The following is a 68,060-nucleotide window of genomic DNA, read 5'->3' as shown; positions in this document are numbered from 1 at the left end:
GGGAGGCCGTCAAGCTGAAGAAGGAGGCCTTTCGGGCTTGGCTGGCCCGGGGGTCCCCTGAAGCAGCAGACAGGTACCGGGTGGCCAGAAGGGCTGCAGCTTCGGCAGTCGCTGAAGCAAAAACCCGGGTATGGGAGGAGTTCGGGGAGGCTATGGAGAAGGACTTTCGGTTGGCCTCGAGGAAGTTCTGGCAAACCATCCGACGACTCAGAAAGGGAAAGCAGGGCTTGTCTCAGGCTGTTTTCAGCAGGGGAGGAGAACTGCTGACCCGGACTGGGGATATTGTCGGGCGGTGGAAAGAGCACTTCGAGGAGCTCCTGAACCCAAACAACACGTCCTCTGTGGAAGAGGCAGAGCCTGAAGACTCGGGGGAATCTGCACCTATATCCCTGGCGGAAGTTGCTGAGGTAGTCAAAAAGCTCCTCAGTGGCAAGTCGCCGGGTGTAGATGAGATTCGCCCTGAGATGCTGAAGGCTCTGGACATTGTTGGGCTGTCTTGGCTGACACGCCTCTTCAGTGTCGCGTGGAGGTCGGGGACAGTACCTGTAGAGTGGCAGACCGGGGTGATGGTCCCCATTTTCAAGAAGGGGGACCAGAGGGTGTGCTCCAATTACCGGGGTATCACACTCCTCAGCCTCCCTAGGAAAGCTTACTCTAGGGTACTGGAAAGGAGGCTCCGACCGACGGTCGAACCTCGGATTCAGGAGGAGCAATGTGGCTTCCGTCCTGGCCGTGGAACAGTGGACCAGCTCTTTACCTTGGCAGGGTTGCTGGCGGGGTCATGGGAGTTTGCCCATCCAGTCCACATGTGCTTTGTGGACTTGGAGAAGGCTTTCGACCGTGTCCCCCGGGGAACCCTGTGGGGTGTACTGCGGGAGTATGGGGTACCGGGGCCGTTGTTACGAGCCATCAGGTCCCTGTATAACCAAAGTGAGAGCTGTGTCCGCATTCTCGGCACAAAGTCAAGCACGTTTCCGGTGGGTGTTGGACTCCGCCAAGGTTGCCCCCTTGTCACCGGTCCTGTTTGTGGTATTCATGGACAGGATCTCAAGGCGCAGCCGAGGTGAGGAGAGTGTCCGGTTTGGTGACCTCAGAATCGCATCTCTGCTTTTTGCGGATGATGTGGTTCTGCTGGCTTCATCGGACCGTGACCTTCAGCACGCACTGGAGCGGTTTGCAGCCGAGTGTGAAGCGGCCGGGATGAGAGTCAGCACCTCCAAGTCCGAGGCCATGGTTCTCTGCCGGAAAACGGTGGATTGCTCCCTCCGGGTTGGGAACGAGTCTTTGCCCCAAGTGAAGGAGTTCAAGTATCTCGGGGTCTTGTTCACGAGTGAGGGTAGAAGGGAGCGTGAGATCGACAGGCGGATCGGTGCAGCGTCAGCAGTAATGCGGGCGTTGCACCGGACCGTTGTGGTGAAGAAGGAGCTGAGCCGGAAGGCGAAGCTCTCGATTTACTGGTCGATCTACGTCCCAACCCTCACCTATGGTCACGAGCTTTGGGTAGTGACCGAAAGAACGAGATCGCGTATACAAGCGGCCGAAATGAGCTTCCTCCGTAGGGTGGCCGGGCTCAGCCTTAGAGATAGGGTGAGGAGCTCGGACATCCGGAGGGAGCTCGGAGTAGAGCCGCTGCTCCTTCGCATCGAAAGGAGCCAATTGAGGTGGTTCGGGCATCTCATCAGGATGCCTCCCGGGCGCCTCCCTTTGGAGGTTTTCCGGGCTCGTCCAACTGGGCGGAGACCCCGAGGGAGACCCAGAGCCCGCTGGAGAGATTATATATCTCTCCTGGCCAGGGAACGCCTCGGGATCCCCCAGGAGGAGCTAGAATGCGTTGCTGGGGAGAGGGACGCCTGGAATACCCGGCTTTGCCTACTGCCCCCGAGACCCGACTCCGGATAAGCGGGTGACGATGGATGGATGGATGGATGTTTTGTTTTTACATGTGCAAATTGTAGTTCACATTTTAAAAGTTCAATGATGTGAAAATACAAATGACACAATGTTACATTCTCTTTTCACATATTTTAATTTAAATGTGAAAATGTTCAATTGTGATTTTCACATGTGAAAAGGCAAATTTCTGACATACAACCAATGACCACTTTATTATACTGTACTCTAGCTTGTTAATGCAAATGTTTATTCAGCCAATCACATGGCAGCAACTCAAGACATAAACGCATGCAGACATGGTCAAGAGGTATAGCTCTTTTTCAGACTAAATGTCAGAATGGGGAAGAAATGTGTGTGGGTGCCAGACAGGGTGGTTTGAGTATCTGAAAAACTGCTGATCTCCTAGGATTGTCATATGCAACAGTCTCTATAGTTTGCAAAGAATGGTACAAAAAAACAAAAAAAAACATCAATTGACTAGCAGTTCTATAGGTAAAAAAACATTGTTAATGAGAGAGGTCAGAGAAGGGCCAGAGTGGACAAAGACTGGCAGGAAGGTGACATTAATCAAATAACTACACATTACAACAGTGGTATGCAGAAGAGCATCTCTGAACAAACAACAAACCTCTAAGTGGATAGGCTACAGCAGTAGAAGACCAATAACTTAAAAAGGAAGAGTTCACTGAGTGTACATTTAAGCAATAACTCATGACAGGCAGTGGTATAGGGCCCATCACAGAATTTTGGATACATTTCAAGTATACATTACATTAACGGCATTTGGCAGACGCTCTTATTTCAGCAAAGTGCATACCCATAACCAGGGATAAGTGCGCTGAAAGACCCTAGAGGGAAGTACAATTTCAACTGCTACCTGCACAACAAAGATAAGGACCAGAGCCTATTTGTTTTTTTTTACAAACCGCAACACACAAATGTATGAAAAAGTATAGAAAGAAACATCTCTACATCCATTAATTTAACTTCAAGTCTAATACGATAGAGACTTCTTGTTTTGGAGTAAGAATATCAACACATTTAACTGAAAAGTTGCATGTAGTAAGAATGTTATTTGGAATGGTATACCACAAATGTATCCTTTACAGTAAAATGACCCAGAATCCAGAATAAATGTCAAATAATGCAAAATTCAATTGGGAACATTTGATTCTTTTATTTACTCATCGTCAACTCTGTTAATAGTTTACAGAAACAGTTAAGAACAGTTTAACAATGACAGAGTTGGCGGTAACAGAATTGACGTTTTCCACAATGTTTTGCCTTGAGACCATGTGTAGATATCACATGGCATGTCCATATACAGAATTTTATGGATTTTCATCATATTATTGTTTTTTAAAAATTGAATAAGAGATTCACTGCAATATCACAATAACAGATTTGACAAATAATTAGTCTACTGTTGGTGTATCCTCAACATTTTGTACAAAATAATGAGAGAAGCATGACATACCTCACTGCCTTCAAGATGTTTCCCGCCAGAGGAAGTGACATCACTGGGTGCAGGTCACATGCTTCTTATATGAATGCTTTGCAGAATTTTATGCAGTTTTATAACAGAGGTAATAGAGTTGACCAGAACATAGGGACATTCCTGAAATTATATATAATACAGAGCACTGAAATTTAGACAGTTTGTGTTAATGTTAATGTTAATTCAAGTTGAATTTATGAATCAGGAGCTGACAACAATCAATAATGGGTGGGAATCATTTATTTCATATTTTATGTATAAATTGTGCCTAAAATATGTGATGCAACGCGATAAATGGTGTATCATGTCACAGATCTCTCTTTTTTTTTATTTTTTAAGTGAAACTAGTTTCACTTGTCAGGATTGACCAATCCGTTTTGGAGATATCACTTGTTAAAGTATATTTGCCTGACAGGAGTGGTTTTGTGAAATCAGCCTTCAATGTTTTTTGAGCAGTTGTTACAGTTTCTCACCAAGAAGTGACCTAGGAGTAAAAACTCTCCCACCAGCCAGTGCTTTGGAGGGTTTGAAGAGATTGAGGGCAGCACATAGATCTGGGGGTGTCATCGAGCTGCATACACAGTATTTTGTAGAATAACAAAATACAAAAATAAAAATAAAGAACACCCGCCATATTTAAAAATGCATGACATCTAATTCTAATCAGTCTCACCCTTTTTTTTCCTCCATTGGAACAACATGGTACTGCATGTGGTGAAACGTACACTCAGTGAGCATTTTGTTAGGTATTCATGAGACTTCTAATGCTGTAGCCTATCCACTTAGAGTTATGATGCATTGTGTGATCAGAGATACTCTTCTGCATACCACTGTTGTAATGTGTGGTTATTTGCGTTACTGTCACCGCGGTGAAAAACCCCCCCCTTCCTCTTCGTCACCCACACTGGTTCAATGTTGCTGGGGCCAGTCAGCTTCTCAGGGACAAATTTGATAGGTCGGTGAGCCTGCCTCACGGCTGAGAGCTGCCATCATTAGATAGCTACCGGGAGCGATGAAAAATGGAAATCCCCAAAAATCTGTTCTGGGACAGTCACAGATATCTAATTTTTTTTTCCCGAGCAGTTTGTTTATTGCTAGCTGTCAGAATGTTTTTCCTACCCCAGCTTTAAATAATAGGGAATGGAAAGTACAGTACCCATACAAACAGGACTATTGCAAATGCTTCATGATGTCAAATAATAATTTATTTTGAACAACCACCAAACAAACTACATGCTTCTGCCTTTAGGAACCAATGAGAAAATAAAGAAATGGTGGAATACTTGTTGCTAGGTAAAAGGATTCCCAGCAGAGCTGTGACAGTTTTGCTTTATAACCTCTTACAAAGACAGAGCCTATATATGAGATGAGGGCCAAGATCTAGCTTTTGTCATTAAGTATGTCATTAAGATTTATTGTTTAATTTATTTTGTCAAAGTTCACCTCAAGGAAAATGTTGATTGAATCCAGCCTAAAGTTTTAAGTATTAAGTATAGTTGTAAGTGTAACAGGTGAATTCTGTGGATGCCAAGTACATTAAAAAGTGCTGCATTTGTATTATCTACTGCAATAAAAAATTACAAATGAACAAATTATTATAATTTGGTAGTTTGCAATTCACATTGTTTTTGATAAAATGTGATATCCACTATGATGACATAATTTGTATTCTGAGCACCTTTTTAGTTATATATTTTTAACCCTAATAAGATTTCACACACCCATAAACATTAAAACCTAAAATTGTTATACATACTTTTGTATATACATTTAGTGACCATTTTATTAGGAAGACCTGTGCATCAGCTCGTTATTGCAATAATTATAATCAGCTAATCATGTGGCAGCAACTCAATGAATGAAATAATGCAAACACGGTCAAGGGGTTCAGTTGTTGTTTCGACAAAACATCAGAATGGGGAAGAATGTAATCTAAGTGACTTTTATTGTGGAATGATTGTTTGTGCTAGGCTAATCTCTGGTGATTTTCACATAGCAGTCTCCAGATGTTACAGAGAAAGGTACAAAAAACATTGAGTGAGCAGCAGTCATACATACCCATACATACATACTTGTAAATGCTATTTCTTTTTCTGAGCTGAATTTTAACATACTGTAAATACATGTTGTAACTACAAATATCACAGCATGATAAACTACATCTAAAGCTCTCTCCTGTAGGTACACTCAGTGAGCATTTTATTTGGTATTTATTGCACTTATCTATGATAATTATTAAGTCTTCTGCTGCTGTAACCTATCCACTTATTTGCGTGACTGTCACCTTTCTGTCAGCTTTGACCAATCCATTTTATCTAAAACTAAAAAGCAGTGCAAAATTAAATAAACAAACAATATTAGGTAGGTACACATCTTCATCTTAAAATTATAGAGCATATTTTTTATTGTATTTTTGGTTGAAGATTTTCTTTAATGTCATTCAGTAGTATCCATTTCAATCTGATTGGGTCCTTGAAGTAAGTGAGGTACATTACATTACATTATTGGCATTTGGCAGACGCTCTTATCCAGAGCGACGTACAGTTGATTTGACTAAGCAGGAGACAATCCTCCCCTGGAGCAATGCGGGGTTAAGGGCGTTGCTCAAGGGCCCAACGGCTGTGCGGATCTTATTGTGGCTACACCAGGATTAGAACCACCAACCTTGCGGGTCCCAGCCATTTCCCTTAACCACTACGCTACAGGCCGCCCTGTAGGTAAGGCCTTCAACTGTTTCCCTGTGTATTTACCTCACTGAGAGAACCTGGCAGAGCAGCATGTTTCTGTAAGTCACACCTCCTCCTGTGCCATATCCTCATGATCAGAAAAAAAGAAACCCCCTGGCACTCATCCAGTCACTGTGTTAGACAGGAGAGACGCAGATACAGTATAATGAGTGATGAGGAAGAGAGTGTGAAAGAGTGAGAGCTTTGTTTGTGTGTATTTCTGTGTAATAACTGGTTGTGCAGCTTCAGAAGAGGGCTTGCCTGATGCTTGGATGAGTGTATTTGCACTCTGATGCAGATTGATTTAGGTGCCCTTAAACAGACACCTGGGTAAAACAGATACCATGTTAGACAGTTTGTGAAACACTTTTAAGTGAACAAAGTGTACATACAGTGGGCACCAGAATGATCGGCACCCCTGAAGAAAGGCTGTATTTAGTAAACAACACCTAATAATTTGTTATGTTCAAACATAAAGGAAATATATATGCTCACCGAGCACTTTATTAGTAAAATTTTTACTTTATTACACCTACTTATTCATGCATTTAATCAGCCAATTGTGTGGCAGCAGTGCAATGCATACAATCATGTAGATACGGGTCAGGAGCTTCAGTTAATGTTCACGTCAACCATCAGAATGGGGAGAAAATGTGAACGAAGTGACTTTGCATCTGTGAAGACACAACACATAAGTGCAGCAGAAGTCTAAAAAACAAGTTGAATAAATACCTAATATAGTGCTTTGTGATTGCATATTTTTATTTCAATACATGTATTCTCATGTTTCAATGGTTTTTATAAAGCAATCAATGGGTTTTTTTCTGAAAACCATATGTACCAAAAATATTGGCACCCCTGTTTCAATACTTTGTGCAAACACCCCTGGCAAAGATGACAGCCATGAGTTTTTTCCTATAATTGATAAAGAACACATTTGGAGGGATGTTTGACCATTCCTCCATGAAGAACTTATCAGAATAATTGATATCTTTGGGTTTTGAGCTTATCAATCCCCCTTTTCAGTTCAGACCACAGGTTTTTGATGGTATTTAAGTCTGGAAACTGAGATGGCCATTGCAGAACTTGGAATTTTCACTTAACAATGTCTGTGTGGATTTTGATGTACATTTGGAATCATTGTCCTGCTGGCCAATCTACCTATGACCAGGCTTCCAAACAGAGACAACTAGATTTTCCCACTACTTCGTTGAATGAATTGTACCATTGATTTTAAACTGTGCCCCTGGACCACTGGCAGCAAAACATAAAAAACCCACCACCATATTTGACAGTAGGTATGAGGTGCTTCTCCTTGTATGCATTCCATTCCATTTCCAAAATGTAGAAATATTAGTTCAAAATGTCAGAGCAGAAAAAGGTGTAAGAAAGGTGCTATACAAATTAATATTATTATTACATCAGAAACACAATTCTCAACAGTACAGTCTCTATATTGTAATTATTTAAAAATAAAATTACTATGTCTCCATACTATGACTCCAGCCCATTGAAGGAGAAGGCATTATCAGTAGGCCCATGAGCCATAAGCATAAACATACCTTTATACAAATTCTATGGCTCGCACATACACTGAGTGAGCACTTAAGTAATTATTTTAGACTTATTTTTTAGACTTATTGGTCTTCTGATGCTGTAGCCTATCCTCTAGGTTTGAGGCATTGTGTGTTCAGAGGTACTCTTCTGCATACCACTGTTGTAATGTGTGGTTATTTGCATTACTCTCACCTACCTTTCAGTTTTGACCAGTCTGGCCCTTCTCCTCTGACCTCTCTCAATAACAAGGTGTTTTTGCCCGCAGAATTGCTGTGGCCACAGTGTACATCTCAACTGATAGAATTTGCGGTTTGTATGTTTGTTGCCGTGTATCCCTAAACATTGATTCGGCAGAAAAGGAATTTCTGGATGTTTGGACGCTGAGTATGTTTACACTGATGATGCATTTCAGTCAGGTGTAGTAAAGACAGCAGGCTTGGTAACATAATATATCACAAGACAAGGTAATATCAGGAGTGAGCAACTTATGATAGCCAAAAGTGGTCATTCAGTCAGTGTACTCATTTTCTAGTTTGCTGTAAGCCAATGACTTCAGTCAGAGAGTTATACCTTGTGACAAAATGTGCATTATGCAGCAAAACAGTTGAACCTGCTAAGGTGAAAAGACTACCTCACTCATTCTTAGGCAGTTATTTGCTGTCCACACAATGAGATTCCACTATTAAAAGCATTTGCTGGGAATTATTTTTACATTTTCATTTTTGTAGACAATAACAACTGAGAAGTAAAACAAATAATGGAATGCAAAGCCACAAAGCGATAACCTTCCAACCAATGATTGTAGAAACATAATTTGAACAACAGGAGGTTGTTGTGGACAATAAAATAGCAACCACAGGGAGAAGCAACCCTTAGGGAATTTCTTCTTATGACTTTAAATAACAAACACTTATTTATTGCTGACCAACATTGCAATATTAGTTCTTCCATAAGCAATGCTGTTGCTTTCATGGCAGGACATAAACTATGGGTAATATTTCTGTACAGAAATCTGCCATAACTAAACAATTAATAATAAATAAAATGACTGAATGACCCTTTTTACCTTTTGAGCACAGACCAAAAATGATCAACTTGCAGTGGGCATACAGTGCTTTTTAAAGACACCAGTTCAGCACACCCATGCATACACATGCTTATGGATGTAGAGTACTCTACTTTAGAGTCTTCTCTATTTTTTTAGTGGTAGTTGCTGTTGTTCAGTGCACTTGTCCCTGGTAATGGGTATGCACTTTTTTGTACGTTTCTCTGCATAAGAGTGTCTGCCAAATGCCTATAATGTAAGGTAATGTAATATCTTTGTCAGTGAAAATCGATGTGTGTGTGGTCTGTTTGACAGATGGTGATGGCAAATCATGCCCTTCAGCCTGAGGACACCTGTCAGTTTCTGTCAATCAGCATCACGGTGCAGGGCAAGGTTAAATACACAGGTGAGAGTGGGATAAAACTGATAGTGACATTTCCAAAATACGCTAATCTGTATGAAATATGCATAGATAGTCAGAATTCCTAATATGTCTGAGAAGTTAGTAATTATTACTGAAAACATGTGTGTCAGTGAAGCGAATTGAATTGAAATATGTGGTCTGTCTATCCCATGTGATTTGATTTATTCTCCGATTAGATTTCACAGCCTGTCATCCATGAAAATTCTATAAAATGAATTTTACTTGAAAATTCTATAAAATGAGTAGCATTATTGGCATGTATTGTACTGTATTTACATTTCTATTTCTATTGTTCCTTTATTTTCTTCAGGTGAAGTGATATATAACTATGACTATGTGGATGATGAAGAAGGGGAGAGAAAGAAGGAGGTGGAGGAAAGAGACATCGCCCATTCAAAGATAGAGTGGTTTGATTCTCGCAGTAGACACAGGAGGAACACTGATGAGAACCAGAAGACAGATGTGGAGTATGTGGTCTGTGTCAGGTCAGTTTCCCTCACTGAGTACTCAATCATTGAGAGAATGGTGAATGAATTAAAATAGAGCCTGCACACCCATGTTTCGACCCATAGTGAATCTTCATCAGGTCAAACGTGTCAACCCATAATGGATCTTCATCAGGTCAAACGTTTCCACCTATTGTGGATCTTCATCAGGTCAAACGTTTCCACCTATAGTGGATCTTCACAGGTCAAACGCTTCCACCTATTGTGGATCTTCATCAGGTCAAACATTTCCACCTATAGTGGATCTTCATCAGGTCAAACATTTCCTCCTATAGTGGATCTTCATCAGGTCAAATGCTTCCACCTATTGTGGATCTTCATCAAGTAAAACGCTTCCACCTATTGTGGATCTTCATCAAGTCAAACGTGTCGACCCATCGTGGATCTTCGTCAGATCCACTATGGGTTGAAACGTTATTTGATACTCATAAAGAATTATATTTAGTTTGGGTGTACAGGCTCTACCCTATATTGCCTTGCCCTGCGCTCGATGTGCTTGTCTCTATACAATTTTATGAATGGTGAATGAAAGCATGGGAAGGTGAATGGTGGCCACGGTGATTTGCAAATTGTCTCCACCATACCTTTTTCTACTATGGTGAGTTTATTATTTCTATTATGTTTTAGGTTCAATTCTGAGAAATATTGACCTCAGCGTTGATCCAGCTTTGTTAAAAGGATAATACGAAAATTTCCACCATGTACAAGCAAAGTCACACTAGAAGGTGACTATCAAGAGGACAGTTTAAACAAGATAATGATGTGTTTTCCATTATTAATTACATACTGTACTGTGTTTGTTGGTTAAACGCCAGTTGATCCTCAGTAAATGTGATGTGCTGGTCATTGTGCATGGGTTTGTGATCCATCTTTCAGCCATGACCTGAGCAGGAACCTCTCTGGCATGGCTATCGCTGACATTACGCTGCTTAGTGGCTTTGAGTCAGTGACTGCAGATCTGGAAAAGGCAAGTTATCATCATCATCATCATCATAGCCAGCTTTATCCAGTCTTCTGGTCTTTCTCTCTTTATTCACACTATGCTTCATTCCTACATTTTTGGTAATCATTTGCTCTTTTTCTTCCTTTCACACCGTATGCAATCTGTGTCAAAAGGAGTAAACTGTTCAGAGTTTCAGAGTTTGTGTGCTTAACCTTGTTGAGGGCCTTCTCAGTTTGTATACTACCATGGTTATTTCAGTGTATTAGATCTGGCTTGACCTTTTTTTTACCAATTGTGCCCTTCAAACCTTTTCCATTTCAACCTCCTCCTCTCTCTCCCCTCTCATAGCTAAAGGCGCTATCGGACCGGTACATATCTCACTATGAGACCACGCAGGGAAGAGTTCTATTTTGACGAGGTAAGATATACTCCATTCTAGTTTTATTTTGAAGTTGAGCGTTGTATTCTTGTGTTTAGTCTTGTTTGTTTGTCTGGTTCACGAGGCTTTAGCTAAAATTGACTCAACTTCCCAACGGCAACCCCTTTAGGAAGCCAAGTTAAGCACCAGAGAGTGGATCAGGTCATACGCTCTGTTGGCTGCTTCAGTGGGGCTAATTGTTAGAAAACTTAATTTTATTTATTTTTATTTTTTATTTTTATTTTTTCCAACATCACCATTTAAAATCCATGTAATTCTTCACAGAGGGGTTAATCAAGTTGAATACTGCCTTGGGTTACTAGAGGTAGCAGCCTTGTTTGTGCAATATTTGCCAGAGTTCTTGCTAAGAAACTTGCCCACTGGCCTATGGACAAATGGCAGGGCTCCATCGACCTGGGCTGACTTGGTGCTGTGGTGCAAGCGCTCCCATGCTGGCAGCATGTGTGTCAGTGGGCAGCATGTGTGTCAGTGGGCATGTGTGTCAGTGAGCAGCATGTGTGTCAGTGGGCAGCATGCGTGTCAGTGGGCAGCAGAGCTCAGAGCTGAGAGTTCTCCAAGACCACCAGGCAGAAGAAATGGCTAAAGCAGGAACGATCAGCTCATCCCTGCTCTCCATGGTAGCACTTGGCAAAAAAGTGTCTAATGATAAAATCCATATGTTTTACAGAAGCCCATGGCCTTGGATTTCAAGAGACAACTGTGGTTTACTGTTCCTATGGGCCCAGTGTTGTAGGGGGTATGTAGGATGGTTGCCATGGGTTATGGCAGTCTAGCAGCCAATGGAAAGGCCAGCAGTTTCTGTGGGGATGCAAAGGCAATGGGCAGTATATATTTTTTCCATGTTTTTTCCCTGCTGCTGTGGCAGTGCATATCTTAAGGCACATTACCATAAAGTCAGCTAAATGCAGTGTCCTTAAGGGGGCCAAGCTGTGTTCTGTGTGTGCTGTAGGAACATTGCACTTGGTGTTGGTCATGAGAAAGGTCAGGGATCAGCCCAGTACTGCACAGGAGGAGCTTGTTAATGACCTGAAGGCAGTTGGGACCACAGTCACGAAGAGAACCATCAGTATCACACTACACCGTGAAGGATAAAAATCCTGCTGGGTCCTCTGCTGAAGAAGGCACATGTACAGGCCCGTATGAAGTTTGCTAAAGAACACCTGGATGATCCAGAGGAGGCTTGGGAGAAGGTGATGTGGTCAGATGAGACCAAAATAGAGCTATTTGGCATCAACTCGACTCGCCGTGTTTGGAGGAAGAGAAATGCTGAGTACAACCCCAAGAACACCATCCCCACTGTGAAGCATGGAGGTGGAAATGGTATGCTTTGGGGGTGTTTCTCAGCTAAGGGGACAGGACGACTTCACCGTATTGAGGGGAGGATGAATGGGGCCATGTACCAGGAAATTTTGGGCGACAACCTCCTTCCCTCAGTGAAAGCACTGAAAATGGGTGGTGGATGGGTCTTCCAACATGACAATGACCCAAAACATACGGCCAAGGCAACAAAGGAGTGGTTCAAAAAGAAGCATATTAAGGTCCTGGTGTGGCCTAGCCAGTCTCCAGACCTAAATCCCATCAAAAATCTGTGGAGGGAGCTGAAGCTTTGAGTTGGAGAGGATCTGCAAAGAGGAGTGGACCAAAATCCCTCCCAAGATCTGTGCAAACCTGGTGAAAAACTACAACAAACGTTGCTTGCCAGCAAAGGTTTCTCCACCAAGTATTTAGTCCTATTGTTCTATCGATCAAATACTTATTTCATGTGAAAATATGATATTAAATTTATAAAATTTATATGATGTTGTTATTGTGGATTATTTTGTGATATTCTGTCTCTCAATGTTAAAATGTACCTCAAAATTCTACACAGTTCCATTCTTTGTTAGTGGGCAAACCTACAAAATCAGCAAGGGATCAAATAATTACACACACATAATTAATCACACATACATCTTAAACATTGAAAACAGCAGTTTTCATTGTATTACACTCATATCTACACATATTATGCTGACAGTGGTTCAGATGACCATTTACAGGGGTTCCATAGCATTTTGGAATATGTACGTGTGAAAAATTGTATTTTTTCTTAGACAGCCATTTGGAGTAATCTGAGTCCCTGTGTTGTTCACCCTCTACTGAATATTTACATATTGTGTGAAGTTAAGAGTTGTTTCAGGTTTGGCAATGACTATATTACTGCTTTGAGTTAAACACAGCTGCCACCGCATCTGTGACTGTTTCCATGTACACTGTGTTGGCCATGGGAATTGGACCATAGCCTTGCAGAAGATCCAATTATTATTCATTTCTTTCTTGAATTGCTGGTCTCACTTTATGGATGAGGTATGATACCTGTCTGTATAGCGGCATATTCATCAGGACAGTAGTGGCTGAACAGTCAGAAGAAGAAATTAGCAAGTGGAAATGTTTCTGTGAGAGCAAACATTTTAATTTATTTTTATGGCCCAGTTAGAGGTATGGGACATTTTATGTGATGTACAGATTCAGGCCCCAGAGGGAATATCCGTACAAATAAAAGGTATGAAAGTGCTAACCATTTTATTAAAAAAACATTGTACATTTTTCTGAGCAGCATGTTTCTACCAAGTGAAAGTTACTTCTTTTTTCTGCATTTTGTTTTTCTTATTTTCGTTGATTACTTCCTATGACAATGACACAAAACTCAGAGAAAGACTACATATTAAAGAGAAGTGTTATTTAAACCTTGCTCTTGTGTGTTTATCGGGACTGGGTATAGGTGTTAGGGTTGCTATATTAGCACAAGAATATCAGATATGTAGTAAGTAGTATTTATTATATGTCTATGGGCACTAAGATGACGTATTTAAATTGTTTGTAGTTCAAAAGTGGTTATTTTTAAATTGTCTATCTAGTGGAATAAATCAACTGAGTTTGGTTACTTTATGATGCCTGGGTATTTCTTTTTTGAGCCCAGATTAATAGATGAACAATATATCTTAGTTTAAAGAGTAATTTTGTCTGCCAATAAATCTGCGTGGAGATCTTAAAGGTGCATATACAGTTAAGTCAACTCGTCCTAATTGTCTGATTTCTCTGTGTATTGTAATAATCACAAGTAACCACTAGATGGCAGTGGTCACCTTATAACATCATGAAGCAAGTACAAATAATAACTTAAAATCTGTAAAGTAAAATAAAAAATATTTAAAAGATGATTTCATCAATTGTCAAGCATGCACATGTCCATAAGAATGATCCGTTAAGAATCATAATCATCCAGCCAGGTGCTTACAATTAAAAACAGTACCTCACCCTGGCCAGCTCCTGCAAAACAAAGGGAAACAAAATGAACAAAAAGGGGAGCAAGGAACATCACAGTCTACTGTATTTTGCTATAATGATACAGATATAATTTATTGGAACGGCACTGCTTCACACATCAGTGGAAGGTAACTGTTTAAGAGAACTCTAATTTAATTCCCATAGACTCAAGTGAAATTTAAGGAAGACAGTGACAGTCTTGCTCAGGGACACTTCGACACACCCAGTGTCGGGTTGCAACCCTCCAACTGCCAAGCCAATGTCGCCCCACACATAAATTAAATTGTTAATGTTACCAGCATTACCTGACTGGAGGAGATCATGAATTACCCTGAATCGTGAATTACCCTGATTCGTGCAGTTTCTGTACTCTGAGAGGAGCGGTAGAAGAGCTTAGTTTCTTTCACTTCCTTAAATTTCACTTGAGTCTTTGGGAATGAGATTAGAGAACTGGAGAAAGACATTGGTTATTTAGGGGGCACTTTTATCCAAAGCAACTTAAACAACTTACAAAGCAGCTTGATTGGACTAAGCCTGGGCCAATCTGTCTTGGAGCAATGTGGGAGTCCAGGGTGCTCAAGGGTCCAGAAGCTACACTGGAGCTTGAACCACCAACCTCCCAGGTCCCAGTCAGGCAAATTAACCACAAGGCTGTAGGCCATTTGATTTGGCTGCCCCTACTCTGACTATATTCAAATAAGGGGATACACACTGACTTATGCTCTCAATTATAAGTGCAAAAAAAAAAGGATTATATTTATGTTGATTGTTTGAGAAGCTGGAAAAGACAGTTGTGGCTTACCACAAAATTGCATGACTGTACACATTTAGCAATTACAATTCAGCATATTCTTTTTGCAAATCTTTCCACTAAAGGGCAGTAGTGTTCCAGCCTGTAGCGTAGTGATTACGGTATATACATAGTATACATGGTATATACTGGTACCTGCAAGGTTGATGGTCTGAGTCACAGGGGGCTGTTAATTAAAAGATAAATAACATTCAAAAGTGATATGAATTGGGGACAAAACATGCTCAATAAGCTTGTGCATAAGAATTTTACCAAAAATATGTATACTTGCATTGCATCTGCTAAGTTTAATATTTTAACACACATGTCATTAAGGCCCACTAAGGTAAAAACTTAAATTATGCAACACTTATGTTGTATTCTTGCTTCATTTAATATTCAGTTGTATAAATGGATTGTAAATGAAGTGTATAGTAGGTAGGCAGAGGGGTGTGGTAATCGTATAGCATGTATCTTAGATTAAAATTAAGTACATATATTTCATATTTAATATCGTAAATAAACATACCATCGCTGGAACTGAGCAGAGGTTTTTTCACGGAGATTTCCTGGTCACTCTGATCACATTGTACTTTGCCCCCTTGCTATTTCAACAGACTCCCTTTCCCCTGCCAACAGCTCCAGACAGATACAGTAGTGTTCAAATAAATAGCAGCAGTGCGTTAAGTGAATAAAGTGCGAATATTTTTTAATTGCTTTTTAATTGTTCAATATTTCAAATGTAGTGGAAACATTACACATTCAATTCCAAATCAAAGCATTAGCGAATGTGCAGTGTTGAAAATTTTTTCTCTTCAAACTGAATACATTTTTCAAGATTTAACTTCACTTTAAATTACTGAACAGATATTTAATTGCATAACCTTGCATAACTTTGGGCACCTATAAACAGGTATTTCAGCCCAGAATGAACAAACTACATTCCACAGTTCCTGTGAATTTTTTGGGTTTTGCTTCAGAAACTGCATTTTTAATTACCCCACAGGTTTTCAATGGGATTGAGGTCGGGGGATTGAGCTGGCCACTCCATTACCTCAATCCTTTTTGCCTGGAACCAAGATATTGCTTGCTTACTCGTGTGTTTGGGATTGTTGTCTTGTTGAATTAAAAAATCTAAAGACAACCCTCAACACAAACTTAAAAAATGGCCAGCATGAGACTAAATCTAGAATGTGGTGAGTAGATAAGAAAAAGTATCAGTGCTTTCTGTAGCCTCTATATTTGATCTTTTCAATGTTCTCAACAAATACAATTATTAAATAAATAAATACCATGCTGAAATAAAAGTAAGTTCTAGCAGTAATTTATAATGCTAGCGTCCACCCAGACTTTTCTTAAATATTTCATTATACTTCTTTATCTGAAATGGTAACAAGTTTAGAAATCCAGAAACAAAACTGAAACAAGATATTTGTACAGTGAGAAACTCCTTAACTCTCAGTAGAACTAGTATTAATTTCACAGGTATCCGTTTTCCAGAGCACATCACCTGACAACACATGATGGTACTTTTTACTTTCATTGCAATACGGATTGGACAGAATGCACAGTGGTTTGGGGATGTTATTTGTACATGTACTAATAGAATGAAAAGTCCACCCCCCCCCCCCATCTGACTATATAGTTTACCATTTTACAGAAACCGCTGTCCCCCCATTAGTCCCCCCATTACAACATAAAGCATTCTCTGCCTTGAACCTTTCCATTACTCAGCATTATTTGAATAGTAATATAAAACAATTCTGTTTAAATATATTTTTAATTGACTATGCAACACTGTACCTTCAATAATGGGGGTGAACATTCAAGAGGGAACTGCAATAAAAAGTATGCACTATTTGTTTGCAGTAATTACTGTTCATGTTCAGGTCTCGGAGAAAGAACTGGGGGCATACAGTATCAATATGTGTGTTGAATTATGTGAAACCAACAAACCAACACCACAAAAATGGTATATCTATATTATGCTCATTTATCAATGGTTGTTAAGTTATTTTATCTGTTTGATTGAATTCTGATTATTTTTTTATGTGATCTCTGTGCAGCCTACTGGCTTATAGCTGCTGTCATGTCAGGTTTCCATTGCAAATTAGATTTTAGTGATTAAATTGAGGTCAAATTAAAAAAGGTCAAAATAATACAATGTGAAAACTATAAGATTCAGCTTTGTAGACAAAGTGCAGTAATTCACTATCTCCAGTGAATTCTGCAAAAGATGTAGTTGTCAAATTCTAGTCCCGGAGGGCTTCAGGGCATTCTCAGCACTGGTAGTTCATTGATTTCTGGAAGAATCCACACACCTTTTTCTCAAGGCCTTAATTGGCAGCTGATTGACAAACCCACAAAAACCTTCATACACTACAACCGCCTGGGAATTTAGTTTGACAACCCTGCTTTAGATGTTATTACATTGAGGTCACATTTGTGAGCTTCTCACACTTCTCTCTTGCCATTGTAATAAACAGTTTGAACTAATCTATATATATATATATATATATATATATATATATATATATATATATATATATATAATATCAATAGGTGGCACTGCTGCACCTCGTAGTGCAGTCCATTATTGTCCTCCCTACTTCATAAAAATATTTCCCTGGTAATAGGTGATGCAGTCTGTTTTTTATTTGTTTTATTTTAAGGCTTAATCTATATTTCACATGTTCACATTAAGGGTTTATAATTAATGGTTGATAATATTTAGACCAAATGTTTTTGAACATTTTATAAGGTGTCGAAATTCAGAATGGTCCCCATTCCATTGCAGATCGGTTTGTGGGGTAAACATTGCGGAATTGTTATAAATGCAACTGAGACTGAGTTTCAGCAATACTTTACTGACTGCACAAACAGAATTCTATAGTAAAACCAGAGCCATGTGTCAACCAAAAACATGGAGTTCCTCTTCACTTATTTTTAAAAATGTTTCTCAGAGCATGTCCAGGAAAATAATTAATATTTAGTAATACAGATAATCCATTGAAATAACATAGTGCAAATCTCTGTTCAAATGCGTTCAAAGAAATTACCTTCCCTAGCAACTGGCAGCCTTTTTTTTTTGATTGGTTATGTGTGAATAAATAATGACACTACATGGGGGTCAGGCAGTAGTTTCACTTCACACATATGCTACTCTGTGTATACACAAGCTGCTGCACATTCACAAAAGACACAGGACCAGAGCAGAGCCAGTCTGTGCTGTCTGAAGTTGAAAATGAACCACTCCATATTCACAGCTGTGCTGTTGGGAGCAGTCTATGTCCTTGCTAAAGCTGATCGTAAGTGCTGTAACATTTAATTTTTAAATTAATTTTCAACTCAACTGTATGTGGATCTACTTCGTATGTGTATATCCATGGCTTCTCTGAAAATTCAAATGGGGCTCAAACCATGAGACACAAAATAACAATGAAAAGCTCCAGGTTCAGCAATGAAGAAGCACCATGTATCCATACCCTGCAATTCAAATACTGCCTGTTTTAACTATGATGTTTTTGTGGGTCATTTAGAGCACTTATATTTTGTGTTCGTACAAATGTGTAGCTTCATGTTTGTCTGGAGGATAAAGCCTATGATGAATGTAAAGTAAAAGTGAATATAATGAGTTTAAATAGATTATGATAAGCAATGTAACGGTAGACTGAATGCACTGTGAACAATAAATATGGTTTTAAATATGAATGTAAATGGTTGAGCAAAATACCACCTGTAGTGGATTGTATGATTTTAGGGAGCTCAAACAGGCCACTTGCAGAAAACCTAAGGTCTGAGTGAGAGTATAGGGAAATACTAATTTGGAGAGGTAAGGGTGGAGCAAGATAATGAAGAACTTGCATTGATGGACAGTTAGTAATGTGTGCACGATGTGATAGGAGCCTACCTACCTACCTAGGCATACTGGCATTCGTGGAGAAAAGGGTGTTGCAGCAATCTTAGCAGGAGGAAATTATTGCATGTAAGAGAGTTTCAGCATCAGTCAGACTGGGGGAGGAAGGACAAGCACCAAGGTGAAAGAACGCGGTTAGTCATAAAGTTAAGGATTCTGAAAAAAACAATGTTATCAATAGAAAAACAGAATTCAGTGGTCTCAGAGAGGCTGGAATTTGGTGCAAGCAGCAATAATGCCGTGTTGCCAAATTTTAGCATCATGAAATTGATAGACATCCAATTTTGTATGATTTGAATACATGCTAGGAGTGTGTGAGGAGGAAGGGCAGCGGTGGATTTGGTGCTGACATATCTGAATACCATCAGCATATCAGTAAGAGTTTAAAACATGCTTATTGATGATGTGACAAAGAGGAGCATGTGATACAGATATTGACATGGCAAACAATCTCTGAAAATGCAAGGTTTACTTTTTTTTATATTTCTCTCTTTTAGGTCATATAATTATCCAAGCTCGTGTCTGCAACACCAATGACACTGCTCCAGAGGAAGAGTTGGAGTTGGATGGAGATGAGATATTGTATATCGACTTTAAAAACAAAGAGATCATTCTTACCCTGCCTGACTTTGCTGATAAGTTGGGGCATTCTGAAGGCTGGTATGAACAAGCACAGGGGGCGCATGCTATCTGCCTTAATAACTTGGATGTGTCTGTCAAAGCTCAAAAATCCCCACCTGAGGCAATAGGTAAGAACTCATCATTTCTGACACCAACAGAATTTATCATTGTTTGAATTGTAATTGTGTTGTGTGCACACAGCTAAAGTAATACAAAATAAAGACATCTTATCATCTATAACTACAGTAAGCTTTTGGATCAGTATGTCAAAATGGATGTTGGGTCAATGTCAAATGTCTCCATACATTCAATTTTTCAACTCCATATCTTGCACACAACAGACGAGGTGACTCATCATACTGCACCTTATATTTATCATCATATATTCCCATTTCAAAACTTAAAAACCATAAAAGCCCTATTTTGGAATGGAATGGTTATTTAACATTTTTTATTTGTTTATTTGTTCTTTTATTCTGAGTACCATAATAAATGATGGAGCTCCTTTAAGTTAAGTTAAAAATGCATAAAATACTTTAGACATTCCTGCCATGTAATATTTGATGGTCTACCCATTGGTAACTGCAAAATTCCAGCTTTCAGTTTGGCACACACTTCCTTCAGTGACACATTTAGTGTGAGAGGTTGATAAACATACAATATACAGTATAATTACCATCATAAAGGAAAACACCCAATGCACTACAAGTCAGCTAAAAAAGGTGCTCAACAACCAGGACAAATGGACTGTGAGAGTGGATTCCTTACCAGGACAACTTCACAGGGACAAGAGACAAAATAGTGTGAGGAAGTCTGAGGAAGACGTTGTTTGGCATTGAAACGTCAATCTCCCCTGTCCATTAAACAGTGCATTACTCAGTTTAATGCTGGTGCATAGCTAGCATCAATGTTGATCCTGATACCTGTAGTTTTTCTCTTTCTGTACCTGAAACGTGAAATGTCATGACCACTCTTTGAGCTTTTAGTGGAATTGACTTGGTTGCTAGGATGTTCCAGTTATTATTTAACACTGCAAAACCTGATGATTGAATGATTTGTCTACATTGGGTCCTGCAAACCTGAATTCATGAATTTCAATCACATGACCAAATTGTTGTGGTGACCATATTGATGACCAAATGATGATTGCTGACTGGGTTAGATTTGAAAATTGAGATATGACCTGGATTTATTATTCCACAGATCCTCCTGAGAGCACAGTCTATGCAAGGGAGGAAGTTGAGCTGGGGAAGAAGAACATCCTGATATGCTTCGTGAACAATTTCTATCCCGCTCCTGTCAAAATGACGTGGACCAAGAATAATGCTGAAGTGAAGGATGGAGTGACTCTAAGCCGCTACTATCCCAACCGTGATTTTACCTATCAACAGTTCTCCACTCTGAGCATCACTCCTGAGGAGGGGGATGTCTACTCCTGCACTGTGGAGCACAAGGGGCTTGAAGATCCCTTAACCAAGATCTGGGGTGAGGATCCAGTGTAATGGAAAATTAGTGGTAGGATTTCTCAGGCAACACATTTTGGAATCTTCTTGACAAAGTGCATATTTGTACACAACATTTATAACATAGTGAAACAGTCTGTATTGATCACTTCACACTTCAATTCCTGTTCCCTGTGATTAGTATATGTTCTCAGTATTAACTACGACATGGTACATAAAACAGTTTCCAGGCCTCAATGGGTAAGTCTAATTATAGGTTTGTAAAAATGGATGCTAAGGCAATGGCATGCAGTGGTAAAAGGCCCAGAATGTCCTCCCAATTATTTATTTCCAAATCACCCAAGAGAGTTTTAACATGTATTTTCAAATGTTTTTGTGTGGGCGCAGGGGAGATGTGCATGTGGGGGTGGTGGGTGGCTTGTACACGTGGTAGCCATGCAATTAACAATTAAATGTTTCTGGGGAAAAAAGGGTTCGAACAAACACATTTTTAATTTACAAAGCACAATCATTTAAAGGAGTATATAAAACAATGAGAGAATGTGTAAATTAACATTTTAAAGTGGTTAAAGAAGGTGCACCATGTTAGGAAACGGCATTGGGCAGATGATACTAATGAATAATGAATAGGGCTGCCTGTAGCGTAGTGGTTAAGGTAATTGACTGGGACACACAAGGTCGGTGGTTCTAATCCCGGTGTAGCCACAATAAAATCCGCACTGCCGTTGGGCCCTTGAGCAAGACCCTTAACCCTGCATTGCTCCAGGGGAGGATTGTCTCCTGCTTAGTCTAATCAACTGTACGTTGCTCTGGATAAGAGTGTCTGCCAAATGCCAATAATGTAATGTAATGAATAAAAAAACACAGAATGTTAATACAAGCAAGCAGACAATGAGTTATATGTGTCAATCGAATAGATTAAAGTCAGTTTTTTTATGGTTATGAGAAACGCCATGAGGTAAGTTTACCAAAGGTTTTAGGAAGAAAATAGACAACTATGTAAATGGTAACTGGCAGGCATTTATATAGCGCCTTTATCCAAAGCGCTGTACAATTGATGCTTCTCCATTCACCCATTCATACACACACTCACACACCGACGGCGATTGGCTGCCATGCAAGGCCCCGACCAGCTCGTCAGGAGCATTTGGGGGTTAGGTGTCTTGCTCAGGGACACTTCGACACAGCCTCGGCGGGGGATCGAACCAGCAACCCTCCGACTGCCAGACGACTGCTCTTACTGCCTGAGCCATGTCGCCACCTGTTGTACCTGTTACAATAATTGCATTACATTACATTAATTGCATTTGGTAGACGCTCTTATCCAGAGTGACATACAGTTGGACCGCACCCCTGGAGCAATGCAGAGCTATGGGCCTTGCTCAAGGGCCCAACGGCTGTGTTGAGCTTATCGCGACTACACCGGGGATCAAACCACTGACCTTGCGGGTCCCAGTCATGTGCTGTAACCACTACACAACAGGACCCCCCATAATGTACATGTTATACTCTCACCTAGATTTGCTAATTGGCATAATTCTTCAGCCAAGAGTTAGAAATATTAATAATTAATCATTGGTGGGTCCTTTATTCTGCCTTTAAATTTAACAATATATTCCTGTGATTTGGATTCAGAATTGTTTATTGTGTAAAAAGATGCTGACGTTTCAGTCACCATGTCGGTAATGAGTGAGAATGATGGTCAAGAAGCACCTGTGTGAAAGGTAGTCAGAATATGTGTGAGGCAAGCACCCCCTCTACAAATGCTACAAATTGTAAAGCTTCTTGAGCATTAGAATGTACACGAATGTATCAGAATAATGGGCCTCATGCAAGAACTTGTTCTTAAATTGCTAGTACAAATGATTTAAGAGAACTTGGCAGATTCTCCCATTTTATCATATTTGTTCTCAGGTAGGAACATAATTTACAAGTGGTCCCAACTTGTCGTACGAATCATGCAAACAACACATTCCATTAATTTTCTATGGAGAGGGTTGAAGTGCGTGTCAGCGCCTGTCTCATAGAACTCAGATCAAATTATTTCTTGCTGCAAATGTTTTCAGAAACGTATTTTAATGGGCTGTTTAAGAGGAATAAGAGAAAGTTTATCAACCGTCTGCCATATTGTTATTTAGCCAAAACCAATTATGTCCTTTGTTCTTGTTAAACCCATTGGCCATTAACCGATGGAACCCACCTAATGTACCAAAAATACTGTATTATAAATCTTCATGATATGAAAATGTTTTTTCATGAGACTGAATGTGTAATTGGGCCACTAGTGTGTCTCCACCTGTTTTCTTGCAGGCACTTCAGTCCTCTGTCAACAAGAGGTCAATAGCCATTTAATCAAGCAATGTGCCAAACAACCAATCCAATCCAACCAATCCAAGTAATTACTTGAAATTAAGCACAGATGATATGATGAGAGATGTTTACAAGTGAAAGTTACATACAGCTGAATTCAGTCTGATTATGTAGGACTGTGGGCCTGCTGCGACAGTATTTTGAAATCCAGGAGATGTTACTTCTAAGTGGAAGATGCTCCCAGTTATATCACTTAATATGCACAGAACTAAATTAATTTATAACATATACAGTCCCCTCCAAAGGTATTGGAACAGCAAGGCCATTGTTTCTGCAATATACTGAATACATTTGGGGTTGAGATAAAAAGATGAACACGAGACAAGAGTTCAGAATTTCAGCTTTTATTTCCTGGTATTTACACCTTGATGTGTTAACCTACTTATACATAGCACTTTTGGTATTTTACATTTTAGTCATTTGGCAGACGCTTTTAATCCAAAGCGACTTACAAGTGCATAGGTTCTACCATAAGTCAGAGCATCACATCCAGAAACTGGTATGATCACTATTCTTCAAAGAAAGTAAAATAACTATGACCGAGATGCGTTTGCTTATTTAAGGATATATAAACCCACAACAATGTCACAGCAAATGTTATTTTCCAGTGAGTGGTTAAAATATAAAGACCTGTAAAAAACGGACGTACTGATATAAGACACGGAAAGACATGGGTCCTCCTAAACCACGGGCCCCAGTGCAGCTGCTGCACTGCCTATGTCACTGCCACTGAAACAGACACACTTTGGAGTGCCACTGCTAAGGGTCTGAATACTTCTTTAAATTAAATTTCAGTTTTTGATTTTTAAAAGACTGTGGCCAGACAGTAGTAATTTTTTGTCTCTTGTGTCTTTCAGCCAGAGGGTTTTCAAGGATTATGTTTACAGCAGCAGTCCCCTGTTCAGCTGTAAATGTTGCTTCTCTGCCACAAGCATATGGTCTTCTCCCAACCCTATAGTGTTCAGTAAAACCAAAAATCCATGATAGTAGTTATATGTAATGTGAACACAATGTGAATGTAACCTGTATGTACAGCAGTTGATGTATATGGTACAGTATACTGTAAACGGTTCATTGCTCTGTGGTTACAGTCGTAGTTACCAGCTCTCCCTCTATATAATCGCGAGGAAGGTCTCATTTTTGTCCTTGCATGATTTGTTGCTGAATGGCCCACAATATTCATCACTAGGACCCAGATATCACTGTATTCATGTGTATAGCTGCATGCAGTGAGATGGAGTCATGAATGACCCCATTTTGCCCTGATCTTGATCTGTAGTCTAATCATTAAGAATATATTAATGCAAATAGGGTTCAGGGATAACCCTGATCTCAGAAATGTGTATTTGGAAATTTGGAAACTTATTAAAATTGGTTTGCTTGAAAGGCTCTCTATATACAGTGATTGTTGTTAGAAATTGAACATTGAAGTTATTCATGGATGCATTTTGCCTGAATGAAAGTCCTTTCTTCACACAGAGCCTGAAGTTAACACTGAATCAGACATGGGAGCAACAGTGTTCTGTGGAATCGGACTGACCCTGGGTCTGCTGGGAGTGGGAGTTGGAACTTTTTTCCTCATAAAAGGAAATAACTGCAACTAAAAGAGGTATTGTATGCACCAAACAGTCTGGGTCATGTGGTATTCTCCATCAGATTTTGTATTTATATATATATATATATATATATATATATATATATATATATATATATATATATATAATGTGTTCTGAAAGATATAAAAATGGGAACATGATAAATCTCTCAATAGCATTTACAGTGGGCTCGAGAATTATTGGCAACCACAATAAACACTGTAAACAAAAAAATAATACAGTTATTGACATAAGATTTATTTTCCAACATGTGTAAAGTAGTGCACTTTATTAATGATCAACCAAATGGAATGGAATGGGATCAATCAAAGTCTTGCATTTTTTCAGATAAAAAAAATATATTTCCCCAAAAACAACTTCCACAATTATTGGCACTCTGGTTAAATACTGCACAAACATCCCTGGCAAAGATGACAGCCATGACACTTTTCCTATAATTTGTAATAAGGTTAGAGTCTGTAATTTAAGTCTAGAGACTGAGATGATCATTGCAGAGACTCAGGTTTTTAATTAACCATTCCTGTGTGGATTCATGTATGTTTGGAGTCATTATCCTGCTGGACAATCCACCTACGACCAAGTCTCAGCTTCCTAGCAGAGGCAACCAGACTTTCTGCCAAGATTTCCTGGTACTTTAATCTTAAATAGTGAAATCAGAGAAGGAAGAAGTTAGAGCAGGAATGAAGATTAGCATCATCTTTCCAGGGTTGAGCTTTAGATGGTGATTGTCCATCCAGCTGTGGAGGTCTCTCAGGCAAGCAGAGATACGGACAGAGACCATGACATACCATGAGCAGAGATAACAGGGTCAAGGGATCTAGATGGAGAAGAGGATGGGACTGAGGACTGAGCCCTGTGACAAGGGGACGCGGGATTGATACTGTACCAGCCTGAGAACTAAGCCCTGTGACAAGGGGTCTCCATCGAGTGGCCAGGTCTGAAGCCAAACAGCAGGTTGTTCTGTGAAAAGAAAGAAGAGAGTTGGTTAGAGGCAGCGCAAGTTATTTGGATAGAAAATGTACAGATACCCACCGGTTGTTATGTATGATAGTCCAGAGTGGGCTTCTTCAGGAGTGGGGTCATGAGGGCCCTCTTTAAAACATTTTTTTCAATGAATTTATTTAGGATTTTTCCCTTTTTCTCCCAATTTAGTAGGCAATCTAATCCAATTAGTGTTAGCTGGGGTACAGAGCTCATAGCCCACCCCTCGGCGGCCCAAAGGAAGAACAACACACCATCTTCAATCCGTCTCGTCACATGTTCGTGACCGTGACTGTGATTCCACGGCGCCCAGGGTGCTATTATGCACAGCGATCTGCTAACCCTGCCAAGGCCCTTCCTCTGGAGCAGCAAGCCAATTGTGCCGCTCCACATGAGCCTGCCAAACGTGGCTTTTGGCAGGACCAGGAATCAAACCCCGGTCTTCGGTGTGCATCTTAACCTGTTGTGCCACCACAGCTCTATATGAGAGCCCTCTTGAAGGATGAGGGGAAAACCCAGTATTACTTTTATTTTACTTTTATTGACCTTTCAGCATTATCTCAGGCTCATAAAGACAATTGACACTAAAAACACTTTACATGATTATTTTGGTGTTAAATGTGCAATTATCTTGGCTAAAATATCTCATATCACAAATCTGAAATCTTAAATCCGCTACATTTATGGATACGCATTGAGTCTGCATATCTAGGGGATTTTTAACCAGTCACTGAAGTTAATCAGCTTTCTGGCAAAGCCAAGAAACTGTTGAGAGCCCTGAGTACCTCTGGCCAAGTATGATTTTACAAGCTAGTTTCTGCGTGCTTTCCAGTCTTTTAGCCTGGGCTGTAGTAAGGGGACTGCATACTCCAGCACCAGATGCACGTAGCCTGTGTAGATGGAAGTCTTGGACACCAAATTTCTTCAGGCGACACAGTGAAAAAAAGCTTCCTGTTGGCTGAGGTCAAAATGTGTTCCACCTGACTGTGCCATTACAAGTTAGACTGGATGGTGACCCCCAGGACTTTGACTGTGTCACAGGCTTCCAGTATGTTCTGGTCAATGGAAAGAGTCGGCAGGGCTGGTGTATGTCTCATGCTAGTGACATGTAAAACTTTACATTTCCTTGTGCTGAGTTTCATTTTTGCTCCTCCACCCAGATATCAAAACCATTCAGGGCCTATTGGAGAGTACAGGGTAGTTGGGATGTCCAGGTCTGGGCCCAAGTCATATCATCCACATAAATATTTTTTGTGGTCTGTTCCGTCCTGGAGGGCACTGTTAATCAATGCTAGGAAGACTATAGGCCCTAGTACGGTTCTCCACATGTGGGATATTCCCAATCCCAACAGTAGATACTGTGGCTAAAATGCTAGATGCATGCAATAAGCCAACAGGTCCACCAAGATAAGCGTTTAATGTTATAGTGGACCAACCATTGGATTAACTAGCATGAAAGACTAGAAACAGAGGTGTTGAGTAGTTAAACACAGGTGAAGAATGGCTAGACATTAAGGATTTTCAGCCATCCTCACACATTAAAGTGTGTTCAGACCACTTCAGATCACAGGTAATCTGACCAGAAAAATCAAACAAGCAAGCTCACTAGCTAGCTACGTTAACATTACAACTTGAACAAACAAATCAAGCCAATGCCAATCACCCACATGTTCAGCACAAAATTGTGGCCGCATTCCCCGTCCTTATAAATAACTTAGGCATTTTTAATCCTAGATCATTTTTCTAAAGTTAGCTCTGTATCGTAGCTTGTTTGAAGGTCATGGCTGTGTGTTAACAATGGGTCACGTCTTCCACAAGAGAAAAGTGAGACAACTCGCTATAAGAAACAAAAGTAAAGCGGCTGTCAGCCTTGGAAACATCCTGAGCCAATCATCTTAATTACAAGCGAAACCTCAGTACTTCCACTTTAAACTCAGCCTACCGCTCCTTACTTGACAAAGGTAGCCATTAACACAAGGTGAAAAATAAACTCAGTGGATGAACAGCATATGAGTGCAAGCGTGCAGCAAAAGGGTGCAATAAACTCCCACCCTAACACTTGGCCTAGACAGAAGGAAGATTCTGACAGTGTCTCAATTCCCAGATCAATTCCCAGAGGAATCCCGTACACCAAATGTCAAGTGTCTGACATTTGTGTACCAAAAATAATGTGAACATGAAGGTGAGGCGGACCGTCCTCATTCCCCTAAGATGATGAAGGATTGATGATACATGATCCAATATCATCACGGGTAAATGATACTACTCCATCCACACCTGACATTTGTGCTCAAACAAAAATAAAAGACTAACAGTGCTAAAGCTCAATGAAGAAGTAACAAACAAGCAGCGAGTCTAGTAAAGACTGGGCTAATTTAGATCTGGTAAACCTTTTACCCGATTACCCAGTGATTATCCACTGCACGAGGGAGACCTGAATGTGACACTTAGCAAGTGTTACGACTGGCTCGTTCTAGTCGTGAACAGGAAAATGAGACATGCGACAACAGGCTTACGAGATAACCAATTATTTATTCAATGTAAGTTATTATGGGGTATGAGAGATCAGTATGACTGTGGTGTTGCATGTAGTCAGAATAACAATGTTGCCGGTGCAAAAATACAACAAAAACCGTCTGTCCTACGACAGGTGTGATATTACTGCCCCCCAAGCAGCAACACTTGAGCTCCTTTAACCCGGAATTAAACTCACTCCAGATGCCGCTTGTGGAAGGACCATGCCCACCAATCAACCTGTTGGAAGGCATAAGGGGAAAATGTTAAAATGCAGCAGCGGGGGTGACACAAGGCAAACCATGACAGCCAAGAACAGAAAGCTGAGGCTGCAGTGGGCACAGGCTCACCAAAACTGTTGTTGACAGTTGATGACTGGAAAAACGTAGCCTGATCTGATGAATCTCGATTTCTGCTAAGGCATGCAGATGGTAGGGTCAGAATTTGGCACCAACAGCATGAATCCATGGACCCAACCTGCCTTGTGTCTACAGTCCAGGCTGGTGGTGGTGGTGTAATGATGTGGGGAATATTTACTTGGCACTCTGGGTCCATTAATTCCAATCAATCATCGTATGAATGACACAGCCTATTTGAGTATTGTTGCTGACCATGTGCATCCCTTCATGGCCACAATGATGCAATCATGTCAACATGGAACACAGTCTCAAAGGCATGTTTTCAACATCTTGTGGAATCCAAGAATTGAGGCTGTTCTGAGAGCAAATGGAGGCCCTAACCAGTGTTATCCTAATAAGGTGCTCAGTGAGTGTATATCACAACGTCTAATATAGACAAAGATGGTACAAAGATGGATCTGCCAACACCAATGCCTTGCTGTGTAAAGCGCTTGTCCTTTGGATCAACCTCTCCATGCCAGTTGCCACTAGACGGGTAAAGACTGGAAAACCAACAGGCATTAGTTAGGCTATCCAAAGCGTCTAGAATGGATATACACCCATTCTAGTCTCATCATTTAATTTTCAATGATCTACTCAAAAGATCAGGGCTCAACATTAACGGTTACCCTCGGCAACCATTGGGCAATTGGTAACCATTTTGAGGCCTCTGGCTGCCTTCTTTGGCAACCGCTTTTTCCTGTCATTTATATATAACAATATATACTCAGCGACCACTTTATTAGAAAGACCTGTACTCCAGCTAGTTAATGAAAATATTGAATCAACCAATCATGTTGCAGAAACTAAATCCATAAAACCATGCAGACATGGTCAAGAGATACAGCTGTTTTTCAAACCAAATCTCAGAATGGAGAAGAAATGCAATCTAAATGACTTGATTGTTGGTGGAAAGATTGTTGGTGCCAGACAGGGTGTTTTTAGTATCTCAGAAATTGCTCATCTCCTGTGATTTTCATGAACAACAGAGTTTGCAGAGAACTGTGCTAAAATCAAAAAACATCCAGCAGTTCTGCGTGCAAAAACAAGTTGTTAATGAGAGAGGTCAGAGGAAAAGGGCCAGGTTGGTCAAAGTTGACAGGAAGGTGACAATAATGCAAATAACCACACATTACAACAGTGGTATGCAGAAGAGCATCACTGAACAAACAACACATCAAACCTCTAAGAGGATAGGCTACAGCAGCAGAAGACCAATAAGTCTAAAAAAATAAGTATCAAAATATCTTACAAAGTGGTCACTGAGTGTATAAAGACATACCAAACTGGAAAATCCCATTTTAATAAAATGTCAACATATTATTTTGTTGCCTCTGTAAAGTTACTGTGAACTAGCCAACATGCGTGTGCAGCAAGATATGTAGTTGCACTTACCGTTCTGTAGCCACTTTCGACACAAATGCACAACCAGCTTGCTGTAAGTTACTGCAATGGTGAAACAAACAAAATTTACTGTTGAATAAAAAAAGTCAAACAACAACCCATTGACGTCATAAAATGATTCACACGATGGTACTGACACAGGCACAGCCAAACCTGAACGAAGAAAAGCAGACCTTTGTCAAAGCTTGGAAGGCAAAGTATATCCTCACATCTTTGAGAGGGATGGGACATTATATTGCAAGCCATGTACAACATACACCTCCATCAGTGAGAAAGGGCTAAATTATCATGTAGGCACATAAGAATAGCCTACAGCTTGTGGTATGAGAGAGTGATGTATTAATTGGTCCTTAATTCATCCACAAAGTATTACTGTCCTGTGCTAATAACACAATATTAGCATGGGGAGGCATTAGATGATAAAAAAACATTTTTTGCCACAAAATATTCTTGCAGGAAAAAATATTCACTTTGTATTTTGAACGCAATTCTACCATTATTTACATTTAAAACAGGTCTGAATGACCTATACTGGAGCCAGCCGCAGTGGGGCTAGTGAGCACTGTCTCTCAGCATGACCAGGAAATGATCTTCAAAAAAGAATCCTGGAAAGCACACCTTCGGTCAACCTAAGCATTGAAACACCCGGAAGTATGGCTGCTGAGTGCAAAAGAGGTTTTAATTAAAATATTCTGGATTTAACATTTTTGTTGGATAAAAAACATTTGATCACAAAAAAGGAAGTGAGTTTCAAGCCTTTAAGCAGTGGTTCCCAAACTCGGTCCTGGGCCCCCTGGGTATGCTGGTTTTATTGATATTTTAAGAAAAGAAAAGTTAAAAGGGTTGTTGGTTGGTGTTCTGCGGCACAAAGCTATTATGAAACTTACAGACAGCAAGTTGCAAGCTTCGCATTTAGCCTTAACATTTACACCATTTGGTATTTTTTGAAAACAAAAACCTGCACAAACATGATCTCCAGGACTAGAATTGGAAACCCCTGGGCAAAGCTTATGTATCTATCATTTACCATCTCATGCGAAATCGCAAAAACATTGGAATGACACAAAATGCCTTTGGACTGCATTTAACAAGAGATGTTCTGCAATATTGTGAGCATAAGAATGAATGGTAAGGGGTTTGCTTTTCAGCAAACTGTAATCTCACCTTTCTGTTCTTCAGTCGTATCAGCGGTTTGCATCTTGTAGTGTACCCTCTGTAATTCTGCTGGTGTCTTCCACATATGGTAGACTTTGACACATCTACACCTGCATCCAGGAGAGTGCTTTTGATCTGTTGAGAGCTGACAGTCTACACTTCAACCTCATTGTCATTGTATCCTTTCAAACTCAAAGTGCTAGAGTACAGAACCTAAATGACTACAAATGTGTCACTGTCCAATGAATTACGGTGGTCACTGTACATGTACATGAATGCTTACACCTATGCACACATATATTCTTGTTGCCTTTCTATGAATCAGATTTGCAGCATATTTCATGTATTAGACACACAGCCCTCTCCACCATGTAATAGATATATTGGCAAAAGAAAATGTCCCTAGTGACGTACCTCATATGCACAACGCCCACTGAACTTCTGAACTTCTCTATTTTTCTCAATGCCCAACATGTTTGTATTATTATCAGTCAGGTGTATGCTTTTTTCTTTTTTGCTTTCCAAAATAGGAGAGTATAGGGTTTTAACTGTCTTGCCCTGCCCCAGTAATAATTAATCATAATGAATGTGTCACGTTTCAGGTCTGTCCTGCCATGTTTTATGTTTATTCATTTTGTCTTAGTCACGTATTGTCTTATCATGTATTATGTTAATCTAGGTTCGTCATGTTGTTGTTTCTTGTTATGATTTATTTCCTCGTCATGTCTAGTTATGTTTCGTTACGATTATTTTACCTTGTTATGCTGAGTGGTTATCGTCTTAGTTCGTTTAGTGTGATTTTTTGATTTATGTTTTTTGTTACGCCGACTGGTCGTTGTTTAAACATACACTTTTACATGTCTTTCCGCAAACCTTGCATTCCGGCTTTTTCTCTCTCTCTTTCTGTCACTCACACCCTAATTGTTTCCATTTGTCTATTTACTAAAACTACTAACGCTAGATCAGGATTGGGTAGAACTAACAAACTAATCATGTGTTCATGTTACCTTACGTTTCTCGTGCATATCATTTACTAATTTACTAATGCTAGGGCAGGATAGGTTTATTACTAACGATTACTAATTACCTTGTTAAACTTGTCATCCATCGCACCTGTTTTCCATTCCCTTGCTGCTCTCTAACTAATTGTCTACACCTGTCTACACCTGCATTTATAGCCCAGTCGCGCTTCTGTTCGTTGCGAAATTGTCTGCCTCTTGTACGTCAAAGCAGCGCTTGAGCATTGACTGGCATTGATTACACGTTACGATCCAAGCCTGTTACCGATTATTGATTTCTGTTTCGTTGACCACCGTTTGTTTTTGACCACGTCCTCGCCTACCGTCTTTTGTACCTTTGCCTCGCTGTTCGTTTTATGGTTTCGACTTCCGCATCGCCCACGACTACGACCTTGCCTGCTGTCCGCCTGTACTTCTGCCCCGCTGACAGCTCTCCTGCTACTGGACCTCCCTGCACGTCTACCGACTACGAGTTTGCCTCTTCCCTCGGCACCGTGCTTTTTGTTTGTTTATTGTTTCGTTTGGCTGGATCTACGTGTATGGACTTTGCTTGTTTTGACTACGCTCCTGGGATTCGTCCCGAATAAAGCCCTGACGGGACTTTATCCTATTATTGTTTCTGAGTCGTGCATTTTGGGTCCAACCCCCACGCACCCGTCTCAGAATGAATAATTATACATAGTATTGTGTCCATTATAACACGCTCTTAATTTGTCCAATGTGAAAATAACTGGATAAAAGAATCAGAGCATCACCTCAGATTGATGTAAGAATTATCACATGACACCACTTGCTAAAAAGCGGTTAAATGTAGAATTACAAACTGGTTGGTTCATATGAATTATGATGTGATATGTCCTTAAATAATATTATAATAATATTATTTTCATTTTGTCCAGGTCTTCATGAGGATTCAAGGCCAAGCCATGAAGAAGACTTAGCTATTACTCATGATCAGGGTGTTAAAATAAATTTCCTTTATGTTGTAAATACAGATTTCAATATTAATTGTGATTTAGAAATACACTGAATAATTCAGAAAGTGGCTGTTTTGCTCTTTTTTTATTACAAAACTAAAACTACAAAAACAAGGAAGAAAACGGAATATTACAGAAGACAATGAATCCAGTAAGATCCAGTAATGAACTGTATCTGCACCAATTTCTTCTAAACTATTCCCATCATAGTGTATCAATATGTAATTAGAGATACATTTGAGGGAATTCCTAATTGTGGATACATAATATGCTTGTACAAACAGTGAAAGTGCAGTTAACCCTTTTAGTGCCAAGACTGCCTTATGGCACTGAGGTGTAACTAGTGTAAAATTCCAAAAGCACTCTCGACCTAATACCTTTTCAGTCACTCAAAAGGACAGCTATACTCTTGTTTTCAGCCCCTGTGAAAACCCAACTAAAGTCTCAACTTTCTCAACCTCTTGGGTGGAGCCACTTCATATTGGGCTTGGGACTGAAAGGGTTAATCAGTTTTTTACTCGGTGGCTGATACATTATTTTTGGCAGCACTTCAATAAGGCTTTGCAATCTATTTGTAAATGATAGATGGTACATTTCTAACTGTTAAATCATAAATAAAAAGTTTACAACCACGGACATTTTCATTTTATTGGATCTTAGCTTTGACTGGTGCATTTTACAGAGGAATACCTAGGGTGATTTGTCTAAAGCCACTCAGAATTACTCCTAAGAATAGTCTCAAAGTTTGACTTGAAAAAATGATCACAAAAATGTAGGACCCAAGTGCCACGAATAATGTGCTAAGACCATTTTTCAGCAAAGAGTAACCAGCATTCTTAGGTGCTCAGTTAGATCTGAGTTTAATTCACAGCCCATTCAGGTGCCGTATCTACAATGATGGCACCCAGGACACAGCCAATAGCTAGCCTTCATAGAACGGCCTGTTGCATGAACTGGAATCTGCAATCTGCTCCTGCCTCCATTCAGTTTATATTAACCCTTCTGTTATGTTAAGAGTTTATGATAGAACTGAAAAACAGTGTGTCAAGTATAAATTACAAAGTACCATTTAGGGGTAAATATTTACTGCATAGTGGCACTGCTATAGGGCAATTCTGTGTTAGCTCAAATTAACTGCAGCAAAGAATCTCTTGAATTTTTTGTGTGGTTGTAGGCAATGATGAGGAATAGAAATCTTGAAAATTTGAGCTTATTCTTTTTGTGCTACAGTCTTCTAAAATTTAGAGGGCCATGACTTAAAAAATGCCAAGTTGCATGAAATCAGAAATGTTTTAATGCATGATCTGTTGTCATTATGATCTGTTGTCATCACATCATCTGGTGTCAAAAAACATGAATCTATTATTCATTTTGAAGATAGCAGACCTTAAATATGATATTCTTTATTGTGACGCCATTTTCAAGGGGTCATATCTCAAAAAGTAAACATTTTTTGTCTATGTAAGTGTTATGAGAGACCGTGCTCCCATGAAAAAATTATAATACATCAGGTGATTGACAAGGATATACTAGATATACTAGCTCATGAAAAATGCAATTAATTTAGTTATGGCATAAATTGAAATTGGGTGTTAGAAGTGTGCCACCATCCTCAACTTTGGATATGTTGAAGATCGAATTTCATGAAAGCAATTGCTAGGTATAAGCGTAAGACCTCAGTGGTTGCAAGCAAGGGACATCATTTTCATGACGTGGTATGTTAAGACAATAATAGAGAAATTCAACAAGGCAAAAATCTACTTCAAGAAGTCATACTTCAAGCAGAGCAAGTATTAAAACTGAAGAATGTAATAAGACAAAAAATACATGGCAAGAAATCTTGCAAACTATTAATTCCTCCTTCCCTTCCACTAAACAAACTCCAGATGAATGTAAGGAGAGATGATGTGTGTGTGGTCAAAGCTCCGCTAGCAACAATGACACTTTCTGTCCAGAACTTCCGGTCTAACCTCACCCCACACTGGAAATACAGCAACAATTGCTGGGAACATGATTTCACAGAAAAGACTGCACAATATTAAAGATCTACAGAGTAAATGTATACCAATTCAATTTATTATGCATAACAAAATAAATACACCCTCTCTACTAACTGCTTTCAGCACAGCCTTCAATAAAGGCTACAAAACCTGGACTTAAATATTTGTCATGAATATTCTTTGAGTGTGGGTCAGGAGGACACATAGTACATGTATCCACAATTTTAAATAATGTTGTTAAAAGGTACACAATTTTCTGGAAGAGAAACTGCAGGACCTGGAGTTCAGTAGCGCTGCAATAGTGATGACCATAAACTTCGGAGTGGCGCATGACAGCAACCTCACCTTTAATGACAATATAGGATGAGTGATCTGGGCTTGCAGATTCTTCCTTTTAAACATTGGAAGAATATACTCCTTTCTCATCACCTAGTCCACTCAAAACACTGGCATGAGCGTCACGGCAGAGGGGACAGAGGAACCAGAAGCAGACACGGGGGTGTGGAAAAAATGGCAGGTTTTAATGAGGGTCAGACAGAGCGTAATCCAGACAGGTGAGGGTTCAAAACCGGGAAGGCGATCCAAAAGAAGGGCAGAGGTACAGAGTCTATAAAAACAGGCGAAGAGTCCAGAGAAGCAGGCAGGGGCCATACACAGGAATCCACAAGCACAAATCAACAAAAGACAGCATGCCACAAGGGCAAGGGCTCAGGAACAAGAGGGCTAGAACTGGGTTGAAGAGATAAAGTGCTCGGGACTCTGGAAATGACAAACAAGCAAGCAGCAACAGAAAAGTACAGTTATAAATACACAGGGCAATGAGACAAACTAGGCTGCGCATGGGAGTGAGGGCGGTCTAAGAAATGCATGAACACAGACATAACAGGGGAAGACGACATCCCTGCTAATACCTCTCCCCATCTGGATCTCTCCATTTCCCTCGGGGATACCACACTCACGCCGTCACCCAGTGCAAGGAACCTCGGCGTGGTGATGGACAGCAGACTGTCCCTTTCCGAGAACATTGCGGCGGTGACCCGGTCTTGCAGGTTCTTCCTATACAACATACGGAGAATCCGCCCCTTTCTCACCCCCTACTCGACCCAGCTCCTGGTCCAAGCGATGGTTCTGTCCCGCCTGGACTACTGCAATTCCCTCTTGGCTGGCCTCCCAGCGTCCGCCATCAGACCCCTCCAACTCATCCAGAATGCAGCAGCTCGTCTGGTCTTCAACCTTCCCAAATACTCACATGTCACCCCCCTGCTTACTTCCCTCCACTGGCTGCCTGTCATGGCTCGCATCAAATTCAAAACATTGGTGCTAGCCTTCCAAGCAGAGTACCCATAGTAGATATTAAAGCATTGTGTGTTGGAAGTCTTGTCAGTGCATACCTCAAGATAATGGTCTCAGTGCTTGTGGGAATTTCCTGTCTTTTTTGGCTTGGCTCGTACGCGAACAGGGCCCGGAGCACTGCGCCCCCCACCACCGTCAATGACTGCCCCCCCTCCCCCACCCCACCCTATCCCCACACCACGCATTAGAGCACCCACTCCCCCTTTGCCCCAGCCTGACAGCCTAACCCCCACAACACAAACACCACTAACCCTTCCCTGCAGCACAACACCGGCAACCCCCACCTCAACAGCACCCCCTGTTACCCAACCCACTGTCACCACAGTCAAAGAGGAGCCTGACTCTGACACCCCCATTGTGGTGGAGGGGTCAGACTCCTCATCAGTAGACTCGGACACAAATTCCATCACCCCGTGGCAAAAACCCAAACGAAAGAGAAAAAGAATTCGATCACCTACAACAGCTAAAGCGCAAAATACACCCAGCCAGCCTCCAAACCCAGCAATAACACGCCAACCGATCAATGCCAAAAGACAAACAGTACAATCAAACAAAAAACCGGTACACAGTCCCAAATCTTTCGCCAGGCCCAATCCCCTTCCCAAACCTGCCACCCATCCACCAAAATCTGTACACCACAAGGAAAACCTGCAGGACATTGGCACACTTCACCCCCACTCCATCAGGGACCAGCCAGCCCCCGGTCCGGACTCTCAAAGGGAGGCGACAACATCCCCCTCCTCCCAGGCCCTCCTAGGCCCTGGGGGGAGGCCTGGGGCAAAAACAACCACCCCCACCTCTCCAGGACGGAACCTCCCAGGCAGTCAGGAGGGGAGACCCATGGGAGAACATGGTCAGGGGGTGAGTAGGCGCCACAATAACCCGGATACAATTTTCAATACAATTAATCAAATTTGTCAGAATATGGCTAACAGCCATACTGGATCACCAGATACACAAAAACAATAAATATCATGACACACAACTTTACACTCACCACACTCAACACCCGTAGCATCAGAGCATCAGACACCCCGATAAACGCACCACTGTTTTCTCCATTCTGTCACAGATCCCCTCAGAAGTCGTCCTGCTCCAGGAATGTGGGATTCCGTTTCGGGAGTGGGATGGCGTTCTGGGGGAGGAATGGAGAATGGGAGACTCTCTCTGGTCTGGCTCTAACATCACCAGAGCTGATGGGGTCGGCACGTTGATGAAAAATCCCTATGCTAAAATAACAGCACACAGCATTGTGGAGAGTGGGCGAATCCTCGTCACCGATCTCGAGGTCGGGGGTTCCCCACTCAGGGTCATCAACGTGTACGGTCCCACCAGCGTGGCCGAGAGAGTCTCCCTATTCACTAAACTACCACCACTGTTACACTGCACAATGCCCGTCGTCGTAGGGGGAGATTTCAACTGTGCTTTAAGAGATGAGGACCGCAGCAAACCAAGGCCGGATCGCTCCGGCACCCTGCTGCGGTCCCTCATCGAGGATTTCTCCCTCTGCGACGCCGGGGGCGCCTCTCCTCCCCAACACACTTTTGTGAGTTCCTCTGGCTCCTCCTCATCCAGAATTGACATGTTTCTGCTCTCCCCAGGCCTGAGGGTGCACAGCTATTCCACCAAGGCGGTGCACTTCTCGGACCACCACATGGTAACCGTGTCCCTGGTCTGGGAGAAACCTGTAACTGTGGGTAAGGGGCTCTGGCGGATGAATATCAGCCAGCTCCAAGACCCCCAGGTGCGTCTCTCCTTCTCGAGAAGATACCTGGAGTGGGTGAGTCTGAAACATCTCTTTGACTCCCCGGTGGAGTGGTGGGAGATGGTGAAGGAGTGAGTGTGGGGCTACTTCCGGGCAGTCGGGCGGAGGAAGGTGAAGGAAGGGAGGGCAGTTTTTGAACGCCACAATGCTGCCCTCCAAAGACTAAGCCTCCTCCAGTCCCGAGGCCTGGATGTTAGCAGCGAAATCGCACAAGCTCGGCAAAGCCTCACCACCCTCTACCGGGAAGAGCGGAAGAAACAGACCTTCCGCTCCAAACTCCAGGGCCTCCAGGAGGATGAGAAGTGCACGCAGTTCTTCTTCCGCAGGGCACGAACCAAGACGAATAACATCTTGTCTCTCTTAAACAGCAGAGGTGTGGTGGTGTCTGAAGAGGCGGAGGTCCGGGAGGTGGCCAGGGAGGTCTACGAGGGCCTTTACAGTGAGAGGCCCTCAGACGGGGCTCTCATGGACACCTTCCTGGGCTGCCTGGACAGACGCCTGAGAGATGAGCAGATGGAGGCGGAGTTGAGCACTGAGGAGCTCACCAGGGCCGTGCACTCCCTGAATACACACAAAGCTCCGGGCCCTGACGGAATCCCAGCTGAGTTTTTACCAGGCTCACTGGGATCTCCTGAAGGAGGACGTGGCGGAAGTGTTCAGGGCTGCGTACAGGGAGGGGCGGTTAGGCGCCTCACTGAGACAGAGCTCAGTAGCTCTTGTCCCAAAGAAGGGGGACCTGAAGGACCTCCGCAACTGGCGGCCGATCAACCTCCTCTCAGTCGATTACAAGATCATGGCGAAGGCGCTGATGGGGAGGTTCCAAGGCCTGATAACATCGGTGATCGGACCGGACCAGACCTGCAGCGTGCAGGGGAGGTCCATAAATGACAACCTGCTCCTCGCGAGGGATCTAATCATCCACTCCGGGGAGCGGAGGTCCCCCTTGTGCCTTCTCAGTCTCGATCAAGAGAAGGCATTTGACCGGGTGAGTCATGTGTGCTTGGAGAGAGTGCTAGAGAAAATGAACATTCCTGGCCCCCTCCTGCGCTGGACAAAGATCTGTCTGACAGACATAACGGGCAGAGTGGTTGTCAATCGACAGCCCTCTGCCCCGTTCGATGTCAGGTCTGGCGTCAGGCAGGGGTGCCCTCTAGCATCTCTCCTGTACGTCATCTACCTGGAACCGTTCCTCCAGGCCATCAGGGCCAATCCAGGGGTGGTGGGCTATCCACTCCCTGGAGCGGGGGGGGAACGGCTAAAGGTGATGGCGTACATGGACGACATTACCATCGTCGCCACAGATAGTCGTTCTATCGCTTGTGCCACCAAGGTGTTGGACGACTTCTGTGTGGCCACTGGCGCCCTGGTCAACAGGGACAAGAGTGAACTGTTTCTGTCTCCACATTGGAGTGAGGAGCTGACCGTTTCCTTCCCTGTACGTAGGAATACCATCAAGCTCCTGGGGGTGACCTTCCAGGCTGACGGAGGAGGGAGAACCAGCTGGGAGGGAGCCCTCCGCCACGTCCAAAATAAAATCAGGAGCTGGAGTGCACGGCCCTTGACCATGGCGGGTAAGATCCTCGTCCTGAAGGCAATTGTCCTACCCATTCTGCTCTATGTGGGGAGGGTGTTTCCCCCAGACAAAGCCACCGGGAAGCTAATTACCCGGATGGCTTTCCGCTTTGTCTGGGGGAGCACCATGGAAAAGCTTAAACGCGTCACCCTCCTCAAAGAGGAGCGGAATGGGGGGCGGGGGGTCCCAGACATTGTGAACATTATCATGGTGCAGGGTCTGGCCACCCTTGTCCAGAATGCAGGGAAGGTGGGTAAGGCCTCTGGTACCTTTGCCAGGTACTATGCCACCCCCTTCCTCAGAGCAATGGGCTTGGGTGTGCTGGACCTCACCATACCTTACAGCTGGGACCCCCCCTACGTCTATCGAGCCCTGAAGGACTTTGCCTACAGGACGGGTCTGCCCAGGGCTGGCCTAACCTCGTGGAGCTATAAAATGATTATGGCTCATTTAAGATCTGGAGAAATTGTAACGCTCCCGAGGGGGGGGGCCAGACCTGGACCCACAAGTCATCTGGGCAAATGTAACACACAAGTGTCTTACAAACAAACAAAAAGACATTGCCTGGATGACAGCCCATAGGTGTCTCCCCACTAGAACATTTATGTATCGCCGGCACTTAGCCCTGACCGAACGCTGCCCCCACGGATGCACTGACTCAGAACACATCCACCACCTGTTCTGGGAGTGCTCCGTGGCCAGGCGGGTCTGGGGCCTTGTTTGTTCCTCTGTCTCCCTGAGCAGGTTCCTGCCGAGGTCCTCCCTGATGGCTGAGGGCATCCTCTACGGTCCGCCGGGGGGATGCAAGACCACCGTGCTCCAGCGTCAGTGGAGGATAATAAACACCGTGAAGCAGGTCCTGTGGGAGACGAGGAACATCAAGGTCTACCAGAAAACATCCTTAGACCTGGTCACTCTCCGGAGGAGGATCCAAAACCTCCTCCAGGACGGCATTCTGGTGGACATGCACTGCAGCAAAAGCCTGGGTAGAGAGAAGTGGGGGGTGGACCATTGGAAAGAACTCATCATATAGTCCACCCCCCCAAGGGACACAGAAGGGACACAGAAGCCTCTCGGGACAACTAAACCTGAGCGGAATGGACTTTCTTCTTTACTATTTCCTTGTCTTTTAATTCACCTTAGTTTCTTTATTGTTGAAATTGATTTTGTTAAGTTTTGTAAGGTCTTTTTGGAATATTTTGTAATCACTCTTTCTTTAAGTTTGTTTTCATTCTTTTGATGTCTTTGGTTCATTAGTTTAAGTTCTTGATTAAATGATTATTTTGTGTTAATTAGTGTGTTTTAAAAAAAGAAAAATAATTTTAAAATGTAAAGAAATGTAAAAACCAATAAAACCACATTTTTTGGCTTTTGCCAATCATTACGACATTATCTCTCACTTTAAACATAGTTTTTGGCTTGAATATATATATATCTCAAAGGTTGAATCAGTCTTACTCCCACTGCTTTCGACAGAACTGTAATTGTCAGGAATGTGTTTGGTTACAGTTACAACAATGGCCTATATCCATAGCAAAGACATGTATCTTCTTTCTGGATGAAACATATTTGCTGTAATGTGTGTATATATTTTTGTTATTAGGAAAAAACATAAAAATGGACGCTGCCAGATGATGGAAAGTTTACGTGGCTTGTTACCGGCAATGCAATGCAAGTATTTCTAGGCCTACTCTGTAAAGACGGCTTCTATCGTTCAAAAAGAATAAGTCGTATAGCTTAGAACAATAAAAGCAACCAGTATGAAAATTTATGATGGTCAAATTTGGAATGTTTAAAGACTGTAGAAAGACTGTATGTTTGGCCATATCCACTCATTTGTTCTGTAAGAAAAAGTAGCTTATTGCTGCTGCAGAATCGATAAGAGAATCAAAACATTGTTTTATCAATAATGACATTGAATCTATAAAATGTTAGTGATCCCCATCCCTACAGGTCAGTGGTGAGTCATTTTACCATTTGCAACATGATGACACCATACGTCTCAGATCCTTATAATCCAGGTAAGAATAAGTAGAATCAGGTTAGATATGCATTCCAGGCACTTATTTTATAGGAACATCATTGAATCAAACAGCTTTGAATAAAAATTCTAATTTATGCCATGCACATTTGCCACGTTCACTGGGTAAGATTCAGATGAAATTCTGTCAATGTTGTTTCCAACATCCAATGTATAGAACATTTTCCCAGATAGTCTTTCTTGTCATCTTTCTTGGGCCAGAAAAATGATCTTGCCGGGTAATGTGGATGCATAAATTTGGCCTCAATATCCATCAGTTGTATGAGCCAGTCCAATCCAAAAATTTCAAATGTTGACGTAACAACATGCCCAAGAAAGACATATGACTGGTACTTCCTGTCAGCATCCACTGTACCATTAATGCACCAAGAAAAGGGACAATGATTGGAGACATATGGTGTCATCCTGTTACAAATGGTAAGAAGTCCATCTCAACCATCTTCTCTCAATTGGAGCACAGTCAGTCAAAAGTCCAGGTGAATTAACGGTTCTGTGCAAAATGTGCCTCCTTGTTGTGTTAGTCTTTTACAATATAACATCTGATTACAATGTTACATTGTACATCACAGGTCTCTACCCGTATCTCCGCCTGCCTGAGAGACATCCAAAGCTCAACCCAGGTAAAACAGAGTTACTCTTCATCCCTGCTCTAACCTCTCCCTTCTCTGATTTTTCCATTTCACTTGGGGACACCACCGTGTCCTCATCCCGCAGTGCAGGGAACATCGGAGTGGTGATGGACAACAGGCTGTCCCTCTCCTAGAATATCACAGCTGCGACCCGGGCATGAAGGTTCTTCCTCCGAGCCTTCCTCACCACCTACTCAACTCAGCTCCTTGTCCAAGCAAAGGTACTGTCCCACCTGGACTACTGCAAATCTCTGCTGGCTGGCCTTCTGGGATCTGCTGTCAGACCCCTACGACTGATCCAGAACACCGTGGCTCATCTGGTATTCAATGTCCCCAGAAACTCTCACAGCACCCCCCTGCTCACTGACCTCCACTGGCTGCCTGTTATGGGTCTCAAATGTAACACATTGGTGCTTGCATACCAGGCAGTTAAGGGATCAACCCGAGCATACAATCAAAAGCTAATCAGACCCTACACACCTGCCAGACCTCTCCATTCCTCTACCTCTGGACACCTGGCACCTCCCCCTCACTGCACCTGCACTTCTCAGTCATGACTGCTGTCTGGCCCTACAGTGGGGGAATTACCTTCATGTGGACATCAGAACAGAGTGTTTAACCACTTTCAAGCACAGACTGAAAACTCACCACTTCAGACTGAGCTTTCCCTCCCTATCTCACTGTTATAATTAGCTGTGTATGCTAAGTGTATGCTATAGATTATACAGTGGGAGAAATAATTATTTGATCCCTTGCTGATTTTGTAGATTTGCCCACTTACAAAGAATGGAACTGTGTAGAATTTTAATCATAGGTACATTTTAACATTGAGAGACAGAATATAACAAAACACAATAACAACATTATATAAATTTTTATAAATTTATAATCGTATTTTTGGCTGAAATAAGTATTTATTTAAGTAAGTGGGCAAACCTACAAAATCAGCAAGGGATCAAATAATTATTTCTCCCACTGTAATTGCACTTGTGCATTATTTTAGTCTTCTGGGTATTCTAGCTGACAACCATGGTATGCTAATAGAAAGTTATCAGATTATTCTTCAAGGGTTCAAGTTTTATTGTATTGTTATCACTCTCGGATCATGTAATGTAATTTTGTTTATCTATTGAAAATGCATCGGTGATTGATAGTGAGATGACATAATCTGACTGTTAATAAATGTGATGAGTACATGACCACTTGTCATTGTATTCTGTCAAAAAGGTAAAGCATGGCAGTAGCAGGAATTTTCACCAGGGGTGATGGTGGGTTTGCTTCACCAAAAATTGTGGCCAGCCACTGGTGTACTTGCTTCTTGGGTACATAGTATATTGATATTCATATTATTTATATTTTAGAAGAAAATAAACATTGTTCTTAAGGGGGGCGTCTTACCCAACTGTCCTTATATTACTGTATATAATTATTTTATCAGCGATCTACAAATATTATCTGTAAGACTTACTTGGTGTAAATGTCATTTTACGTGTAGCGCAATAATAGAAATTGACATAGCAGTAATTCGTTTGCAAGTTACATAGCAACACATTACATTTCATTGTCGTCAGTTTGGATTGGTGCTCTGCGTGATTTCCTCTGCTGTATACAGGCAGCTCAACTTTCTAATCCTCATTTTATTTCGGTCTACAAACTGTACACTTCTGCGGCTCTGCCTTGAAGACTAGATGGCCACATTAAATTCCTTGCGTATTCCTGCACTGTTTTTATTTACGTTACTGCTTGGAACTGGTACGTATCTTAAACGTCATATTGTTATTATTATTGTAGTTGTCGTTTTATACTGAAATCACATTGCTTTGCGAGTTTATTCTAAAGGCGCTCGTTGTAAGTTTTAAATTGTTATGGCAAGGCCCTGTGGAGAATTTAAATAAATAAATAAAACCGCGAGAAAATGTCACGTTTCAGCATTGAAAACATGTATGCAAATTGTATTATGCTTAAAAATATACTGCGTGTTGGCATATTGTGTATGATCGTATTCCTACATTTAAACCCATTGTGTGTGTGTGTGTGCGTGCGCTTGCGTCCCACCTACAGTCAGTGTTGCTATATTCACGCCACATTGGTCTATGTTTAAAGTCCTTCGCGGTTGAAAAATTCACAGTTGCGAGTAGGGGTGGGCGATACTGCAACGGATAACTTCGGGTTCGATAGGATACCAAGTAATACTAGGCCACTATCATCGTTTACAGATACTCTTCATTAATAAATGTTGTTGTAGGAATTTCCTGTGCTCTTAGAGAGTCACGTAAATAAAAAATAAAAAACCTAAATGGAATTTAAATGGAAGTGAAAATATTATTAATATTCATTGATTACTATTATGGGGCAGCACAGATGCTGCAGTGGGTAGCACTGCCACCTCACAGCAAGGAGGTCCTGGGTCCGAATCCTGGTCGGCTGGGGCCTCTCTGTGTGGAGTTTGCATGCTCTCCCTGTGTTTGCGTGGCTTTCCGCCCACAGTCCAAAGACATGATTTGAGAGTCTAAATTGCCCGTGGGTATGAGTGTGTGAGTGAATGGTGGACTGGCGACCTTTTGACCAATGCATGCTGGGATAGGTTCCAGCCCCCCTGCGACCCTGTTCAGGATAAGCGGGTTAAGATGATAGATAGATAGATAGATAGATAGATACTTTATTCATCCCGAGGGAAATTTTAGGAGATAGATGGATGGATGGATGGATGATTACTATTATGCAATACGTAATTAATGCAAATCTATTTAGATATAATGGTAAAGGAGAGTGGATTTACTGTATTAGGCCAAACTACAAATAAAAAAGGTAAAACTTTACACAGTGCTCTGATTCCACTGTAATTACTGTGTAGAGGAGACCGGGGCTTGTTGTCACATGGGTAAGTTGTCACACTATTAATATTTTCACAACCAGAGGGTGCTACTTAAAAGTGGAATACTAGTTTTGTGCCTCTATATGGTCTGATGTCATATCCTGTCTGGGAAAACCAGAGCACACTGTAAAGTGAGGTGAGCACATATTTCCCATTTTTCACATTGAAAAGTAAAAAATATCAACTTGATGTTTTGTAATAATCTTCTTCTAGTTAAAAATCTTAACAATTATACATTTGCACTTGTTAGAGGAGAGAATAGTGTGGCTTGTTACACTTTAGCTAGTGTCCTGCTTTAAGCTAATTTTAAGATATTGCTAACATTAGCAAACATGGCAGTTTGGGACAACTTACCCGCTCATGGGGCAACTTGTCATGTGTTCACGCTCACTATTCAAATGCCTATAAGTCTGTACTGAAACAAGATATGAAAATGAAATGAATACAAAATATATGCCTGAGACTTTGTTCTTTCATTTGGTATGCACATTTCAAATGAACAATTTAACAATATGATGTATTGATCCCAAGATATATAAAAGAGTGTAAAAAGTGCCCCGTCTCCCCTACATATACGAACAATTTTTTATTAAGATATTATATCATCAAGTTATATATTTTGTGTTTCATTCATGGATTATTTATTGTCTACTTGCTCAATGTGCTCAGTAAGCACAAACTGTTACAAGGTTATTTTGGTTAATTTCCTTTTTAGTTGCAGGTTATTTGTGTTATAGGCTATTAGTTTAAATAACAGCCAAATGGAACATTATGTTTGATTATAATGAAGCTAGCTAGCTTCCAATGTTTTTGTTGACTTGTCATTGCTTTGGGGCTGCTACTTGATAATAGTGTATTGGTAATTTATCCGATCTTTGTATTTGTTCCAGTGACCTTTGGTATTCACTATTCTATGCTGGTTAGGATAAAAGCGTATGTAAAGTGATTCCCAATCGGCCAGCTATGATCCAGTTCAACTTCTTGAGAATTATAAGAAATCATTGACTTTTTATTATCACAAATCAGTGCACATTGGTCTTACAATTGTAGATTTTCAACGATGGTTACATCGTGACAGTAGGCAGCCTCTACGATATCAGCTGTGTTCGTTTATTTGCTCTCAGAGCGTCCAGTGCACGCTTGGTGTGCTCCAGGGCAATTTGCATTTCCAAATGCTTTGATTGCTCTGAACGTATGAAGAGCGGAGTGCGCTCTGGTTCTTCGAGGGCTAACTGAACGCAGCCATAACATAATAGCTCAGAGTACAACATTCCTTGATTGCAAGATTTGTTCTACGGTCTAACTGGCTCGGTATAATTACAGCTCGATCGCTAGGTTGTTATGTAAAACATAACAGAGTGCTAAGCACAATTTCTGTAATTCAGTTTTGTCTAACATTAGCTTTTCCGTAAGTAGGTTATACGAATGTAGCTCTGCCTCCATGAATTGGCTTCTCACGCCATTGAGCAGCTCCCATAGGGATCCATGGGACCAGAGGTTACGCAAGATAAAAACAAACAATTGCACCACAATAATCGCAAACAATAATTCACAAACGGACTGAACTACCAAGCTAAGATGAAGCCTACCTGAAATATCGGTTTCAGGCAACATGGACAAGAGCCGCAGCTTCCAAGGACAAGCTAATACAAACAATGGGGTAGTTAATAAAAGAAAACCGATTCTGGCAAAATGCTGCAACACAAACAACAGACCTAATGTTACCTCTTGAACAGGTGGCAGAAGGGAAAGTACTCGCAAGGCATACGTTCACGTAAGGTTTGCGTGGGACTCTTATTAAGAAAAATTTTAAATAAACCTTCCTAATCATGTTGGCTATGCTAATTAGCCCACCAAAACACTAAACAGAGAGAGAGAGGGAGAGAGAGACAAGAGAGACAAGTACAAGTGAATGGCAGAGAGAACAGGGAAAAAGAGGCAGCATCTACCCTGCTACAGTAACATATCCCTTGCTTGTAATAACTGCCTCAAGCCTGCGACCCATTGACATCACCAAACTGTTGCATTCTTCTTTTGTGATGGTTTTCCAGGCCTTTACTGCAGCCTCTTTCAGTTGTTGGTGTTTTTTCCCTTCAATATCCTCTTCAGGAGGTGAAATCTATGCTCAATTGGTTATGGTCCGGTGATTAACCTGGCCAGTCTGAAACCTTGTTCTTTTTCTCCGTAATTAAGTACTTTGTTGTGTTGTGATGGCAGTGTGTTTTGTCTTGCTGCATGATGAAGTTCCTCCCTGAACGCATTTCTCCTTAAATTGGCAGACGGAATGTTTTTAGAGAATTCTGACTTCATCCTGCTGCTACCATCATGAGTTACATCATCAATAAAGATTAGTGAGCCCACTCCAGAAGCAGCCATGCAAGCCCAAGCCATGACACTTCCTCTGCTGTGCTTCAAAGATGAGCTTGTATATTTTGAATCATAGCACTTCTTTCTCCACACTTTGGCCTTTCCATCAGTTAGGTTAAAGGAGCACTGTCACGCTTTTTACAGTTGAGCTTATTTGGATTAAATGATTACATTATGTGTGTAGGCATATTTAAAATCACCATCAGTGTAGCCGTGTCCTAAATATGGGGATAAACATTTCCATATGATGTCACTGGATGTGTTTGGCTTGAATTTCCAGCCTGTGTTACGTAGGTTAAACATTTTTCTTTAAGTACTTAAAAAATATACAGTAATTAGCTCAATGGTTTTATCAAGTCCTTTGTTCATGGCCCCTCATTTACAAAACGTTCTTAGCTAAGTATACCTTCTGTAAGTGATACTTTCGTAAGGTTGGTCTGGACCACTCTTAGCTATACCTTAGCGATGTTGTCAGCTCACTCCGCTAGTGGCCACCACTGTTCCGACCGCAAGCCTCTGAAATCAGCTGTTGCTCCTAGTTAGATCTCAATCTGTTAAGCAATATGTACACTAATAATGCTACAGTTGTAGTTGGCTAATCATATTACTAAAATACCACATTAATGGGAGTGTTTTCATGCAAAGAATGCAATTATATATTACGATGGATGTATGTTGCACTTTATTGAACATATAATAACGTAGCCTAATTGCCTTTTAGATGATATTTCCCAAAATGGTATCAGCTGGCAAACAATTAGCGGCTAAATGGGTAGGAGTTATTATGGGGATGAGTAAGGCCAAACTATGGCAGCGATTCAATGTACACTATAGTTGTACTCAATCCTGATGATTTCCCAGTCTGTGGGCTGGAACTGATTCTGTTGTCTTCCTGGTGATGCTTAACCATAGTTCTTTCTTTGTTTTGTTGGACACCATAGTCCTAAAACTGGAAAATAATGATTCTTTATTCAGCGCCACCTCCTCTAACAATATCTCTATTTCGTTTTCTGTGAATCTGGGGGACCGCTTCTTTCTTTGTTTTTGTCTTATTTTGTCTTGTTTTGTTTTGTCTTGTTTTTTTTTTTGTTTCTTTGAGTCCGCACCAGTTGTGATAAATGCAATAATTTTAAGCATTCCTGCAGTGTTTTATTCATAAAGAACACCACTTTCTTTCATAATGCAGTCAAGCAGTTGCTGCATGGAGTGAGTAATCAATCCTGGAGCCATTGATGTTCAGCACCATCGCTATGGACAGGGTGTAGTAACAAGAAGAAGCTATCCCTTAAGCAACCTCCTAAGGGATAGTTTGGACCAGCCCCCTTGGCCGGTCGCAACACACAATGTGAAAATATTATATTTATAAAAATAGATGGAACACTGATCGTAGCTGTTGTGGGGGTTAGGACCATGGATTCATGCGGTGCCAAATTCTGACCCTATCATCTGTATGCCTCAGCAGAAATCGAGATTCATCAGAGTAGGCTACATTTTTCCAGTCTTCAACTGTCCAGTTTTGCTGAGCCTGTGCCCACTGCAGCCTCAGCTTTCTGTTCTTGACTGACAGAAGTGGAACCCAATGTGGTCTTCTGCTGTTGTAGCCCATCCACCTCAAGGTTCAGCATGTTGTGAGATGCTTTTCTGCTCACTACAATTGTACTGCCTGTTTATCTGATTGACAAGACGTTTCCATCGGCAGAACTGCCACTCACTGGATGTCTTTAGTTTTTTTTTTTGCACCATTCTGAGTAAACTCTAGAGACTGCTGTGCGTGAAAATCCAGGGAGATCAGCAGTTACAGAAGTACTTAAACCAGCCTGTCTGGCACCAACAATCATGCCATGGTCGAAATCACTGAGATCACATTTTTCCCCATTCTGATGGTTGATGTGAACATTAACTTAAACTTCTGACTCGTATCTGCATGAGTTCATGCATTGCAGTGCTGCCACGCGATTGGCTGATTTTGACTACAGGCATATCTACCTTCTGAAAGGTACCCTTTGGAGAATGACTCTAAATATTATTAAAACAAAGTTACAGATGCTCAAACCCAGCGGAAGTGGAAGCTTTTTTCTCTCACTGAAAATATGTTTTGTATTTGAGTGGCAAAAACCGCAGGACAAGAAATGCTGGTCAAACTTGATGTCAATATCACTAAAAAGAACATTCTGCATGTCTAGGCAGGTTTCCAAAACAACACATGAAAACTACATGATATTATTGGTTGTGCATGAGGTATAAAATACTATAGATAAAAAATATATATCCTGAAAAATGTGTTCTCACTTCCCCCCTACCTGTCACCTGTCCCCTACCTCTCACTCTTCTTGCTCTCCCTATATGGCAGCAGCCGGCCCAGGAGACTTTTAAAAGTGAACCAAGCATCAGCTTTATTGCAACCAAATTGAGAATTTTAAAAGTTAACACGTGACAAACTTTTTTGGCTTGAAACAAGTTAATTACTTTCTCACAGAACGAGAGAGAGAGATAGTCTACTTTCTAATGAAAAAAAATATATATAATAGCGCTACACCATTAAAATCAGATGAAATTTGTGTCCCCCTTTTTGCTCATTCCACCTCATTGTATTTCGTATAGTCATATTTTTGGGCATCAATTTGTTCACAAGTGTCCACATCAAATGCAAGTCCAACTCAAGTCTCAAGTATCTGTGCTAGAGTCTGAGTCAAGTCTCAAGTCTCCAGAATCGTGCAGCCTAAACAACAGTATGGCTATAAAAATTCATCCCGATTCCTATGCTAATTGAAGATATAAAAACCAGAAGTGAAGAAGATTTATTTTGTGTATGACATCAAGTGTGTGACAACTGAAGAAGCAGTAGTATCAGGGGCACACAAAAAGATAGTGGTTATTTCATTTATTTATTCATATATCAATGAACTACCACACCTAAGCCAATATTTTGGCAAAGCCTTTCTCAAGATGGCTGAAGAAAGGCTTGCCAAAACCTAAAATAAATAGCCTTTTTTTTGAGAGAACTCTGTGTGACTCATGTGACATAATGTACGCATTACCATGGGCTGTAATATAAGATGATGGTCAATAACAGAATAGGGGCCGGTTACATGAACACAGATTAAGCTTAATCCTGGACTAAATGCAGTTTTGTCTGGATAATTTCCAATTCAATTAAGTCTAGGACTAGGCTTAATCTGTATCTGCGACTGAAGAACAATAATTATAACTTTATTTGTAAACGAGTTTACAAAGTGTTGAAATTTGAATCACGTTGCAGTATTGGTGTATTAATAAACTCTTACTTTTTAATTTTAAAATGAAAGGTACCTGTTAAGCATTTACTTTAATCATAAAAAAAAAATTAATGAGGCTGGATACTGTTTATGCAAGAAATCGGGAGCTACATTATGCTACATGCTCGAATCCTAAGGAATGCCATTGCACTATTGCATAGTAAAATTATAAATCATTTCAAAACTGCATGCAACTACAGTATATGCCAAACTTGGGTTCCACAGTAGCTTTTAATGTTAACGTCAATTACAAACAAGCTCTCTTGAAAATACAGTTCATATTTGTCTGACACTGGAATACCAAACAATGTCCATGCAAGTAGTACATGACATCACCTAACAAGACATTTAAAATCACTCGCTGTCCTGCTTGCATATCGAACTTAAAGACCATACAGGTTTTTAAAATAATGCAACCCTTGATCAGGCTCCAGATCAGAATCCCATTGCATGGCCGTTTTACTGAAAACGCAGCTACTTGTGTGAACTAGGGATGTGACAAATCCTCAGTTTTTGTAACAGGTTACTATCCCATTTTTTTAACGGTTAACTGGTTAACCGATACTGCTTATGACCACTAGGGGTCATATCTAGGGGTCGTCAGCCTAATTGCCAAATTAAATATTTACATTTACATTGACATTGTGCAGTGTAGTCGTGTGGTCAAAAGTGGTCAATCGTCAAATATATATATATATTTTTTTCCCTTTTTTTCTCCCAATTTGGTAGCAAATTGTACCCCGTCTAATTCAATTAGAGCTATTATTAGATACACCGCCCACACCCTATCCCTCGGCGGCCCTACGGGAGCGACACGCCTTCTTCAAGTCGTCTCGCCACATGCTGGTAACCATGATTCCAAGGCGCCCAAGGTGCTTTTTTGTGCGGCGATCTACTAACCCTGCCAAGTCTCTCCCCCTGTGCTGTAGCATTCAATTCCATGCAGTGTTTGCATTCTTAACCCTCCGAAATGGCCGCCAATTGCTTGTGGACAGTGTATTGTAACATTTAGTGCAACATTTGTCCAATTATGTATTGCCTTGTTTATTTGTAGATACAGCATAGTTGAAAGCTACGTTCAGTTTGTGGGTAGTTTGAATTTGTGTGTCAACGAATAAACACGGATCTTCTGTGAACCTTAAGAAACGACATATTGTTACAATAAGCCATAAGTCAAGCAACAGCTACGGAAATTATTTGATAACTCTAGTACTGTAGCATTCACTCTGCTGTGGTGTTTGCATTTTAAACCCCCTGAAGTGGCCAGATTGCTTGCTCAAACTACTGAAGCTTGTCGATTGCCAGTTTAGAATAGTTTAGAACTGCAATAATATGGCAAGTGATGAACATGCATTTATTTTAAACTGAGCTTACCATTTCACCTTCAGAAATTTTTTTTTTTTGTAACCGGTTACAAATCGGTTTTGGTTAACTGGTTAACCGTTTAACCGTTCAACTAGTGTGAACGTTGACAATGAAACTGTATGGGGCTTTTCAAGCCAACCTGAAGTTTTAACATTACTGTACCTTATACTCGTGGTTCTCTAGCTTGCATAACTTTTCAAGATCAACCATTTGAAATGGAAGCCAACATTGTTGCAACTTGGCAGTCAACAAAATAAGAAAATATGTGCTTCTGTTATGCTGATCAAACAATGACACAAACATCTGAGTCTGAAATGCGTCATTTGGCCAACACAACAGTTTAGCCTAGTTATGTTAATGCAACACTGAACTGCGGGATCAGCTCTGGTGCTGGTAAACTGACTTACCTTTCCATATGAGTTTTCAAATGTCTGTTGAAATTGATGTGGTTGTTCCTGCATCTTTTATTTTAATTCTCCACATTTTTGTAGTTGCAGTCATTTTGTTTGGCTCGATGGGCCTGAATTATTTAAACTCAAAGGCGGAACAACATGCAGAACTGTAATCTTAATGAGCTATGCAAGAAATACAGCGTATGGTGTTGCTATAGTTGCAACTAAATGGTGCACAGTGTGGCGTGTAAAACAACGTTGGGTGTGTTTTAACTAAGGAATATATTTCATATAAATAAATAAAAAATAATCATTGGCTGTGACATTATTCACTTTGTCATTTTCACGATGCCAGTTGACAGACTTTCATTGTTCATGAGTCCTTATTGAGTCCAAGTCGAGTCTCAAGCCATTTTCGGACGAGTCCAAGTCTAGTCTGGAGTCTGCATGTGCACCTCAAGTACTTCTCGAGTCTGAGTCGCCAGTCCGATACAGGACTCTCTCTGGCTACAGAAGGCACTTCACACCTGCCACCTGACATTTGAACAGTTACCCCTATTCTGGCTATCTTCATTGCCAGCAATCGTAACCGATTGCAAACTACCCCCACCCACAGTTCCAGCGAGAGTGCCAAGCCCCTGTCTCCCCCACTCGCAATCAGACACACCTGTATTCAATTCAGTTCAATCATGTTCATTCATGTCATTGACTAGTGAGTCCCCCAGCCCACAGTAGTCCCCCCTACCTTAAAGTAGGTATAATAATTTTTAACATTTGGTTGCATATCCTTTGCATGCAATGACTGATTGAAGTCTGCAGCGCATAGACATCACCAGATGCCTATTGATGCTCGGCCCGACCTGTACTGCAGCCATCTTCTGTTACTGCTTGTTACAGGGGCTTTTAGCCTTCAGTCTCTTTTTCAGCAAGTAAAATGCATGTTCAGTTGGATTCAGATCTAATGATTGACTCAGCCAGTCAAGGATTTTCCACTTTTTGGTCATCAAAAACCCCTTTGTTGCTCTTGCACAGGCAACTGGGATCCACTGTGTCCCAGTGGGAAATGGGATCCACCGTCTATGCGGCACGTGACACTATTTCAAACTGATTAAAACATTACATAAATAAAAAAGAAAATCACCTTGACTGCCATATTTTAAGAAATCCAGTTATACTAACTTATATGTGCTTCAGTAAGCTTTCAGTTCATGGCAAAAAATATTTAGTACTTATTGGACTGGAGAGTCTAAATTGCCCTTGGGTATGTGTGTGTGAGTGAATGGTGTGTGTGCCCTGCGATGGACTGGCGACCTGTCCAGGGTGTATTCCTGCCTTTCACCCAATGTATGCTGGGATAGGCTCAAGCTACCCTGCGATCCTGTTCAGCATAAGCAAGTTAAGATAATGGATGATGCATAATGTACATTTATTTTTATTTTCGAATGTATTATTCTTTCCTCTAGGGCCTCATCGCACTTGTCCCTGTGTTCGATTTGCACTTTGTTGTACGTCACTCTGGATTAGAGCGTCTGATAAATGCCTGTAATGTAATGTAATTACATAGTTATTTATTGCTTGTTTCATTGGATGCAGTGTCATCCAAAAAAGAAAGCGGTTTTATTTGACCCTTTCAGATCTCTGAGCATATTTCTGCTGATATTTCCATATATTATAAAGCAATGGCTTGTCCTATTGACATGGCTATATGATGCGGTTACTCTATACAACCGATTCTTGCAATGTAGGATGATATACTCACGTGATATCCGAAGGAAATTGCAAAGTCTAGAATCAGGACTAGACATCAACAGCTTTCTTCTGCATTCAGTAACAACACAAATTAATACACCTGCATAATGAAACACATATGTGAAGCTAATTAAACAAATATTTGTAGTACCTTAAAATGGAGGGACCATGGGCAAAAGGTGCTGTCATTTCTAAAGAGCACCTAGCACTGTTAAGACTTGTAAGGCAACCTGAATAGATTCACTTAAAAAGAAATGTGTACATCTAAGAAATGACACAAGATGAAAGCGAATGGATCTGGCTGTCCAGACAATTGGTACACTTATTGCAAATTAAGGAATCAGCACAAAGCGCAACAGAAACAATTTATTATTTTATCAAAAAAGGATTTATGAAATTTAAAAAAATGGCACACAATTATGGAAAACTCATGATGAGCAGAAAATCAACTTCATTATGTTATGTTATTAAGGGATAATCCAAAAACGTTGTTAAATAGTTCAAGTTCAAAGCCAAGAGATCCAAAGACAATGCCAAAAACAGAAAGCAAAAAGAATGATCGAATAAACAAGCAAAAGGTCAAAATCCAGGTGATCAGAAGTAGAAGGTACAAAAGGACTAAGGCAAAAAGTCCAAAAACAAAGCAAATAATCCAAACCAAGAAAACAGATGGGCAAACAAAACCAGAGGGCAAGGCAAACTAAAAAAAAAATCAAAGGGGTGTCGGTAGGAATCTCAATAACAGGCGTACAAGGAACTCGGCACTAGTAAAGATCAACATTCCGACAAAGAACAAAGCGGAGACTGAGGCTTAAAAACATGAGGGACGGTGACAATCTAGGTGGGGCTTGGGAGAAAGGTGGGCTAAACAAATAGACAGGTGGGAAATAATATGAGAATAATACAATATAACGAGGGAGACAAAAACGCGGACTGGATGCACGATAACACACATGTAAAACATACTGCTTTGGATTATGGAGTAGACATTTGCATAGAGTGAAGACGTAGTGATGGTAAGAGACAGGTGCGAACACTTCGCTGAAACTAAGCAAGTAATCAGGAATCGCATAGGAAGGGGGAGTTATAGAACTGTGGAAAGCTAAGAGATTGCGTTAGTGAGTTAGTTACGTGATAAATCTAAACTGCCAAATTAAAGTGACTGTTAGTTAGTTAGTTAGACAGACAGTTAGTCTATAAATCGGATTAGTACTGTAAAACATCTACATTAGTAGTAGTTAGTAAGAATAGTGCTTTACAACATTTAACTATTGAGAGAAGCCGGAAGTAAGGAATGCGAGAGGAAGAAATGTTGAAAACCCTGGAAATTACTGAAGCCACCTGAATAGTGAAGCACCCAGACAGGGGAGTGACTCAGGCTTGTAAACATTCAGACACAGACATAACAGGGTAGCAATTACGAATGTAATAACTGAAATGGGAACAATAACCAGATAAATGTGAAAGGCATTTTCCCTAAACCTTATAAAAAATATTTCATTATGTATTTAATTACAAAATCTAACTGCCATGATAACATACCATACAAAAACATGACTACCTTTTGTATTTAAACCTGCACATGCTGGTTTGGGGATCAAAGGATATTTCAGGATAACATTTCATTTAGAAATGCTAGAAAATGATGACAAATCAACTTTTAATTACTGCGTAATTCCAAACTAGTACAGAAAAATACACTGAATGATAGCAGGTATGCCCCTCTTCAAGAATCCAATGGTGCCTGAAAACAGTTAAATTGATTTAAATTGGTTATGGAATTTTAATTGCCATTGTAGAGGAACTTGCCATCCCATAATTCCAAATTCCGACTGTAATAATGCACAGAATCAATCGCATCAGTACCTGGGATTTTTATGGATGTTTAAATAGTGCCATGTATTGAACTGAATGCCGATTATGGTGGAGTTTGCCATCCAATAAATCCAATCATTTATAAATAGTCCCCCTCATTTCACAGCACTAGTGCAGGTATAAAAGAGCTTTCAGTATCTAGTCTTGATTCTATGTTTTTGATTGCCTTTGCAGTCTGTTATTTGCACAATGAAAATCAAGGAGGCCATTATGGGCCTGATAAATGGGAAAAAACAACAATGGGCTTACCCAAATAAACAGTTTGGATCACCATTAACCTTATATTCATTGTTTTGTTTTAAATCCAATGTACGGGAGTACAGAGCCAAAACAACAACAACAGTGGCATTATCCACTGTATATCTGTGACACTGTAAAGTATTTGTTTCTATGTGTGTAGTGCCACATGGTTATATCATGAAACATTTTCATTGTGCTTAATGTTTATTTACTTTAATTTGCACAGTTGCATTACATGTGATTAAATCAAAATGTTTTTAAACATTTGTATTTAAAAAACAAACCAAATTGATCACCAAAAAGGCATGAATAGTTGCTGAACAAAACCACAAATGTAGGACTTAGCGTTAAATATAGGACTAAAATATTGACATGTTTGGACAAGTAGTGAAATATTGTCACAGATGTCACTTGTACTGCATTCAATTTGTTGTAATATGAGGTGTGCATTGCAACACATGTATACACATAACATACATCTAACACAAATTTCCACATCATCCAACCCCACAGCAATCACTCAACCCTTCTTATGATTTATTTACACATTTGACCTGATTTGCTTCTTTTTTTTTTTCTTTTTTTTTAGATGCCTATTCAGAAGACATTCAATGTGAGTGTCATTTCAGCTCAAATGACCCGCCTGACTTGGAATACATTCAGAGATACATCTTTAATAAATTGGAGTATATCAGATATAACAGCACTCTGAATAAATACATTGGCTACACTGAACACGGGGTGAAAAATGCTGAAAGATTTAATACTGATGGAAGTGCGGAACAGGCGCATGAAGACCTGGATCGCTTCTGCAGGCATAATGCTGAACTGATCTCTTCAGCCATACTGGACAAGAAAAGTGAGTATTAAGGGTGATGAAAACACAAGTATGGAAGCTTGGAAATGACTGAGTCTATTTATGGTAAAAAATAATGTCTTTTTGATTTACAGAATGTATTTAAAATCCTACATTTATTGTGTATCTTTATGTGAAGCCAAATGTTGACTAATATTAAGGGCATGAAATAATATCTTTGAAGCAGACTATGATTAAGCATATGGACACGATGTATCAAATCTAGTGCTTGTGAACCACTCTTAGGGATGCATAAAATTATGTGAAAATGTATTTTATTACAAATTACAAAATGCCGCCAAGAATAAAATTCAATCAGAATGCAATATTACAATATTATCCATCCCTGTGATTATTATTATAAGATTATTTCACCTGTTGAAGATGGGAGGTTTAATTTGTCTGTGCAACATTATTTTATAAAAATCCCACCATCATTGTTCACATTTTGACAGTTTATTTAAACCAAAAGCATTCCTTCAATAGGGGGAGACCCAATTCTGATTATTCTCATGATGTAATCTCAGTCATCACCATAATGTAGTGTGATTGTGTAATTACACGTTTTATTAAAACAAATGTGAGGCGATAGTGGAGGACTGAAATGGGAAAATATAGAATAGGGTATGAGGAAAGGGAAATAAAACATGATGTATGCTTGTTTTCAGATATACCCGAACCCACCATCAAAATCAGATCTGCTTCACATAGCAGTCACAAGCACACCTCCATGCTAGTCTGCAGTGCCTATGACTTCTACCCCAGAGGAATCAAATTGACCTGGCTGAGAGATGGGAAGGAGGTAACGCATGATGTCACCTCCACGGAGGAGCTGGCTGATGGAAACTGGTTCTATCAGATCCACTCACATCTGGAGTACACACCCAAATCAGGAGAGACCATCTCCTGCAGGGTAGAACATGCAAGTCTCTCTGAAGGCAAAGAGGTTAAGTGGGGTAAGGCACTGATTTGTATGGCAATGTATGGCTGTTTTTCATGGGGTTTTTTTACACAGTGCTTATATATACTGATTGTGCTGTATTTGTTATTTTACTTTACCCTTCTGCACCCAGTTTTTGTATGTTCATGCTACTCACTGCAACCTCTGTCAATTCATGAGAGCACAGACAGACACACACCCTCCTCTAGATCATGTAAAATCAAGTTGCTGCATTTGTTTCCTAAAATATACTAGTTAAGCATCCATAGAAATAGACTTGGAAGATAACTCTTTATTTAGCTTGTAGAGGCAGAAGGTAGCTGTTGTTCTTGCCCAGTGAGACATGGAGGGGGCGACATGGCTCAGGCAGTAAGAGCAGTCATCTGGCAGTTGGAGGGTTGCCGGTTCGATCCCCTGCCCGGGCTGTGTCGAAGTGTCCCTGAGCAAGATGCTCCTCATGAGCTGGTCGGGGCCTTGCATGGCAGCCAATCACCCTCGGTGTGTGAGTGTGTGTATGAATGGGTGAATGGAGAAGCATTGATTGTTCAGCGCTTTGGATAAAGGCACTATATAAATGCCTGCCATTTACCTTTTACCATTTACCATGGAGGCCCCAGGAACAGAGACTCCTCTCAGGCAATGCTGCTGTCAGTTGCACACATAGCCGGTCTTAGCACAGTCTGGATTCAGTAACAGACTGTGGGGCTAATCTACCAATCAGAATCACATATATACAATCAGAATAATATATTGCCTACGGATCAACTCCATAAGTGTTATTTTCAAAAATGCATTTGTTTAGAAAGTGAGCATTATTTCTAGCCAGTTCAAAACATCCACACTTTCAAAAGTCGCAACATCCACACTTTCAAAAATGGATTATTATTATGAACGCATGATTTCTATGTGTTTTTTCTTAATTTGGAATAAGCTCTTGGCTCAAGGAGAACATTGTTTTTTCAGACCCCAACATGTCTGAAGTAAAGAGAAACAAGGTGATCATTGGTGCCTCTGGCCTGGTGCTGGGGCTAATAATCACAATTGCCGGAGTGGTCTATTACAAGAAGAAATCCACTGGTAAGAAGCTTTCAACCACCTACAGTATTATCATTAAACATACCATGTAGTCCTATTCTGTGTTATATCTGATATGGATAATTTTTTATCATAATTAAATGCAACAATGTAGTGTCATTAATGATTATAGGTGTTATGTCCAAAGGACACTTTTATAACTCTGCTCTTATAACCAATAATCACTCGTAACAGGGAGCTAAACTCAACGTGGTTTATTAACTCGGTTTCCACCTACAACAACACATCCTGGTTCCCATCATGCATTGCCCGTGTCCTACGGTAAGCAGTGTAGGACAAACATAACATCTCCTCCCCCCTTACAACAAATGTCCCCCGTAACCATTAACAACGAAATCAGACGAACGGCTAAGTAACTGTGTTTCCGATGGCAAAACTCTTTTGCACATAAACTAGCTGCTGATACCAAAAGAATATCATGGGACTTTCAAAATAACATTTTTCTTAACTCAAACAAATATTACATTACATTACATTACATTATTGGCATTTGGCAGACGCTCTTATCCAGAGCGACGTACAACAAAGTGCATACCCATAACCAGGGATAAGTTCGCTGAAAGACCCTAGAGGTAAGTACAATTTCAACTGCTACCTGTACAACAAAGAAAAGGACATGGGCCTTTTTTTTTTTTTTTTTTTTTTTTTTTTTTTTTGAACAAACAAACAAACAAACAGAGCAAAAGTCACCAAAGTTAACTATCCAAACACTGCTTACCTAGCCAACTAAAAATACCGATACACAAAGCAAGTCACAGAGGCAACAATTAAGGTTCACAGGGAGGTAGGGAGGGATGGGGAGAGGTGCTGTTTGAAGAGGTGCGTCTTCAGCTTGCGCTTGAAGGTGGGGAGAGATTCTATAGTTCTGACCTCAACGGGGAGTTCGTTCCACCACCGTGGAGCCAGAACAGACAGTAGTCGTGAGCGTGAGGTGGAGGTTCTGAGAGGGGGAGGTGCCAAGCGGCCTGTGGAGGCTGAACGAAGAGGTCTGGCAGGGGTGTAGGGTCTGATGATTTTTTGCAGATAAGCTGGGGAAGACCCTTTAACTGCTTGGAAGGCTAGCACCAATGTTTTGAATTTGATGCGAGCCATGACAGGCAGCCAGTGGAGGGAAGTAAGCAGGGGGGTGACGTGTGAGTATTTGGGAAGGTTGAAGACCAGACGAGCTGCTGCATTCTGGATGAGTTGGAGGGGTCTGATGGCGGACGCTGGGAGGCCAGCCAAGAGGGAATTGCAGTAGTCCAGGCGGGACAGAACCATCGCTTGGACCAGGAGCTGGGTCGAGTAGGGGGTGAGAAAGGGGCGGATTCTCCGTATGTTGTATAGGAAGAACCTGCAAGACCGGGTCACCGCCGCAATGTTCTCGGAAAGGGACAGTCTGCTGTCCATCACCACGCCGAGGTTCCTTGCACTGGGTGACGGCGTGAGTGTGGTATAAATCACACCTGAACCTACGAGATGAGGGTAGACTACCTCATCCCGTGACAATACCCAGGGGGATCATTCTGCCCCAACAACTTGGGTATGTCCGTAACTACAGAGTCTATAAGTCCATGCTTTTTGGAGGTCGATGCTCTCTTACCGGGTATCGACGCACACTGGGAAAATCAGCGATACTGTCTCTGGAAGGCAACGGCAGAACAGCCAGGGAAGGAGGCACAGCCCCCACCGTCTCTGGTGAAGAGTCAGAAACAGGCACCTCGGGAACAGAGGCCCCCTCAGGTGGTGAAGGTGGGCTAATGGCGAAGTCAACAGGCGACTCCTCGGGGCACTCCAGCGCAGGCAGTCCTGGTGTTGCTGCTGCCGTCTGTATCAGTTGGTCAACATGCCTCTTCCAGGTGAGGCCTCCAGCAGTCTGGACAGTATAGGAGAGAGGGCCGGTGTGCGCCACAATGGTCGCGCGAACCCATTGTGGCCCAGTACTGTAATTCCTTGCCAACACATGGTCGCCTGAAGAGAAAGCTCTTCCTTTGGCTCGTTTCTCCCTTTGCTGGATCTCCTGCTGACGTTGAACAGTGTCCTTCACTGTTCTTGGCTTCAGCAGGTCGAAGTTGGTCCGCAAGTCTCTTTTGAACATCAAAGTCGCCGGAGAGACCTTTGTGGTGGCATGGGGAGTACTGCGATAGGTTAACAAGAATCGGTGCAAGCGCTGATGAAATGTCCCTTGACTCTGAGAGGCCTTCAGCGCATGTTTCAGGGTTTGAACAAACCTTTCAGCTAACCCATTAGTCGCAGGGTGGAATGGTGCTGATTTGGTGTGTTGTACCCCATTTGCTTGCAGAAATGTGGCCATTTCTCGCGACACCAGCTGGGGACCGTTGTCGGACACCAGTTGTAGGGGAGAACCAAAACGGCTGAACATTTCCCCTATTTTCTCGATGGTTTTGGTAGTAGTAGTGGACTTCATAATTGCCACCTCGGGCCATTTGCTGTGGGCATCTACAGCTACCAGGAGCATCCTCCCTTCCACTGGTCCCGCAAAATCAATATGAACACGCTGCTATGGTTCTTCTGGAAACTCCCAGGGGTGCAAGGGAGCTAACCGCGGGGTGTTCTGAACTTTCTGACATGAATGGCAGGTTTTGGCTGCGTTTCCAATCTCCCGATCCACTCCCGGCCACCAGAAGTAACTCCTTGCTAATTCTTTCATGCAAACAATTCCACTGTGACTTGCATGGAGTTGTTGCAGAACAGTCTTGCGTAATGGCTGTGGAATGACCACCCTCCTCCCCCATAGCAAACAACCCGATTGCACTGACAGTTCTGTTCGCCTTGAGAGGAATGGCTGAATACTGGGGACACCGTTTCCCGAATGGCCCCTCATCACTATGTCCATGACCACCGACAGGTCGGGGTCAGTACGTGTGGTTCTCCTTACTTGAGCAGCAGAAATGGGCGCGTCCTCCACCTGGCTGAAGTAGAAAATGCTTGCGCCGCACGGCTCTGGCGTGGTAACAGGAAGGGGCAACCTGGATAATCCATCTGCATTGCGATGTCGATCTGCCTTACGATACTTGATATCGTACGAGTGCGCCGACAATAGCAAAGCCCACCGCTGCACACGACTTGCTGCAAGTGACGGTATACCTGAGTGTGGCCCCAGGATAGTCGTCAGGGGCCGGTGATCAGTAAAAACGGTGAATCGTCTTCCATACAGGTACTGATGAAAACGACGAACCCCATAGACAATGCTCAGGGCTTCTCTTTCAATCTGCGCATAATTAGTCTCTGCCTTGTTCAGTGTCCGCGATGCAAATGCTATCGGCCTTTCTTCTCCGTTTGGCATTATGTGGGAAATAACAGCCCCCACTCCATAGGGGGATGCATCACAGGCCAACTGAATGGGAAGAGAAGGGTCAAAATGGGTCAGCACCCCAGACGTTTCCAGGGTGTCCTTGGCCTTCTGAAAAGCCTCCTGACAGGCTTCACCCCAACTCCAGGCTTTTCCCTTACAAAGTAAGCTGTGTAACGGCTTCAGCATGGATGCCAAGTTTGGTATAAACCGCCCATAATAGTTGAGTAATCCCAGAAAAGAACGTAACTGGCTCACATCCTGTGGTGGTGGAGCGTCCACTATGGCACGGCTCTTGGACGGGGCGGTGTGCAGCCCCTTGGCGTCGATCACATGCCCCAGATATTCCACTGATGGCCGGAAGAAATCACATTTGTCTTTACGAACCCGGAGCCCGTAGTCTTGCAGTCTCTGAAGAACAGCATCCAAATGACGTAGATGTTCCTCATCGGTAGCCCCTGTGCAGAGGATATCGTCTAAGTAACACTGCACGCCGGGGAGACCACTGAGGATCTGGTCCATGGCACGTTGGAAATGTGCGGGAGCTGACGTGATTCCAAAAGGAAGCCGGCAGTATCTGAACAGACCCTTTTGTGTCGTTATCGTGAGCATCTCTTTTGACTCTTCTTGGACATGCATCTGCAAGTAGGCCTGGCTTAGATCCATTTTGCTAAACTTTTGTCCATTACTGCAAACAAATCATCAATATGGGGAAGAGGATATTGCTCGGCAGCCAGTACAGGGTTCAGGGTCACTTTGAAGTCTCCACAGATCCGAGTTTCTCCATTCTTCTTTGGCACGGGAACAATGGGCGTGGCCCATTCACTAATGGCTACTGGTTCCAGAACACCGCTTTTGACCAGAGAGTCTAGTTCAGCGTCAACTTTTGAACGTATCGCGTAGGGCACTGGTCTGGCTTTCAGGAACTTTGGTTTTGCATTTGGTTTAACACTTAACTTGACTGTGATGTTTTTCATACTGCCTAGCTCATTTTTGAAGACTTCATCATGTTTCCTCAAAATAGTGGCTAAATCTGGGGCAGTTGGTAACAGCATCTTCACAGTTTGCCAATTCAATTTTAAATTCTCTAGCCAAACTCGACCTAGGATGGCAGGGTAATTACCTTTAACAACATAGATAGGAAGTTTCTTTACTTGGTGGTTACTCTCGACTGTAACATCAGTCATGCCAGCCATGGGCACTGGTTCTCCAAGGTAGGTACTGAACCTGGTGTCTGAAAGTCTCAAGGGCAGGTGTTGCATGAAACTCTTAGAAACTTTTTCTGAGAGGATGGATGCCTTAGACCCTGTGTCAATTTGCATATTCACGGGATGCCCTTCTAACAGGGGTTTTACCCAATAACCCTCAGTATCGACATCAATCTTATTAATTCTCAGTGTATGCACACTTACTTCCGGTTCTTCATCTGTGGACAGTTCCTCTTGCTGCCTCATTGTGTGAACCTGCCTTTTCATCCTTTCTTTCGTGGGCTCTTGTTTGTTTCCATACTTTGACATTCCCTCTGCATTCTTTTTGCTTCGACAGACGCGCTCTATGTGGCCCCTTTTTCCACAGCTGCGACAGTCCATGTCCTTACACCTGCACGTGGTGGCCAGATGTCCCATTCTGCCACAACGAAAACATGGGCCCGGCCCACTCTGTCTCTCAGTGCTCACTGTGTGCACTCTGCTGGTTGCATGTAGCTGTTGAGCCTCCCTTGATGCCATTTCCATGGAAGTACTGATGCTAATGGCCTTCTCCAGGGTCAAATCACCCACAGTCAATAGTTTCCTCTTTGCTGCTTCCTCTCTAAGGCCACAAACCAGTCTGTCTCTCAAGGTGTCATTTAGAACCGCCCCAAATTCACAATGTTCTGCTAGCTTCCGCAGAGCGGCAACAAACATGACAACCGATTCACCTTCCTTTTGATCGCGTTTGTGAAATCGGAATCTCTCTGCGATTAACAATGGCTTCGGGGAATAATGCTGTGACAAGACTTCAACGATTTCCTTATATGTATTTTCCCCTGGTTTTGTGGGTTGCAGCAAGTCACGTAATAGAGTAAAGGTTCTTGGTCCCATTATTGACAGAAAAGTGGGCACTATCTTGGCATCAGCAATGTCATTTGCCTTAATGAAATAGTCAAAACGCTCCGAGTATGAGCTCCATTGTTCCCCATGCTCATCGAAAGGGCCAATATTCCCAATAACTCCAGCCATCTTCTGTGTAGGTTGTTGATTATCCCTAGACACGTCCTCTTCACTAGCAGACAGGCCGTCTTCTTATTATCCTCCCCTTCCCTTTTTTTTTTTTTACGAGCCTGAATCTGCCGCGCTCAAACGAGGACAAGCCGATATCACGTTACTCGAAACGCCGGACTCACACTCTGCTCGCTCACGTGAGATCAAACAGCCTCGTCGCCACTTGTTATGTCCAAAGGACACTTTTATAACTCCGCTCTTATAACCAATAATCACTCGTAACAGGGAGCTAAACTCAACGTGGTTTACACGTTGGCCTACAACAACACATCCTGGTTCCCATCATGCATTGCCCGTGTCCTACGGTAAGCAGTGTAGGACAAACATAACAATAGGTGAGCATTTACATATGACAGTAGCCATTTTCAGTCTGGGAAGGTAGTTTTAGTCATAGATCCTGTAATTGGTAGTCCAAATAATTAAGATTCCACACAGATGGTGCAATGGTTGGTACTGCTGCCTCACAGCAAGGAGGTCCTGGGTTTGAATGCCGGTCGGCCGGGGCCTCTCTGTGTGGAGTTTGCATGTTCGCCCCGTGTTTTAGACAAGATATTTAGGCTCTGAACTCTAAGTCATTTTCTCAGTGCTGATATTTTCTCAAAGCTCATAGGAAATGTAAAAGCCTATGAACTGGTATACATGGCACATTAAACATATTTTTGTGGTATTTTGTGCTTTGCCTTGTAGTCTTGTGTACAGTAGTGGTGGCAATGACAAATCATTTTGCATCTGTTTGTTCAGTTCAGTCCAAAGATTCTACTCAAAGACTATGTGATTCATTCACTGATGCGGTCAGTTCAGCAAGCGCACAAATATTCCAACAAGCACGTTCAGTTCAGGAGCCGCGCAACAGTGGCACAACAGGCTAAGATGCAGCGGACTACACTTTTTTTTTGATATCGCTATTACTGTTGTCACTATTAATGTTGTTATCAATAATAGACCAGTGCTGTTTCTGTTTTTGGATGATGACGAGTATGGTGACACAAAATAATTGAATAATCGGAAAAAAAAAATTCATAATCCCCTTAACTTCACTATTTCTCTATTAATTTCATTTTAAACTGACCGTGCTAGTGATGTTGATTATGAAAAAGGGAATTTTTATCAGGTCAACCATGACAAATGTGATTATAGAAATATTATCAACAGATTCAAATAAAAATTGTGAATCATTACTAGGCCTTTTTGCATAGTTTGATGTAACTTACTTGCAATAAGCATTTCAATTAGCCTTTGCGATTTGACTGGGCATCAGGAATTTAGACAATTGCAAATTACTTTATATAATGAAAAGAATTTCCTAGTGAACTACATTTTCTTGAATAAGATCATAGAGGTGATAATTTATTGCCTTCTGCCAGCTTTTGGTTACAATTGAAGATACAGTTTTAATTTATTTGATAACTAGGCAAAAAGGGAAGGAGTTGAGAGTTATTGTGTTTTATATGTTTTGGATTAACAGGGAGAATTCTGGTCCCATCAAGTTAAGGTAAGGTATTGTTGTTCTAATGATTCTAAAATTGATTATTCCACTGATGGTTTTGATGACATAATTTATTAGTAGTCATATTATGGAGTAATACCAGTAATAGTATTAATAGTTGTATATTATTTAAAATGGTCATGCATATTTTATATGTTGCACTTTCAATTTATGTTTCAGTTTTCAGTTGATTTTTCTAATACTGTTCAATAGTATTTCTAACTCACTGGCTATATGATTTTCTTGTAATTTCTAGGTGCAGAATTATTAAGCAACTGGATCATGAGGATGAACTCTGTGTTTCTTGGTGATTGAAACCTTAGTCTACATATTTTTAATCTAATTTTTAAATAATATGTTGATGCATTCAATGTTGTTTTGCTTGGATTGGATATAGATTCAGATGTTTTCACAATATGGAAATGGCTTTTCTTTCGTGTTTTAACAACCAATATTCTTAATATTCTTAACATCTGTCTTATGGATATTTTAAAAACTAAATGATGTACAATCCACTATTCTTCATATATTGAAAAATACGCCATATGTCATCAGACTGTGTGCCATTCTGTGATAAGAATGTACTGTAGGCAATAATGGGGCTGTTAAATCCTTCATGTTGTATTTTCCTGGTCTATTTTCATGTATTTTATTTTAGTAGCATTTTTCTTAAAATGTCCAATGGTATTGACTACTCTGTTCATGTAACATTTCCTTTCACAGTTAACAAAAATAAATAATAATTTCAATAACAATATATAAACCCTAACATGTGTGAACTGAATTATGTATGTTTAAGAATCCAGTTTGCAATGCTATAATGAATAATGAAATGTAAAATAACGGCCAGATTTAGCTACTCATTATATATCATACAGCATACGAGGATGTGGCTGAAGACTTAAATAAAAGAAGAGACTTGTACCATTCAGAAACTTGAGAAACAAATTCATGTTAGGGCATGTACATACAGTGTACACAAAAGTTACACTGAAATACAAAACAATTAAAAAAAAAACGCCTTGTATTTTTATAGTTTAGCAATAAATATCTACATCACAAGTTAAGGA

The 68,060-nt window shown here is 41.2% G+C and overlaps 2 protein-coding genes across 2 annotated transcripts; both read left to right on the top strand.

Annotated features, from left to right (window-relative positions):
- Window positions 1–9,040: 9,040 nt before the first annotated feature.
- On the top strand, window positions 9,041–33,574 carry LOC133131108 (H-2 class II histocompatibility antigen, A-U alpha chain-like). The gene is made up of 8 exons (XM_061246296.1): window positions 9,041–9,125; window positions 9,454–9,628; window positions 10,526–10,616; window positions 13,537–13,573; window positions 19,541–19,792; window positions 20,868–21,149; window positions 24,977–25,106; window positions 33,484–33,574. Exons 1-7 carry the CDS (start codon window positions 9,041–9,043, stop codon window positions 25,099–25,101), a joined length of 1,047 nt encoding a protein of 348 aa, XP_061102280.1. The 3' UTR covers window positions 25,102–25,106; window positions 33,484–33,574.
- A 22,190-nt stretch (window positions 33,575–55,764) lies between these two features.
- On the top strand, window positions 55,765–67,712 carry LOC133131037 (H-2 class II histocompatibility antigen, I-E beta chain-like). The gene is made up of 6 exons (XM_061246167.1): window positions 55,765–55,804; window positions 57,650–57,919; window positions 58,585–58,872; window positions 59,820–59,933; window positions 66,970–66,996; window positions 67,247–67,712. Exons 1-5 carry the CDS (start codon window positions 55,765–55,767, stop codon window positions 66,993–66,995), a joined length of 738 nt encoding a protein of 245 aa, XP_061102151.1. The 3' UTR covers window position 66,996; window positions 67,247–67,712.
- Window positions 67,713–68,060: the final 348 nt, after the last annotated feature.

The sequence above is a fragment of the Conger conger genome, chromosome 1 (assembly GCF_963514075.1).
Source record: "Conger conger chromosome 1, fConCon1.1, whole genome shotgun sequence".
Taxonomy (NCBI): Eukaryota; Metazoa; Chordata; class Actinopteri; order Anguilliformes; family Congridae; genus Conger; species Conger conger.
The sequence above is the reverse complement of the archived record's forward strand: the minus strand, read 5'-3'. Positions and strand labels throughout refer to the sequence as shown.

Excerpts from the sequence above, each read along its gene's own strand:
- LOC133131108 (XM_061246296.1), top strand. The coding sequence starts at position 9,041 with ATGGCAAATCATGCCCTTCAGCCTGAGGACACCTGTCAGTTTCTGTCA. Across the intron at positions 9,126-9,453 it reads GGGCAAGGTTAAATACACAG|GTGAAGTGATATATAACTAT; the intron begins GTGAGAGTGGGA and ends TATTTTCTTCAG. Across the intron at positions 9,629-10,525 it reads GAGTATGTGGTCTGTGTCAG|CCATGACCTGAGCAGGAACC; the intron begins GTCAGTTTCCCT and ends TCCATCTTTCAG.
- LOC133131037 (XM_061246167.1), top strand. The coding sequence starts at position 55,765 with ATGAGGGACGGTGACAATCTAGGTGGGGCTTGGGAGAAAG. Across the intron at positions 57,920-58,584 it reads AGCCATACTGGACAAGAAAA|ATATACCCGAACCCACCATC; the intron begins GTGAGTATTAAG and ends GCTTGTTTTCAG. Across the intron at positions 59,934-66,969 it reads TTACAAGAAGAAATCCACTG|GGAGAATTCTGGTCCCATCA; the intron begins GTAAGAAGCTTT and ends TTGGATTAACAG.